Here is a 72089-nt window from a genome sequence, read left to right on the forward strand (position 1 = left end):
AAACTGGAGGCAGCTCAGAAGAGAACCATGGTGGGACTGTGGTTTAAGGCTGTAAGAAAGCCTTAAAGAAAGCAATGAGCTAAACTATTTAAAATAGGATGACTGGATGGTGATTTGATTATGGTATAGAATACTGAGAAGAAAATACCACCTACTAATGACCTATTTCAATTTGAGAATGATCCAAGAGCAACCATGAGAGGTTGAAGCCAAACACTACAGTAGTGAGGTTCTTGCCTACTGAAAGAAACCATCATATGAGCAGAAGCTGAGAGAATGGGGAAAGTTCAGCCTGGACAGGAGAAGAGTCAGGGTGGATCTTATACCTCTTCAGACTTCCAGGCACGAGTACAAATTGTGAGAGGGAAGGCATTTAAACATGACAAAAATGGCTTTATGTTGATGGTGGCCAAGCTTTGTAACACTGGTTATGTGTCTATGGCTTCGGAGATACTCAAACGATGATTGGACAAGACTCTGGCAAACTTTATCTAGCTGTCTCTTTTTTGGGAAGGACATTGGTGTAGGCAATCTTCATACATCCTGTCTGGTATCAACCATGCTGTGATTCCACAACATTTTTTTATTTTGAAGACACTCTGTGTTGTAGCTAAGGATGTTTAGGGCTCCCAAATGTCTCTCTTTTGGAATTGCTCCGCATGGTCTCAGCAAAGCTCGGCAATAAATGCAAAACTAGCTTGACAAGAAAGGGTTAGCAAGATTTTAGGGTTTATTCCAAACTAAAGTGAACCTGAACTGATGGAATGCTGACATATTTGGGGAAACAGATCAAGCTGCCCAATGCCATCAGGACCCAGGCTGTTTTTTTGCAGGAGCCAATTATGTCAATGTGGATCAGGGATTCGGTGCTGTCTGACAAAGATGATGTGGCAGAGGCTAATTGCAGTGAGAAGAGGCAGTGACCAGGATTGTTTCTCTGTCTCCTTTGTCACAGAGCCTTGAGACTTTGGTAGAAGGGGTTTCTGCTCCCAGAAGGTTGTGTGATGCAGAGTGAAGTGATGAAATCAGCACTGTGACTACATCATGCATGTGATGGTGGTGGGGACCGGGCTGCAATGAAGCAAGCACAGATTTGAGCACAGTGGCAAAAAGCCCTGCCTTGAGCCAAGTCCCCAGCCTGGGCTCCTTTTCTCAGTAGCTTGTTCATAACTGCATCTGGATTTCTTAAATCAATGAATAAACAGACCTGGCAAAGACTATCCCCAGGAGGTCTGGAAAAGGATCTGGTTGCCTCCATCACCCCCAGAGCAGCTGTTGGGAGAGGCTGAATGGAACGGAGCTGTGTGCAAACATGCCGGCCCTTTGCACGTGCAGCCTCTGGCTGCAGGAGGGCTGGCCAGGTGCCCAGCACTGTAAAGGGCAACATTTCAGCTAATGTAGGCACGAGGGATGGGGTGGATCTGGTGTCATCCCCAAAGGGGCATCAGGTGGCTCTTAAGGGGAGGGAAAAATGAGGTACTTCATTCTTCTCTGGGATGGAATGAAGAGATAAAGTGGGTAATTACCGAGCTCACCACACTATGTGAGTTCTGGCTGCAGGTCCAAGAAGTGTGAATCCAGGCCCTGGTGCCTGCAGCACACTGCAGGAACAGACTGGGAGCATGGATCCCATGGCCTTTGGCGAGCTGTATGGTCTATATTTCTGGATCCCCTTGTGCACCTCACTACGGATTCTGCTTCCACTTCTGCACTGTGGAGTCCACATGTCTCCTCAATAGTTACACTCAGCAGCAGCCTGGGGAATGTGGTGCAGATCAGAGACTGTAGGGTGTAGAGAAAGTATGGGCCAGCACTTCGGTACTGCAGGGGGAAGGGCGATGGGTTGAGCCTGGATCTGTTAACTGCACAGACAGTTTGATTGTAACTCTTCTCCCAGTTAGGAAGTGTTTTAGGGAGAAGTGAAAGTGAAAGTTGTTTGCTAGACAGAGATGTGAAAATTCAGGCAGATTTGAAAGTGATGACCCAAGTCGTGATAATGGTTAAACAGTGCCCCGGATAAGTCATCTCAGAATTTAAATACTGAATGTTAAAGAGAGGTGTAGGCAAATTATTTGGGCTAACCACAGGTCAGCAGTGTCCCCAGCACAGAGACTGTGTTGTGACACTGGCTGGACTCAGGACATAAAAGGCAGGGTAGGACCAAATTGCATAGTGGAGTCAAGGTCATCTCCTCTTTCTACAGGAAGAATGATGGAAGTCACCCTTATTGGACACTGGAGCAATGCCTAAAGGCAGGGTAGAGGCCCAACCTTCATGAATTTAGCAGTTAGGCTTCTGGAGTAATTTCTAGAAGCTTCCATGTAACTTTCCTTCTGCCTTGTCCACTCCAATGCTATGTTATTTCCATCCCTTCCCACTTAAACCCCCTTAAGTATCATTACTGTGTTTGAATCAGTTTCTTAGGAAGGGTAGTATTTCCCAGCTTTCCCTGAACAAGACCACATGCTGACCACCCTTTGTGACCCTTCCCACTCCACCCACAAATGTCAGGTCTTGATACTGCAAAAGGACTGAGCACCAGATACCAAAAATGAGTGGGGGAAAGCATCTCAGGCCAGGGAATATGATAGGGCAGATGCAGGACTGCATGATGTGTGAGCCTGACTCCTCCCACACTGCTTGTTCTTGAGTTTTGACTTTCACTTCAAAGACAAATCAGGCCAGAGCTTTGTTAAAAACCATAAAATATGTCCCTGTTCTGAGCAACTCTCCTTCTGAGCACAGGGATGGAAAGAGAAAGTAGATAGGGAATAGAAATGGTGAAATTTGTTACCTTTCATTCTTACTTGTGTAGGGGCATGTTGATGATAACTACAACCCAGCTGTTGTCTTCTAGAGCTGCCTGTAGCTGAGAAGCCATGAGAAGTCATAAAATGCCATTGTCATGCAGAAGAGTTGCAGGATATAAAGTGGCTGGAGTACAAGATACCTGGAATTTCAGTTTTTAGCCTTTTTTATCTCTATCCTGCATCCCTGGGTGGAGATGAAGAAACCAGAGGGAAACACCTCAGACAGTGAGATCAAAGGAACCACCTCGGTGTTTTTCACATCCCGTAGCTTGGGTTGCACAGCACCTTGCTACCCATACTGTAATTTTAGTTCCCCTTGTGCTGCACTGTGCTATCTGTGTTGCTGCTGACCACAATAAGAGAAGTTAACACCACTAAATCCCCTAATGGCCAGTATCAGCCAGTATCCTAGACTTCCCTACTTAGGATGCACCGAGGTCTGACAGCCAGGCACACCAGCCAATACTCTGGGCTTGCCCATATAGAGGTCTGCCTGTTGCTGTGGTGCATTTGTTTTTTTTCCCCAGGGCTGACAGGCAGCTGGGCATGTTTATAAGCCTGGTGCCTTGGCTCAGCTTTGCGCAAGAGAGGGAGGAAAGGGGATTTGGCCTGGCCCAGGGTGGTGACAGAAGGCAGTCATGGTTGTCACACAGACTAATTGCACTTCTAACCCTCTTTGCTGTTTACAAGCTGCCCCCCACCAAGGACTTGTGACTCTGGCTGGCACCTGCATCTCAGGGTAGACTCACACAAGGCTCTGGCTTCCCTGGTAGCCACCTTCTGTGTGCTAACTCAGAGTGCAGCTTCCACCTGTACTTTGCTGACGTATTTCTTAGGGGATAGCAGGAAAAAGGACTCATGACTGAACAGATTTATTTAAGTGTGGTGCTTAGAAGAAAATTTATCTTAAGTGGTAAAACTAGTTTTTTTAAGTGTGTATCTGACATCTAGATATACAGAGCTGACTTCAAGCAAAGCAGTCATGTTACCATGATAGAGGTTGTGCAGATGTCTTCAAACAGCTGCTTGAACAGTGCTCTGTCCTTGACCCCAGAGCTCCCCAGTGCCTGGCTCAGCCAGTTGTCTTCCCTTGCACTGGAGGAATAGGAGATGGAAGCAGAGCAAGGACAGAAATGTCAGAACATTGGTTGACATCTGCAGAATCTGCTCTTTCCAAATTCAGGTAGAGAAAAAGTGGCAGCTTTCACATCCCGTTGTTCTGTCACTAACAGTTGTTGCAGCTGACATTTGCTTTGAGATACTGTTTTATCTTCCTCATCAGGACAGTAAATCTCGCAGACATTGCCAAATGCAGAGCTAACTCATAATTGTCTTCCCCAGCGGCATCATGGACAGGCTTAACTCCAGACAGTTCCTTCAGCAGAGCCTCTCTCTGCTTTATCCTGCACCCCTTTCCACAGTTGCTGCATAACTTTTGGCTTCTCAGACCTCTTGGAAGGAACCAAGACACATTTAGTTGTTCATACCTTTATGATATGATAAGGCCTTTGTTGCCTACAGGTCAAATCCCTGAGGTGTGGATTTGTTTACCCGTCCAAACCCCTGGAAGTGAGTAAGATGAGCAAATGGTAAACCTCCATGCCTTTGAACTGGACAATACAGATTAAGTGCAGGAATTTCACAACACACCAGATTTACATGATGGATTGAAGTACAGACAGACCCACGCCTGCCCGAGTCCAGGACTCAGCATTGTTGCATACAACCACATCTCTATCATGGAGGCATGATAGGAAATAACTGTGCTATCCTCAAAGGTCCAGATCATCCCAGGTGGGTGGTGAGAGCTGCTCCATGGATATGAGGCTTTGGTAAAATTACAGTGCTCACACTGCTATGCACTGACATCCCTTACACTGAAGAAAGAATATTACCAGGGATTCTTTTCCTCCTTCATCTATGAGGAACTTTCAGGAATTTTCCTTCTGTGGTACAGCTTATTTTCTATTTCTTGCATTTTGTTCAGTCTCTCTCACTCCTTAATCTCTGCTTCTGTATCACTTGTCCATCCACATTTTCACCTTGCTGGGATCATCCTGGTGCAAAGGAAGTATCCTTTGATACCAGACCTTGGAAGACTTTATATTCTCAAGAAGCAACACAGGGCACTCACTGTACAAGTCAGTGGCTCCTTTCACTCATGTGGGAGAGGTGCCACCCATTTGGATCAATTCACCTCCTTGCACCACTGATCTGGGGACTGTAGCAAGAAGCAGCATGCACTTGTGTCCTCAGGTTCTCCTCTCTCACAGCCAGACTGCTCAGAGTACTTCAGAGAAGACTGCAGTGCCTTTATCCCATCAGGACTGTTTATGCCTCAGCTGGAAACATAGGAGAACACTTGCACAAAGAGAAGCTCCTGTTTGGGTACTGCTGGTAGTGGGGTAGGAGGGGACTTCAGCAGGCAAGTTGGGTGGCTTCTATTCCCAGCACCGGAGGAGGTGAGTGCTGAGGGAAGCTGGACCTCCCGGTGATTCTCTGCATGTCTTTGAAGGTATCCATTGCCAATCTCTGTTTGAGTTTACCGTTGCTGGGCTGTCCCAGGAACTGCTGAACTCATTGGTCTCTTCTGTACTGCTCCATAATGGAAATCTGGGGATGAAGTGGGAGCCACGACAGGCAGCCATTCTGCCCTATCCCTGCACAGCCTGCTACCCTCCCACTGGTTCCTGGCTACACAAGGGCATGTCAGGAATTGGATAGGGCTGGCAGAGACCTGGCTGTAACAGGATGCCCCTGTCCTTTCCTTTCTTTCTGTAACAGGAGAGAAATGAGTTTATGGCATGTGGTGTGTGGGGGCTGCCAAGTGGCACTGGTGAAAAGAATGGTGGCACCTCAAGAGGGTAGCTTGCCACCCACCACCACAAATCTGTTTGGTTCAATGAGTGGAAGCCTTGCTGATAAGCAATTTGGACACAAAGCAAAGTCTTGAGCTGCAACGTGGGTCGCCCAGCAGGCTGGAAACTATACTTTAGTAATCCTGACTTCAGGTCTCCTTAATCATATCACTGTTCTTCCAGAGTTAGGCAGAGAACTGCAAGTCCTGACCCTGACTGCTCATTTTCCTTTCCACTCATTCCCTTCTTACCTCATGCTAGCGAAAGCAAGGGCAATAATGTCTGTATGGACCCAGGTCCTGTTTCCTGTGCTTCCAGTTTTTGGCTGCCAAGCTCTGATACAGGTTTTGTTGCTGTCCTTTAGCAGCTCAGGGGACTGTTTTGAGCTCGCTAGCAGAGACAGGATGGCTGGGTATCATCCTTATGTTGGAATTATGCAGGGGAGAGTAGCAGGTAAGGACCAATGCTCAGGTTGGATTAGGCTGGATTTCACATCCCTGCTTCTAAATTTTCATCTTCTTAAGGTTTGAAGAAAATGGCATGGGGAAACTGCTATTTTCCCATATGTAATCCTAATTAGATAATGGTAAAGGAAAAGAAACTCTTTGCTAGAGGAGAGGAACCCTTTCTTACCAAGAGCAATACCAGAGCTCCAGGTCTGCTGCAGATCTCTAGCAAGGCTGGCTCACTTTAGGCTGGATACTGTTCAGCTCTTTCTTCCGGCTCTTCCCTTTATTCTGGGGTCTCATGGGATACTGGAAGAAATTTCCATGCTGTCCACAAAGCTGTTGCTTTGCAAATCTCCCTCATTAGCCTCAGCTTCATTGTCTTTGTGATTTAAAGATGTATTTACTTCAGAGATAAATCTGGTCACCATTTCATTGACAAATAATTTTCTTGCAATTAGGAGGCAAGGGCTACTACCTGGCAGGCTGCAGACAAGGGAAGAGCTTATGTAGACACATATTGCTTAGATTAAAGGAGTAAATCTCACCCTTCTGTGTAGCTTGTCTGGTAAGCACCAGCACACCAGTCATATCTGGGCAGTCCCTAAAGCGGACAATTTCTTGCCTGTGTCATGGGGCTGAAAAGAAGCATTTAAGAACAGAAAATCAGCCAATACATGTCTTGAGACAGACTTCGCAGCCTCAGAGAAGAGGAATTTATTGGATTGTCTTCACATTCACACATTTTCTTTCCTTATAGTGCTGTCACTAGGCTACTGATTAGGGAATAGCTGAGAATAGTTGCTGAGAAAGGGGTTTATAGCCTTCTCAAACCTTCTCAATTTTCAGGTCTACAGCTTTGCCCCAAGATTTAGTTATATTAGTATGCAGAGAGGATAAATATACGTGTTTACTGTAGGTTAGTAAATCAAGCACTAGATAAATTCAGCATTACATTAGGGGCTGGTAAACTGTGGTAGCATGTAAACTGGGGTATGTGTAAATGATTTCCTGCACATCCTTTCTGTATCCCTGCTCCATGATGGAGCACAGCCTGGGTGTGCACTGTTACTGGTCACTCAGGTCCTGACTTCCACAGAAATCCTGACACACACAGCAGAAGCCAACAGGACCAGGTCTCTGATGTGGACAATCAGGACACCAGATTCACTGAGTTACCCTCTCTGTGTGCTTGGCAAGACTCTGCTAATCTCATCTGTGGCACTGCTTAAACCCTCATAGGAGCTGGCCCATCTTCCTTTAATGAGCTGGAGCAGAGACTGCAGCTCAGATCTGGAAGTAAGGATTATACTCCCACACTAACTACCAGTGGTGTGTGGTCCTGTCCCCATTCTGCCTTATCTGCAGAGCAATTTCTTGGAGCAAGGTATGATCTGCTTTTTGCATTACCTTAAAGGGACTGTTTCACTACAGGAATTCTCACTGCCACATCTCAGTCCCTTGGATGCTCACACTGCTGCATTGCAGTAGCTGAAGCTTCCAGTGCTGGGAGCACGCCAAGGATTCAAACACCCATGCCCACTATAACTCCTGCCTCAGGAATCCAGATTTGCCTGGGACTTAGTAACATGACCTGTTTTCCAGCAGCTCTAAAGTGCTCCCTCCAGAACTGAGTTTCATCTCCTCCCATACTTATTTTCAGCCAGGGAATGAAATCACTGCAGCAGTCTCTGAACTTTGTTGTCCCAGTTAACTTCTGTACTTCTACTGAAAATCATTAATATTCACTGCTCAGTTTTGGAACAGGTACATCCTCTGCTCTCTGATCTTCCTAACAATCAGGAGCTGGAGGCTACATACTTTCTATATTAGCAAAAGAGAAGAAATTGCTGCAAACTTCCTTTGTCAAGGAAAAGAAGGCAAGGCTGTGATCATCTGTCCATCTCCTGGGAACTCACATGATCCCTGCATGAAATAGCAAGAGAGAGAGCTTGACCCAGATCCTGGGGAGTCAGAAATGGAGCTCCCATGGGATTTGTAGCAGTAGCTTTTCTTAGGAGCGAGTCAATGTAGCTGAAATGCAAGGCAGCGTAGCAAGTGTTAAGAGGATGTACCATTGCAACCTTGTGCCGAAGTTACTTGGCTAAGGATGTTTCCTAAGTGGATTTTCAGTCATTTCAGTCACTCCTTCTTCCCCACTCCTTGGCCCAAATCACCTTCTGTCCCTCTGTGCTCACTCCCAGTCACTAGCACTTGCACTCACTTAACCTTAACTATTAGTGCTGCCCTTAAATCAAAGGCAGTGCTGGAAACTTGCCTTTCCCAGCCTTTGGCCTTCTTCCAATTGCAGCGGACGCGTTAATGAGAAGACCTCATATCGAACTGTCTAGTCAAGGCACTTGCAAAATGCCAGCCAGCACAGTAGCTGGATGTGGAAAACAGAAACCAGCTAACGTCAGCTCAGAGCAAGACTCAAATTCAAAGAGCAGCAGAGAGCAGGGAGAATCCATGACTACTTGGGGCGAGCACATCAAGACATGGTTCAAGGGTTCTTGGAGAAGTGTTATTTTCACTGGAAAACCCAGCTGAGTGTGGGGACCATCAGCTCCTGCCAGTGGGTTGTGGGTACACACACCTAGCAGCAGGCAGCTGGGGAGTCAGTGGTGCACACATAGGGGAATGGTCAGGAGATTGCAGAGGACTTCTCACTTGTGAGCTGGGTGATGAGAATGGTCAGTGAGTGATGAGTACAAGCAGCTGGTAGAGAATTTCCCCACGAGACAGTTCAGTTTAGAGAGTGGGAACTCAGCAATTTCAATGTTGGGCAGTTTTTTTATGATACTCTGAGAACTAGGTGCCATAAGGCACATAAATCAAATCTTGAAACTGAGACAGTGTGAGACCCTGATGCCCTGAGATCAGAGCAGCTGATGTGACACCAGATAGTTCCCTGTGTACATAGCCTCTGTTTGTGCCAGCAGGGAAACCACTCCCTCATGATCTGGAGAGAAAAAATAAATGACATTTTTTAGGAATCAGCTTGGTTACTTACGAGTTGTGGAGAAACGGATGATTTTCTTCACATGGTATAAAAAGGCACCATACTGCATCAGAAATCACAAAACCTTTAAATTCAAAACAGATTTTTAAATATTTGACTTCTATTAATTTTTCTTTTAAAACCAAATAATTTCAAATTAAATGTGAATTCAAGGAAATCTTTTCAAGACTGTTCATTTAATATTCAACTAATCAAAATATTTAAAGGAGGAAAGCAATGTTGCTTCAGTGGCATCTCTGTAAATTTTAATGAGTTAAAAGTTTTGTTAATTGAACTTATACAAGATTGACCCAAATATAAAAAAAAAAATTGTTTTCTCACAGAAATTAGGCTATGGGAAGAATGTACTCTTCCTGTAACTTTGGACTATGCTCCAGGAAAAGAGGTACATCTAAAAGTCTTAGATGTACCTCTTTAGAAGTCTTAGACAGCTACATATTTTTGACAATTGCCTTGTGAGAATCAGAAACAATCTGCCAGTTCACCAGTGTTAGCCAGTTACTCCTTGCTCTTTACATCAGCTAGTTTTATCTATAGCACAAAGTTTGAAGAGCTTGTCTCAACATAGTTAAACTTCCACATTAAACCAAGGGTTTAACCTAATCCAATATCCTGTCTCTTAAAAATAGTTATAAGGACAAGGTAAGCATATAGTCACAATTCCTCAAAGACACTTCCCAGCTTTCAGCAGATTTTGACTTAGGAGGAGCCTGCAGATAGGTGGAGAATAAGTGTAGCGGTCTGTTGGAGTGAAAGCTCCTCTGGACTCAGGCCCAGGGGGAAGCCAAAGCACAGGGGTTGAATTAAAACCTTTGGACAAGCTGACATACATGAAGCCACACCAAAGTGAAATAGAAATAGAGATTTTTAACTTTTAGTAGAAATATATGCTAAGTGCTTTCAACATTGAAAAGCTGCAGCAGAGACCTCAAACACAGTTCTTACTGCAGCAGTGTTACCTTTTCACAGAATTTTTTACTTTAGACAAAATAGAGATAGAATTATACTGCTCACATTTTTTAGATAGAGTGTTCACATAAACAATAAGAGCTGATAGAAACTGTACACACAAATCTGTGTAATACCTATGTAACACTTGTGTAAGACTTAGAACTGTTAGAATTAGACCAGGATAGGTTAAGAAAAGAAAAACTAGAACTGTGTGTTAATCTTATTGGTCAGATAACAAATATAATCCACACTTCTGTAAGAAAAAATATAGAGTCTAGAAAATAGAGTATATAGAGGATAGAGTATAATGTATAGAGCATATAGAGCATATAGAAGAAGAAGCAGCTGTTTTTGCCTGCTGCTGCTGTTGCTGCTTGCCCTTCGAACTCTGCCTTCATGAGACTATGAAGTAAAGAACTTAGCAGAACAGCAGCCTCCTCTGCTCTTTTACCCTGGTCTGAGAAGGAAGGGTACCCCACCAAAAGCTCAACAACAGTCCTTTATAGATGTTTTCCTCCCCCATGGATTTGAGAATTAAACTGCATATTGCAGTCCAGGGAAGGGAATATATATCTTCCTTGGCAGCACAGCTGGTTCATACAGAGGAGGAAGTTTTTTATTGCTGCTCCCTCTTCAGCCACTGCACTGGAATACTTTGAAGATGACACTGAAGCAGTCATTATCTTTTCTTCTTGTCAAAAACCACTGTATCCCATTATGGGCCCTACTTCAAACAGATAAAGAGTTGGAATACACACCAAGCGTTTGAAATCCTGGGTTACTCAGCTGCTTGACTTTTCTGAGAGGGAGAGAGAGCTTCTGCTAGTACCTCATCCCTCAGAGCTGATGCCTTTAGCAGTCCATGACAGCTCATACTGACATCTATTTTCCTAATTCTAATATTTTATATTTCTTTACAACCTGACTAAAGTTCCAAGTGCCCACCATTCCCTGTGATCAAGTTATCAGATTGTGCTGATTTCCTTGAGATTCTCCATCTTTCCTTTGCTCACTCTACTTTTGCTTGAACAGACCTTCTTGCTTGTACACTGCAGGAGAGCTGCCCATGTCAAAGAGTAAGGACTCCTTCAATAGCCTTCAGAAATTCTCTTTCCAGACTACTTCTGGCCACTGTTCTCTTCCAGAGATCCTTGGCTTCAATGCACCCAAACAAAAAAAAGCAGGGCAGGTTCAGTCACAGTGACCAGGGTCAGTGAAAAGTCAAGATCACCAGGCAAGTCCAACTTGACAAGGCAAAACTGAGGACAAGCCAGAAAGCCAAACCAGCATCAGTATCAGCAAGGCACAGGCATAACTGAGACATAGTTCAGGCAAGCAGCAAGGGCATGGTCTGAGCTTAAAAGCAGCGCTGGAGCAGAGGAGGGAGAGCTTCTCCCCAGCTCTCTCTCACCCCCACCATTTTCCCATGCTCAGTGAGCACCTAGGCACCAGAGAGCTGGCAGAGACCTGTGTCTCTCAGTGCCTGTGCTGCAGTGAGCCAGGAGCCTCACCACAACACCACTACTGGTCCCAAATAGCTTGGGGAGGAATCTCACAAGGAACACGGATTCTAGTGCATGTATACCAGGCAGGTATCACAGAGTCCACATCTTACAGAGAACAGACTACAGCTTTACTCCAGAGTCATTTGAGTTTAGCAAAGTGTCTCTCTTGTGTCACAGAGATGAGTTGCTTATAAAGCAAACACTGTCAGTCCAGTTAATTAGCTCTTTAACGTGGTGAGAAATGTTCCCTGGCAGAAGGTTCCTGGGAAACCCTCCAAGACATGAAATGGAGAGGTACTTCTGTGCAGGGAGGACAAACAAGGGTCTCCCAGACCCAAACCTAACAACTGAGTCATCGCTCCTCAGATGATGATAATGAGAGTCCAGAGGGTGTAATAACCATGCCCATGGCCAATGTAACAGCAATTATTAATACTGCAAGGGACAGTCCTGCCATCCTGCCACAGAGGAGAGCAGCTACCATGGTGCCCGCTTTTCTGCGCAGACTTAGCATAAAAACATACAGCCAAGGCAGGTTCTGGAGCCACTGAGCTTAGATTAGGTACGTCTAGGTATCCTAATATCCAATTGTCTTGATATTAGTGGGAGAGCTAACAGACCTGCGGATTAGCAAAACCTGCTTGATTTGCTCCACTTATGATCCTATCTGTAAACTTGTCAGATTGGACCATTGGGATGGGAACTGTTCACATCATAAGGCATCTTTCCCCATGCAGTATGCAGAAATGATCAAAAAGTGACTTTTTTCCTAAACAAAGGAAGAATTAAAGTGTCTGTAGAGAAACGAAAGTTGCTTCACAGCTCTGCTTAATCCTATTCCTGAAAAAAGTCCACTCAGACTGTGGCGCACCTGAAGTCAAAAGCTCAGCCCTGGATGCACGGCCCCCCACAGCTGCTACAGTCTGAGTGTGACCAGGAGGGAGCGAGAGGAGTCTGTGCACTGTGCATTGTGCTCCTGGCAGCCTTGCCTTGTGTCCCTGCAATGAGGAGGAAAGGAGCCCAGGCTTGGCAACACAGCAGGAGAGACCAACAGATGAGGCTGGGGAAAGGCAGCTGGTACCAGAGATAGAGGTAGCAGGACATTCAGGCAGGGCCAAGTTAAGGGTCCTATGACGATGTGACAACTTAGATGTAAGAGGGCACATGGAACTAGTAATGAAATTATCTCAAGTAACTGAGCCCTCGAGGGGAAGTTGTAAAGATTCAGGTCTTGCTGAGGACATCCATGTGCGCCCTCAGTGATGCCGGGAAAGACCCGCCGGCTGCCTCAGCTCGATTTTAAAAAATCCACATGCAGTCTGCCACGGCAGTGATGGGTGTAGGTTGCCCTCCGGTGGTGAACCCTGCATTTTCCCAGGAGTCATGGAGCAGTGTGTGAACTGTGGGCCCATGGACCTTATTTCCAAACACACCAGCAGGCCAGGCTTTTATTGCCCAGTAGTTACAAATGCACTGTGATTAATTTGAACATCACTGTTTGCCTTGCCCAACCTTGTTGTTATTCAGATGTTTCCTGTTTTGTTTGACCAGAGCCAGACCAGCACACAAATTACCAATATGGGTATTCCCACTGTTCTGTCAAAGCACAAATGTAATTACTCCTGCTGCGAAAGTGTACCAGTTTGAGCTGCAGTCGCTGCATTAATTTGGTTTAATACTTCCAGTTTCATGTTGCATGCTGTGATGAAAGCCATTTGTCCTCCAGTTGCCTTGATGCAGCACTGACTGACAGTGCTAATGCCACACATTTGTTATGTTGCAGAAGTACAAACCCCTGAAAAAATGAACCACTTCCATTTCTTACAATTTTATCAAAGTCCCATTGCCAAGCTTCAGACTTCCCATACTAAGATCTAGTTGAACATTAACAAGTATTTATATACAGAGCACAAAATGTTTATTTCCTCAAGTCAGATCAGTAAAGCCGTAATTTCAACTTTCAAAGTCATTTGTCCTGTGCTCCTAGGGGCTTCTGTATTAGGCAGCAGTTTACAGTCAAAAACTGTAACTTCATGGAGCTTAGATGGCAAAAGGGGTTCGACCATGCCAGAGGAAAGAAGGTGAATAGTAAAACTGGACTGTTTTCTCACTTCCTTTCTACCACATGGACAACTTCACCATGAGGTGAAAGGGGTACATTAGTATAACTACACCGCTCCCTTTCAAGTTCTAGCTGCAGCTGTTTTCCTCTTGTATTAGCAAGCAAAGTAAGAGGTGGCTCTACATGAGCCCAGGTATTTATGGATTTTTAGACTCACACAACCCTGAACAGATTCAGAATGCCTGAGCTCAGCAGCAGTAAAACTGATAAACTGTTGCTGCATCTAAATGAAGCTGATTTGGGAAAAGTCAAAAGAGTAATGATGAAACACCTACGACTAATTTTTTATCAATGACAATAAAGCTTTGCATGATTCCTCCTCTAACAGTTCTAGAAATAAAACCAGTCCTGTAATTAGTCAACTTGTTTCTACCATTCTTCCTCTATCAACACTCACTGAAGGGTTTTGTTTGACTCAAGGGAGGTATAGTCACAGCAAAAACCCATCAGAACATGACCTGCTAGCAAACAGTGGCCAGTAAAGAGCTTCCTCTGCCCTACGTAACACAAGTAATGCCAAGTTGGCATTGTTATTTGTATTTGTAACACTTCCCTCACTTTTAAAATCTTTCAAGGAAATCATACATTAGCTCTGGTCTACCACTTGTTTCTTGCTGACAGTTTCACAGCCAAGGCACTTTACTAATCAATCTTACTCTACCACTCTAAGATCATACTGGGGACTTTTTAAGTAGGCGCACTCACCTGTGGTATTATAGACAAAGTTTTGGGAAGAACCCTCACTTGGCTGAATGTGTATGACCCTGGGAAAAAACTCTCCTTAATCCTCATAAATCAGGAACAGGGCAACAAGAAGAGAAAAAAATGGAAGCAACTGGAAGCAAGAAATACAGTTCCTTTAAATCTTCAGATTGAAATGTTATACTTAATATATTTAACATATGAGAATTACTGGAGGCTAAAATAATTAGTTAATATTTACTTAAATTTAGTTAAAATAATTGAAGTAATTTCTGCTAGTTTCACTGAAGAGTGACAGACCACTTAAAATGAGACTCTATGAGCTTCCCCCATAAGGAACAATGGAAAAGGATCCATCACATTTTACTGCTGCATTATTTATGCTTTTTTCCCTATACATTCAAGAAGTGTTTTCTATGAATACTCACACCTGTCTAAGAAAAGATACAACAATACTTCTGAAACAAGTCTTGAAATCACCAGTGCTAAATTGTTTTATTTCCAGCAACTAGTCATTACAGTATGTGAAACAAAAAGTGTCCAGAATAAATAGCTGAAGATGAAGCATCAGAATACTACCGTCTTCGCTACTGCTGTGGCCCCTTAATGTTTCCTGCTTTTCAACCTTCACTCTTCAGATTCCCCAGGCCTACGGATATCATCAATCTTCAGGATCATCCTAACAACCTGCGTTGCCAGAGAAATCTGCTGTTTCTTGCCAATCAAGGTTTCTATAACGTGCTGCTGCTTCATATCTGCCAAAAGGAAGCAGAAAAATTAGACACCCTCCTCAAATCTGGATGTAACACCTAACCTTTAAGTGTTAGTAATCAGTGATACTAAATTCCACATCATTTTAAAGAACACTTTGAAATTACTACTCTTGGCCATTGTGGTTTACAAACATAATTTGTACAAACAAGAGTTTTACATCTGGGTTCTTACCAAAGATCCTAGGACACTAAGATACAACTCTTTTCCCAACTAGATTCTGCTTTTCAAAACGTAATGCAGAATGGTGGAAAGCAAAATTTCCATAAACATATATTAAAAGCACCCCAAAGCTGACCAAATGCTAAAGAAGTGAAAGTTCAAATGCCATCAAACAGGAACATTTAATCAAAGAAGGGTAATGAATATACAAGTAACAGTTTACCACATTCTTTTCTGAAAAAAACCAACAGAGAAAGAAGGTGAGAAGTGTAGATCCAGATGAAAATAACATTTTATACACTGGCTTCTTAAGTCTTCACATATTTGCTCCAGGTTTATATATGCAGACATATTGGTGTCAATATCATTGTCTACAAATATTTCCAGCCTTTTGTCCACAAAAAGCTTCTTCACAAGCTGTTTCTCAAAACAACTGTTTCTAGGACTGTAGTGTAACCTGGATCACTAAAACTGCAGTATTTAAAGCACAGCCTACTCATCTCATCATAAGAGCAACCTTCTTTCCAGCACTACAGTATCAGTCAACATCTTTAACTAATCTTGACACCAAATAGAGGTTTTCAAACAATTATACATTTTCTTCCTGGAAGACATGCATGTACTCTCCATGCACATTCCCATTTATTATGGCAAGGCACAAGAGTTAGAATAATTCAAGTGATGCACAGGTTTAAAAAAACCACATTGAGTGTTTTGAGCTTTTGAGAAAGAAAAGCTTTTATGCTCCTCCATCTCCACGTTGCAGTTTCTTACCGTTTGTTCCTTTCTGCAAACAGTCAATGCCCAGGGCAGGATTATTTTCTTTCACCTGCCTCGCCCGCACTTCGGTCATCGTCTGTATTGGATTCATACCACTGTTCTCCGAGAGGGCCATGGGAATTACTTCCAGGGCATCTGCAAAAGCTCTCACAGCATACTGTTCCAAAGATGGGCACTAGAGGAAAAGAAATTCAAATTCATAAGTTATTAAACTTCAATGCTAGTAAAAGCAGATTTTCATGCTAGATATAAAATATATACACACAATATGCAGGTTTTATTTGGGTTATAATAACTTAGCGAATACCTCTGGATGATAACTACTTGAAAATTAAAGAAAAATTAAACTGCTCCTAGCACAGAAGGTAAAAAGTACTGGTAATGACTTTTTACAGGGAAGGGAAGGATAACTTTTAACGCTGGTTATCAGGGAATGTCAGAAAGCGCATGTTACGGAACTTTCTGGAAGATCTTTGAAGTTCTTCTGGAATCTCTTTAGGCAGGCTTAATCCTTCATACATTAAAGGAAGTTTTAACTGTTCCTTTCTTACCTTATCTGCTGCCTCACTGACTGCCAAGGCACAAGATATTTCAGCAGCGCCACCACCGTACACAATACGATTGTCACGAACGAGATTCCGGATCACACACAAGGCATCGTGAAGAGAGCGCTTTGCTTCTTCAATGATCTGGAAGCACAGAATAGCGTGTGTTGGACAATACACACATCTGAAGGCTGTGAAGATACAGTTCCTAATACAGACATGGAAACTGCAAATAAACTGTAAGATCTTTTTATGGCTCCAATGCAGCTCTACTACTGCTATGGTACACTATTTAAAAATAGAGAATGTTAGACATCCAGTGGCAAAGAAGGAATAAAAATATACACAAAAATACACTGTTATTTGTTAAATCTATAATTTGAAATAACAAAAGCTTACATGGATAAGATTTTCAATCTTGCATATGTACAAGACAAAAACCACTGAACTTTAAATGCCAACATTATTTTCAGGCTGCAGTTTCTGTCCTCTCTCCGCTTCAAGAGATGTAGGAGATTAAACAGAAACGCTAACCTTTAAGGCAGTATTTCTGCTTTCTTAAAAGAAATTTTCAGACTAGGGTATGCCCTTTTTTTCCCAAGGTTTTTCATTTAAAGTAAGACTTGACCTATAGTAAATATAATTTAACACTAATAGTGCAACCAAAACCCAGTTTAAATACATAAGCATTTAAAGTGGTTTCAGTTCTGGGGGAGTGGGGGATATAAGGTGTTGGGATATACAGTTTGCACTAGTTGGGGGTTTTTATTTTAAATAATTTTAACTGGACTAAATCAGAGGTGATACAACTAGGTCTACAATAAAACCAAATCTTTCAAATATGCTAATATGTCTTTACTCATAAAAGTGGCCCTCTCATGAGAAAAAAAAATTAAGAGCATCCACAGGAAAAATTATTTTTGTATTTATGAACTATATGGTCTAACAGAGAGAAAACAGAAGTTTTCATTCAAAAACATAGGATGTAAATCTGACAAAGTTACTTCTGACACACAGTCCTGACTGCCTATGAGCCTTACCCATTTTTATTTGCCCACACTCTAAAAAAAATGTAGACAAAAATCAAGAAGGGTGTACTAATCTGCTTTACAAAGAAACTAGACATTCTGCAACTATGTAACAAACCAAGCATCTCACCATTTTATTTCCTCCTCTAATGAAAATGGTCACAGCTCTGGAGTTCTGACACTGCTCGATGAGAAGCATTCTGTCCTTGGTTGTTCCGAAGGAGATCTCTCGCACCACACCCGCAAAGCCCAGTTTCTCTGCCGTGAGCTCGCAGAAGCGAGGCACAATGCGCCCTCCCGTCGCAATGGCGATCAGCTGAAGTTAAACAGCCACGAGTTATTCTAACAGGGTATTTCCATGGTGTTTTCAGAACATAAAACTAGTGGAAAACCATCTGTCAAATGCCTGCTCCAAAAGGTTATCTTCCCATCGCTTCAAAGTACTTCAGACACTGTTTTATTTCTGCAAACGTCAGGACTAAAGCAGAAACATTCCTAGACACCTACAACTTTTATTAAGCAATATGCACATGCTCCAATTATAAAGCATAATCCCCTTCATGGTAGGTTCTTCTCAAAAATCCCCAACAATTTTTCTCCAGTACCCACCCCATGTACACAATTATGCAGTTCTACCCAGAAAGCCTGAACTTTTAGCTGGTACAGCCCATTACTTCACCAATGTTTTGACAACTGGTACAAAGTCCAGTTTTACTTACTTCTATTTCAGGTCCACCAACCCAACGAACAGCAGGCAGCTCATTCTGGAGCAGCAAGTGATTTGCCTCATCATCAAAACCCCACTGGCAAATGGCAAGGTTTGCACCAGTGTCTTTTATCTGAAAGCAACACAAATCATCAAACTTCTGATCAGAACTAACAAAGGAATAAAAAACACTCTCCATGGTTTTAATTCTCCCAACTTACTCAAAAGACAATTCTCAAGAAGAAACCTCTGGCACACAGAGAGATCAGAATATATTTTAAACCAAGCTGGCATCTCTTTCTTACATAAACTTAACTTTGATTCATAGTATTACAATCACTTGGTATGTTGCTTCCCACCAGGATTAGCAGCTCATTTACAGGAATAAATCAATGCACTATGCTGTTTTTTCCTGAAGGCCATGAAAGACAAAGAAAACACATATCATCTTAAAGGTTACCTGCTTCACCATCTCTTCAAACTTCTCTTTTTCATATTTCTGCAGTGCCTTGTAATCATCCACAGATGTGACATCAAGCTTATGTTTGGTTTTAGGCTTAGGTGGCTCAAATGGACAAGTAAGGATTGCAATTTTAGCATCTTTTAGCTCCTGGGCAATTAAAAAAAAAAAAAGAAAGATGATTTTTGACCTCATTAACATAGCTTTCTTGTATCTGCAAAACATACAGACATATCTTTATAAACGCAAGCATAGCAGGAAATGTGAAGATCATTTAACTTATTCTGAAGTGAACTAATTACAACAAAATAATTCTGTCAATAGTCTCTATAAACCACTTAGAACAAATTCCATAGCTCCAAGACACTGTTTAAGCCCTTAACGATCTTTACCAGTGATGCGTTTTTATGGTTTAATGTTTCACAAACAAAACCAATTTCAATTAAACCATGCCTATGCACTGTGACCACTGAGAATACTACTCATCTTTGTAACAACCTTTCAACTACTAGATGAGTGATACTTTCCACTTGTCTTCCTTTTCACAGGATACAGTGTCACCTGCTAGAAAAATATTTTATAACAGTAGAAGTTTTCTTGAAGTACACTGCCCAAAGACTTGGAGACCTTACCTACACCAAGCATAAAACCAAGGACAGCTTCTGGGGTGTTCCAAACAGGACAACATGGCAATTCATAAAGGTTAAGAATCTCGACATTGCATTGCACTAAGCATATTAAGCATATCACACATGAGGAATAATTATTTCTACACAACATAGAACCCTGCACCTGTCCTCACTTAGTAATACAGTAATTCCCCCCTTCCACCACAATTTCTCAATATTGTTGTAAATTCTGACTTGATCTCTTCCAATATGAAAAATGTCATGCTCCTTGTCCCTTCCTCTGCTGATACATGGGTCAAAAGCCAAGCCAAACCACAAGACGGTGTAAATACTTAATAAATGAGGGTGACATCTGAGGTAGACTAAAAATTCTTATTTAAGCCGTTACACACAAGAAATGCACACAAGGACATCACTTACTTTAGGCATCTGTGGATGACTGAAATCTTTATCCACAATCACTCCTTTAACCAACTGAGTATCTTCCAGTCTACCACCCACTTTGCCTTGCACTTTGATCAGCTCAAAATCAACATCTTTACGTTCCATGTCTGCTACTGTCAGTACGGCGTTGACGGCAATCTCTGCCATTTGCCTGTGACAGCGGTTCACTCTAGGTTTGAAAAAAATACAATCAAGTTGCACTCCATTTCCCCAATTTGGAAGAAAAAGGTGATTTTATCAATCAATCAATCTCAAACAGCAGAAAGTATCACTATAGCAATCAACTTTTGCACACTACACTAAAAGAGGAGGCCCTGCTTGTTTGTTTACAGAAATAGAAGGTGCTGGCTATCGCAGAAAACAGAACACACAATATGGTTAGTGTGAGGAGCCTTTGTGAACATAGTCTCAATACAGATTTGGAACAAGTCAGGAGAACTAACTACTACAGAACATTCAAGAAACAGAAACCACTCTTAAGACAGCTCTGCAAAGGAAGCCCTTCTAATGTCTGAATTTATGAATTACACACAGAACCCATAAAGGAAAATGAACTTAAGGAACCATCCTAAGTTAAAATTTTTTTAGCGGGGAAAAAAGACAACAAAAAATGACACATAATTATTTTTAACAGACTTATATTACTTTTGGAACCTGCTATGATGCAGAAACCTGGAACTAACAGGTTAGAATGAAATTGATGCTGCAGCTGTTTAACTTCATGGAATTGACCCTTTAGAGACACAATTTCTTATCCTGAGACATGAGTCCACTGAGGAATTAGCCAAAACAAAACACAAAAGAGCCTTCAGCAGCATCCAATAACACAAACAATTTAATAATCCACCAAAACACCAGGATTTCTCCTTTCCACGCACAGGGTTTTCAACGGAAGGTTAAATACTCTGTTTTTATGACTCACACTTTAGAGCCCAGAGTTGTCTTCGCTGTCTGGATCAGAGGCTCAATGTTCTGTGGATCAACTGGGAAGCTGTCACTGATTTTGTCTAGATGCTCAATAGCAATGCGTGCTGCCTGCTCATAACCATCTGCTATTCTGATGGGGTGAATGCCTCGGTCTAGTAACTGCTCAGCCTGTTCCAATAATGCCCCAGCCAGAACTATAAAAAAAAATTAAAGGTTACTCTTGATTGGTGCATAATTTTAAGTACATTATCAACAGATTAAAAAGTACACTTTCTGATTTTTTCTGCAGTATTTTAAGAGTTCAAGGTTTCCTAAATAACAAAATGAGTCCAAGAAAACCCCTACTTGCTATGCTTAGGAGAAAAAACCACATTATGTTAAGACCAAAATAAAGCACAGGCACCAAGGCAGGACAAGTAGATTACAGAAGAAAATTATGCAGAAGAATTTTGAGGGTATAAAAAGGGCTCTCAGCACTACTTTAAAATATAACCATACTTAAAATGGACACAAAAATTTCTTTCTAATTAGAAGACTTCTAATACAAGAACTCACAGGAATACTGCAACAATAAATACTCTAAAGAAGAACTTCTCAAGACGTTTCTTAAAATAGCTGAAGCACCTTGATTTTAACACTGGAAAAGCACAGTTAAATTTAAAAGACTTTCTTACCAACGACTCCAGTAGTTCCATCCCCAATCTCATCATCTTGAGATTTAGCCAGCTCCACCATAAGTTTGGCTATCTGGTGGTCCACATCCATCATATTCAGGATGGTAGCACCATCATTTGTCACAGTCACCTCACCATCCTTGTCCACCATCATTTTATCCAAGCCTAAAAAACGTATGTTGAAAGGATGAAGGAAAGTCTAGAAAATCCCCCCCAATAACTACTAAGAGAGAACCATTAGAAGTTTTTCATTATTACCATTAGGCCCAAGGGACGTTCTCAGAGTACTTGCTACAGCCTTTGCTGCCATTATGTGAGACTGTACAACAAAGGAGAATAAAGACAGAAGTTAAATCATTATCATGTATTCTGAAATCACAACATTAAGCTATGAAAGACACAGTGAGTAGTGCAAATGCTGTAATTCAACTGACAACTATGACTGGGTTTATGACAGAAACATTTCCTATGCCTTTTCTTGTATTGCTTGTGCTGGCTGTGATAAAGCATTCGAAAGGAGAACAGCCAAATGACAGCCCTAATGCTCAGAGCATTACTAAGAGCTGGCAATACTAAAAAGAGAAGGCAGTGCAATTTCACCCATCACAGAATCATCACAAAATGGTTTGCGTTGGAAGGGACCTTGGAGATCTTCCAGGTCCCACCCCCTGTCAGGGGCAGGAACACCTTTCACTAGACCAGGTTGTTCAGTGCCCCATTCAACCCTCCCTTGAACGCTGCCAGGGATGGAGCACCCACAACCTCTCTGTTCCAGTGTCTGCTCTATTCTTCCGTCGGAATTTGTATCACCCGCAGTCAGCCCCGGCCTTCCTTCGGCGGCCAAGGTTCAGGCGGCGGTCTAAGGGAGGGGGCAGCGGGGACCTGGGCAGGAGCCACGGGGAGAAGCGCGCTGCACCCACGGGGGTGACTGCCCCAAAACCCCGGGGCGGATCTGCGGCACGGAGACCCCACGGACGCCGTGCCGCCGATTCCCAGCACCAGGGGCGATGTCTTCTCTCTTCCTCCATCTCTCCCATGCTTACAGGCCCAGACCAGGCTCCATCCGCCCTGCGCTTCGGGCGGGGCTGGCGATGAGCGCGGCAGCGCCTCGCCCCAGGGGCTGCATCCTCCCGCCCCTCGCGGCAGCATGGCTCTGCACAGCATGGCGCGGCGCGGCCCAACCAGCGCGGGCCCGCGGGCGGCCCCGGCGGCCGCCCCGCTCGCTCACCTTGAGCGCCTCCAACCCCATGAGGCGCGTCTTGCGCTCCTGGTCCTTGAGGATGAGGAAGGGCCGCCCATACTCGTCAAACGCCAGAGTCCCCATGGCCGACATGGCTGCGACTCCCGCTCCGACCGCCGCCGCTCGCGCGCTCCGCCCGGAAGCCGCCGCGCCCGCCGCGACTCCGCGCAGCGCCCCGCGCCTGCGCAGCCGCCGCAGCCGCGCTCTATTTCGCGGGCGGGACCTTTGTGGCGCCCCCAGCGGAGCCTTCTGGAAGCGTCCGGCGCCGGGGGAGGAGCGCGGCGCTCGCGGCCGCATCCCCCCGCTCACGGGGGCGGGGAGGGAAGGAGGGAGGATGTACTGAACGGGGTGGAGTACGAGCGCCGAGCGCGGCGGCAGGGGGCTGCGCCGGGTGACGTGAGGGCGGAGGAGTGAAGACAGGCACACGGCGGAAACAGTGTGTGCGGCGCTTCTCTCCGGAGCGTCTTCAGAAAGGTTTCGGTCCCCCACCATTGCGTAGTGAAGTGGTACTGCCCTTCTGTGTAAGTGTTGCAGGCCGAGCGTAGTGCTGGGCTGGTCATTGGCCAGTCGGGGCGTGTTCAGGGATATATCGCTATGTCCCAGGGAAAAGTTCCTCCGCAGAGCAAGAGCAGTAACTCCGGGACGTGTCCCCGGTCGCGGGCTCCCGGGCGGTCCGTGGCGGGAAGGTCCCTGTTGAGCTGTTCGGGGCCCGCTGCTGCCCGCTCTCGTGTGGAGGGCCGCAGGTTTAAATGGAAACCGCATTCCTGCCCCCTCGTGCGCCAGCTTTTCAGCAGCTGTAGCATTTCTCTGGGATCTGGGAATCGTCTGCAGGGGAATAAAGTGCTTTTTTTTTTTTTTTTTCTCTTTTACGTCCCATCTCTTTGCTACAAAATACTGATTTTTCTCAAGTGAGCATTTAATAAATGTGACAGCGAAAACACTCTCTTTGTCCGTCCCCAGGCGCGATGTCCCAGGCGGTAGCGAAGGAGATCCCGCAGGAGCAGGGCGAGGGCGGCTCCCGGAGGAGCAGCTGGGGGCTGCTTGTCACGGCCGGTGTGGGAGGGACCTTGGTGGCCCTCTATGCTGTGGCCACCCCCTTCGTGACCCCGGCCTTGAGGAAGGTGTGCCTGCCCTTCGTTCCTGCAACTGCCGCTCAGATCCAGAATGTGCTGAAAATGCTGGAAAACAGAAGTGGCTCCCTAGTTGATATTGGTAGCGGGGATGGCCGCATTGTAAGTTACGGATGTTGTCTTCCTCTTAGATCACCTCTTAAAAAGGTGCCAAAGTGCTGGGGCTGTATTTTCTCACACTTATGAGTGTCTTGTCTTTGGCATCCAGTGGTTTTACCTGAGTCTTATGAAGAGGATCAAAGCTGAGAAAGGTTTACATTCAGTTTTGATGAGTAGTAGTTTTTGCTGCAGTCTTACCAGCAGCTTGACCAAGGTAGTGGACAAAATGTCGTTGTGCTGACTGGAGGGAATCACAGTGCATTCACGTGAAAAGATGGGATCAGAGTCTTGATACTGATTCCACAAAGGTGTGTAACTGCAGCAAATGAGGCTGTGAGGTGCTTAATGTATAAAGGTGATAGAAGTGCAAAAAGAAATGAGCACTGAGCGATGGATTATAAAAATAAAAATCCTGGTGTGGCTAGAACTGTAGTCTTCACACCTTTGTGCAGTGCTGGCTTCCCCACTTCCAAGTCCATGTGGTGAAACCAGAATAAACACCAAGGGAAATGGTGAGAATCATGAAAGACAAAGTGATACTGTGTTTCCAGGGTATTGTTTGAGCCCCAGTTTGTGAAATGTGGTGGTGAGGATATAGAGGAGAACATTGTCATTTGGTTTTTCTTTGTTGTTGTGATGTTCCGTGTGCTTTCTCATAACTATCTGCTTCAAGTCCTATTTAGCAACAGGGTGGTGGTTTTTTATGGAAACAAGCAAGTTCTTGAATGCTACGTTTGTCCATGTTTTATGTGAATGAGTCAACACATGCGAAAAAAAATTGATTTGGAAACCCAAATCTGTGAAGATTGCTTGAATTGTGCCTGGGTAGGAAAAAGACCAAAAAACTTAGGCGTAACGTAAGTGCAGTTTCTGATGCCCTCTCTGTTCATCATTCTGGCTGCTGACTCTCATCAGAGGTATCTAATTCGAATAGGTATTGCATCGTTAATTCCGATGCGTTATATACGTACCTAAATGGAGACTGAAGACTGCTTGGAAAGCCAGGTACCTAAAATTGAATGCTTGGTGCTTCCTTAATGCATCTGTTTTGAAAAAAGTATGTTCAGATGCTTTTAAATATTTAGCACTTACTCAGGTGTAATCGGCGGATAAATATGAAGATATTTACCACATTTCCATGTCAGGTTTTTGGTGAATTTGCAAGTGCTCTCTGATGGAAGATGCATTATTTTAACAGTGTGAAATATACTGTCCAGGTAATGCTGCTTGAGAAGTTTTGGTAAGAAATGTGACTTCCTGATTTCACCTTGCTTGTTTTGAAGTTAACAGTTCATCAGGTGATTCCTGATTAGAAGTTGGCAGTAACCTTTTAAATTGTGTCTCAAACCTTTATTCTAGAAATCAGTGCATTTTTGGATTTTTTAAAATGTAGATTGACAGATCACTTTCAGACTCTTTCTATTGGCATGTCATTTTGGCTCTGATTCAGGGGCTGCTCAAGTGCCTTCCCCTCACTGCTTTTCAAATAAGTGGTCTAATTTTGAGCATTTTTGCTTGTGAGTTTCACTGTTCTCTCAGTGGTACTCTTTAATTTCAAGACAGCGTCATGAATGAGTTAAATTAAACTTTCATGTAAGTCACAGATGTACTGCAAGCTGACAGCTTTGCTCTGTGAATGTTTGTTTTCATATTGTTTGCCTGACTATATTTCAGTTGGACTAGTAATAATAGTAAAATGTAGTTTTGAGTTTTTGTTCACTATACAACTAATCTGTTGGGCATTAAAACCTGGGTGACTTAGAAAAGTGCTTTCCCTTATATTTTAAATAAAACTGTGTGCTCCTGTTTAGGTGAATAGACTTTTATGTTTCTAAGTGAAGATTTTTTTTCTTCCTTGTAGGTGATAGCAGCTGCTAAAAAGGGATTCCAAGCTGTCGGTTATGAATTAAATCCGTGGCTAGTCTGGTACTCCAGATACCGTGCCTGGAGAGATGGGGTACATCAGAATACCAAATTTCATATTTCAGACTTATGGAAGGTAGGTAGTGAATTATGTAAGGATGAATCCGGGGTGATTGAGAGATTTCATTAGTTTGGAAATACTTTCCTGAAAGAGCTGAAATGCTGTCTGACCACAAGGTTCTATATTGGGCTTTGAGTAAAGTACTTGTGCTGGGAATCTGGTTTCTGTGGGCTCAGTATGCTGTTTGCTGCTTTTGTGCTTTGTTGAAGTGATTCCTTTATCAGTAGAGGCTCCTTGAGCAGGCCTGGGCCTGATGAATTATCTGGGAGGTTTTATGTGGGTACGGGGGTTTTTGTGTTCAGAGAGAAGCATAGGAGAACTTCACGGCACTGACTGGAAGAACCCAGTCACTAGAATGCCTAGAAAGTTTTTCAAGCTAGCTAACATTTAACAAAAGAAGGGGCAAACTTAAAGCATACATGATTATATCATATACAGGAGTTGTGAGAATAACCCCTTACTTATTAGTAAAATCATGTAGGTATTTTCTAAACTAATGCTTTCTGTGCTACTAGAATTGGTGCTATATTCTTGGCCAGACAGTAGAAGTTTTTTGCTGTTCAGCAATATAAAGTTTTCTTTATGTGGAAATTTTTGTGATGAAAAGTTGGTAAGGGATCTCCTTACATATTTTTGGTCTAAATCCTTGTTGAAAGAAGTGCAGCTAGAGGGATTGGGAGAAAAAAATGGTCAGAATTTTTTCAACTATAAATACCATTTTCAGTAAGATTTGTTCTCAAATTTTATTTCAGGTTTCTTTTTCCCATTATACAAATGTTGTTGTTTTTGGAGTACCTCAAATGGTAAGCTTACTGTTTATTTTATATTTTTATTATAGTATTGTATTTTATTTATTATACTGCTTAATTATTTGTTACAATGTTTAGATATTTTAATACCAAGGCATTCAGTGTTAATACATTCATCTGCAACATGGATCAACCTGCAGACGGTCAAAGGTAGTCAGTAACAATCATAGAATCATAGAATATTAAGGGATTGGAAGGGACCTTAAACATCATCAAGTCCCAACGCTCCTGTGCTTGGGATACTTCCCACTAGATCAGGTTGCTCAAGACCTTATCCAACCTGGCTTTGAACAGTGCTAGGATTGGGGCATCCAGAACCTTCCTGGGCAACCTGTTCCAGTGTCTCACCACCCTCACAGTAAAGAATTTCTTCCTAATACCTAACCCATATTTCCCCTTTCAATTTGTATCCATTCTCCCTTTTTCTATCACTACTGTTCCTGATGAAGAGTCCCTCTCCAGCTTCCCTGTAGGCCCCCTTCAGATACTGGAACATTGCTATGAGGTCTCCGTGCAACTTTCTTTTCTCTAGTTCCAACCACCCTGCCATGAGCAGGGGCACTTTTGACTAAACCAGGCTCCTCAGAGCTCCATCCAACTTGGTTTGAACAATTCCAGGGCTGGGGCATCCACAACTTCTCTGAGCAACCTGTTTCATTGCTTCACTACCCTCAAGTGAAGAATTTCTTGCTGATATCCAATCTAAAGCTACTGTCTTTCAGTTTGAAGACATTCCCCCTTGTGCTGTCACTACATGTGCTTGTAAAAAGTCCTTTTCCATCTTGTAGGATCCCTTCAGGTACTGGAAGACAATTAGGTCACCATGTAGCCTTCTCTTTTCCATGCTGAACAGAGCCAATTCTGTCAGCCTTTGCTTCTGTATTGCTTGTTCCTTTGCTAAGGCAGATGTGAGATGAAGTGAGTGAAGAGCTGTATGTGGTGCCATACCACACAGCATACACTGAAAACATTTCTGCAGCGGTAACAGGAAGCAAAATAAACCTTTCTATTCTGTGCTTTTTTGTTTGCTTGTTTGTTTTTTCAACGGCACTGGAAGTAAATCTCTACTTCTGATTCCAGTTGTAACCAGTATTGGAAACTGAAGTGGATGCGGGTGGGGTATTAGTGAGCGCCGTGGTACTCCTCATGCTGCCAGCTCTGGGTGGTACGTGCTCTCTTGCCTGAGTTCCGGCAGGGGGCGCTGGAAACGTTTGGATTTGCCGTCAGGAATTCTCTCTTTGCACCGAGAGGAAAAGTGCTGGTGGGGAAAGATGTCTCAGTAAACTAGGAATAAACAAATGCCCTGGGAAAATGTGAGTAAGCCCAGCAGAAATACTGAATTAACTTTTAAATGTAATAAAACAGGATACATTAGTAACAACTGTGATAGAATGGGTTCAGAATAAGTCTCAGAATAAGTTTTGTAGATCCAGTAAGTACTAGGTTAAATTCTTTCAGCAACAGTACTGTCATAAATGCAACAGATGCAAACATACGAACCTCCGTGTTTCCTGAGTATTTGTTTGCTTATGATCCCCTTTAAATTTATTTCAGGAGCTGTTAATGCTCAGCCTCCTGAATGACTAACTTAATTTTCTAGAAACCTTAATGCATTTCTTCTTTTTTACTGAGGAACAATAGATCTCTTTAGCTTTTTAAATAATGCTGGCCTGATCTGATGCTGTCACACAGTGCTTTTATTTCATATACAAGATTAGCTTTAAAAACCTGAATTTATTGATCTTCAGGGAAGACTAAGACCTCTCTTGTTCTTGCAAGCATCTGGGGGGAAGGTGTGTTTGTTTCTGAGTCATTGCAGAGAGAGACTTACTTGTTCTGGGTGGGATGATGGAATTCTTACCAGGTGTTCATGTTTGCAGCTCCTGTGTATTTTAACTGATTATATACTGTACAAAAGGTTTACTAAACTAGATATCTCTGTTGACACACCAAAAAAAAAGCCCAAACTCTGGCTTCACATAAAATACAGTATGATTTTAACACCTAATGTAACTGATATATTTCGATTAAAACTAGCTTGACTGGTTTAAGGATGCAATTCTTTTTGGCTAAACTTGGCTGAACTATTAATGATGTTTTCTAATTTGAGCTAATATGGACAATGCAGTGTCACTAATTTTCATAATTACTCCTAAAAAATTAGTCCATATCTGTAATTTCTGTAACAAATCAAAAAATTTTCTGGTGCCTCACCTCAGTTTTAGATAACAAAGTGGGCTTATTTTTCTAGTTTGTTTAAGGTGCGGCAGCAAAAGTATTTGCAGTGGATGAAATCAAAGCCTTAAAAATATTTGGAAGTAACTCTTTGATCTATTAGATCTATGACTATAATTTTACTAAAATACTCCATTGTTAGCTTAAATGTAGCTGTAATAGAATATTACATCAAAGGCACACCCTGCATGTATGTGATAGTGGAAGCTCTTTGCAGCCTTTGGAAATACATTTTCTTCAGTCAGTCTTACTTTCTAATAATTTTCTTTTGGGTTTTGTTTCTTTTTTCTTTTTTGTGAAATTTTATATATTTAGTGTCTTTGTGGCTTACTGCCCTCTTAATTTTTTAATATCTAAACATTACAGCATGATATCAAAGTAAATAGTGTTTTACATGTGATAGAAGTAGCCTGTAGAGTTTGCTGTTAAAATTATTCATTCAGATAGATACAATATATAAGAACAAAAGGAACTCCAAATGCATGTGCACTGCTGATCTCCTTAAGCATACCATCAAACTTTTCCAAAGGACAAAAGTGGCTAAATCTGTTACGTTTCTTTTTTTTTTCCTAGAACATAATCGCTATCTGGGATGGGAAAGAAATTTCTTTGAAGTCTACATGTGTTAATTTATTTCTCACTTAATCCATGGCAGGATTTGCAAAGCACTTAGTAGAAAAAGAGCATCTGGCTGTTCATGGTGTTGCTCTGCTCCAGGAGGGTAGTGATATTTCCCCTGACTTTGATCTCCTCTCAGTTTTTGTGAATGGAGGAAAGCTGGACTGTAGGTGTTCAACCAAGGAGAGTTGCATAGTGGTTTGTGACACAGTTCCCCCCAGCACCCTGCTCTCCAAATTGAAGAGAGATGGATTTGGTGGATGGACTGTTCAGTGGATGAGGAATTGTCTGGATGACTGCATTCAGACAATCAATGTCTCAGTGTCCAGATGAAGATCAGTTACAATTGGTGTCCTTCAGGGGTCTGTTTTAGGAGCAGTCTTGCTTAATATTTTCATCAATGACATAAATAGTGGGATTAAGTGCACTCTCAGAAAAAATTGCAGATGACACCAAGCTGAGTGGTGCAGGTGACATGCCTGAAGGACAGAATGCCAGCCAGATGGACCTGGACAAGAAGTGGGTCCATGAGACTCTTATGAGGTTCAGCAAGACTGAGTGCAAGGTGCTGCTCCTGGTTGGGGCAACCCCCAGAACCAACACAGGCTGGGGGATGAACAAATCAGAGCAGCCCTGCCCAGAAGGACGTGGGGGTGCTGGGAGATGAGAGGCTGGACATGACCCAGCACTGTGCACTCACAGCCCAGAAAGCCAAACGTGTCCTGGGCTGCATCCAAAGCAGCGTGGGCAGCAGGGCGAGGGAGGGGATTCTGCCCCTCTGCTCTGCTCTGGTGAGACCCCACCTGCAGTGCTGCATCAGCTCTGGGGTCCCAGCACAGGACAGTTGGGGACCTGTTGGAGTGGGTTCAGAGGAGCTCCTTTCCTACGAACTCGGGCTGAGGGAATTGGTGTTATTCAGCCTGGAGAAGACTTGACTCTGGGGAGACCTTATTGTGGCCTATTAGTACTTAAAGGGGGCTTGTAAACAAGATGGGGACGAACTTTTTAGTAAGGCCTGTAGGGACAGGACAAGGGGTAATAATTTTAAACTAAAAGAAGGCAGATTCATATTAGATATAAGAAAGAAAAATTTTGTGAGTAGGGTGATGGAACACTGGGACAGGTTGCCCAGAGAGGCAGATGGGGACTGCACTGAGCTCTGAGCAACCTTATCTAGTTAAAGATGTTCCAGCTCATGGCAGGGGTGTTGAACTAGATCACCTTTAAAAGTCCCTTTCAATCCAAACCATTCTATGATTCTACATTCCATTTCATGGAATGGTGCTGAAGGGATTCACGTGCGTATGTTAATGGGGTGGGGACTCAACTAAGCTCAATTTCAGTATTATTTAACGTAACAGTATTTTACCACAGAGTGACAGCATGTTTGTTTTGGGTTGTTGTCTGTGTGATGTTCTGAGTGTCCCAGGATCTGTCTTGGGGTTAGACTGTAGATTTTGAGTGGTGGTGACCTTTGAGTATCACTCAATAGCTCATGAACCTTGGGGTGTCATAAATAGCATAAATTCAGGGGGCTGAACTTTTATTCTCTACAGAGAGGAATCCCACTGAAGAGAATCATGAATTGGAGCATGCAAAGTCTCTTCTTTGCAGTTTGGTTTTTTTTTTTTTAATTTAAAGGATAATTTATGGGTTTTGGTTTAATTTTTAGAACTTAAAGTTATGATTTCCTTGATCTTACCCATCTGGGCACAATAACCATTTTCTGGTTTTAAATATTTTTTGTCATGGCATCAAAGTCAAAACATATATCATGAATACTTTCTTAAGATTAAAAAAAAAAAACAACCTGAAATCTTGGATTTGTCTTGAGCACTTGAATTAGGTTTTAAAGAGAATGCTTCTGGTTTTTTACTGCTTCTGAGAGGTTTTTCTTGTAATTCAACAGATGCCACAGTTGGAGAAGAAGCTGGAAGATGAACTTGAATGTAATGCCAGAATCATTGCCTGTCGCTTTCCTTTCCCTTGCTGGATTCCAGATCATACTACTGGAGAGGGAATAGACACTGTGTGGGCCTATGATTTGAAACGTTCTAGGGGATGCGAAACAAAGATCTTGGAAATTACAGCAGAGACAGAATCCTAAACATCTAATTCGGTTTTTTACTGAAGTTTTTAGCTTTGACTGGGCCTGTTGAAGATAAGATTAACACAGATAGAGCCCTGGCATATGAAGATCTATATTCACTATAAAAACTGAAGTACAGTGATTGTCTGAAAGCACACCAGGGTTACTGAAAGGTGTAGTTAAATTGCTTAATACAGTGTCCTGGTTTAACGCCTTCTGGCAGTGAAATAACACACAGATATTCACTCACCCCAGTCCCCACACTCCCCCAGTAGAATGGGAAAGAAAATTGAAAAAAATGTCATACCTATAACCATGGATTAAGATAGGAATAGTTTAATAATTGAAATAAATTTAATAATAATAACAACAATACCAAGAGAGGAGTAAAACCCAAGAAAGACGAGTGCTGCACAATACCCTCGCTCACACCCACTGACAGATGCCCATTCCATCCCAGAGCAGTGATTGGCCCCTCCCAGCCAACTCTTCCCAGTTTGTATACTGGGCATGATGTTCTGTGATGTTCTGAATAGGCCTTTGGTCAGTTCAACTCAGCTGTCCTGGCCATGCTCCCTCCTGGCTTCTTGCGCACCTCCTTGTTGGCAGAGCATAAGAAACTGAAAAGTCCTTGGCTTGGAGTAAGCACTGCTCAGCATCAACCAAAACATCAGTGTGTTATCAGCATTAGTCTTATTCTAAATCAAAAATACAGCACTCTACCAGTTACTAAGAAGAAAATTAACTCCCAGCTGAAACCAGGACATGTTGTTAGCCAAAATTATGAAAAAGTTTTTATAGAGGTGGAAAACTTTAATATGGAAAATGGGTTAGAACACCATTCACTACAGTTAGGGGGAATATATGTATAAGTTAAATGCTCAAATTGGTGAATTTACACATTCTTTCAGAATTGTTATTGGTGTTGGAAGTGGTGTGCAAGTGGCTCCTCAAATGAGCTGTTTCCCAAATGTCTGAATTACGTATGCCAAGTGGCATGATGCTGCATGCACAAAACTGATCCAGATGGAGTGTGATGATGACACCGATGTTTCACACCTCAGCCTTATATGTGTACTTTTAAAAGTTGAGTATGACTAAAGAGGCAAATATAACTTGTCATTCGTTCATTATCACAAGTGCCACCTCTGATTATATTAATGTACTTTTATTTAACTTGTGTGCTGTTTTAACAGCAGCTGGAAAAGAAACCCCAAGTAAGCCCCTCCCCTTCTCCTTCACCTCTTTCAGTAAGGGAGGGGCAAAAGCAGAAATTATGGGTTGAGGTAACAATTTACTGAAAGCACAAAGCAAGAATAAGACATGGCACAGGAACAACAGCAATATTAATAGCAAAAGGATACAAAAAGAGCAGGTATTTTACTGACAGAAAAGGTGTTCACCACTGGGAACAACAGTAAGATGGCGGATGCTTCCCATAGATCATGTCTGCATGGCTTCCCCAGACATCGGCAGCATGATGGCTGGGGAGGCAAAATGGCCAACTTTCAGTGGAGCACCAGGATTTTCCTTCCTACCGAAACCATCCCCCCAGCAAGGGTTTGGGAGGTATAGAACACCAAAACACCAACCTGGCCACAGCGCTAAGCTCTGACCCCTCTCTGCAACCAGGACAACTTGTTATGTGAACACAAAACTGCAGAAGGATGGATGCTCTTGCTGAACTCTTACTGGTATAAGCTGTTGCAGAAAACCATAATTTTTCCTAACCTTTCTGATTTAGGAAGGGTTTCAAAAGTCATTTACTTGTCACAGAAGTGCCACCAATTCTGTGTGCTCAAACTTTGGATAAAGATACGGATGAGAGTTGCTTACTTGAATACTTGAAGTCTGTCTCTTGATTCCAGAGCTAGTTGTTCTGGCTCGTTTGTCTATATCTGATTAAACTTCATTTAATTTATAGTGAGATGAGAAGGGAGGTTTTCATGAGACTTGTTTCCCAGTCTGTTTTTCTGTATCATTAGATGAGATCTCAGAAACTCATGGTATCGCTGTGTGGCTTTTCCTTGTAAGTGAAGCAAGTTGTCCCTGTCCTCTTGCTGATGCTGGTTTGCAGTGGAGTACTGTCACTGCATGGAAGTTTTCCTTTTCTGCCATGGTTACAACACCTTTCTGTTGTATCATGTTCTGCTTACTTGTTCTTCTTTTCTGGTTCCCAGGTAAAGTCTTACTGTGTTCACCCATTAGCAATTAGTGAGAGTTCATAGTCAGCCTCCCCTGGCCCCAGTTAACGTACAGTCTCTTTGTTAAGCAGTAACTATGCAAGTTTGTCAGATCTTTGCATATATGTTTCCCATAGAATGAAGCTAAAAAAAGCTGGGCAATTGTCACCTGACTTCAAGGCAGTCATTACCACAACTAAAATGATCTCAGTCCAAGAGAAGTGCTGAGACCCTACAATTTGAGGTAAATACAAAGTCTGACATTTTATCAGGTGTTGGTAAAGCAAATTTGGCTGGTCTGTAGAATCTGACTTGAAGAGAAGTTGGATGTTATTTGGGATGTACCCTGGCTTTTTGGTGCAAGGGGACAGGAAGGAGAAGTTAAAATGTAAGTATAATAATCCTGCTCTGAGGATTTGAAATGGAGCATGGTTTTGTCCTGAAAATGTACACAAAGCAGGAGAAGAAAGGGGCAAATATATTTGGAGTGTGCAAAGGAGAGGTGATTTCAGCCTTGCATGGAAAGGCACAGCTGTGAACATGAGGACTGTGTGTACTGAAGAACACCAGTGTCTGGTAAGCAGTCTTACAGACTTTTGCTGCAAGAATGCATAAAGCATCTTGTAAAACTACACTAAATTCTTTCTATAATGATTTAAGTGTTATGATCATTGCACAATGACATGACAAGGGATAGAGTGGCTTATCTAAAATGCCTGAATTTAATATCCCAAGGCTATAAAACTGGAACCTCAGACAAAGCAAATCTGAATGTTTTCTGATGAAAATAGACTAACAAAGGGGAAATTGGCTAATTAAGCGAAGTTCTTCCCTGAATGATCATAAAGGAAAAGAGGAGGCAAAAGATTTTGATCCCTTGAATTGTGACTCATCTGCAGTGCAGTGCTTTGACCCAGGTTTCTACAGCCTGCTTTCACTAAACTTAGTTTGTAGGGAATGAAGCAGTTATGTATTTTTCTCCTGTGTGACTATATATTTTTCTATTGCATTAGCCTTTGTCTGTTAAAAGTTAAAACTGAGTTTCTCATTTTTGCCTGTGGTAGAGGTTTTGGGATGTGCACTTCCTAGTTACCACCTATTGCTCCAGAACTACTTGCTGAGGAGGGCACAATAGAATTAATGATGTGGTGACCTGAGCTTTAGGAGTACTAAGTCCTGTCCTCAAGGCAAGGAGAGATTTATGAATGTTTTCAAGTAATGCAGAGGGCTGTTTCTTGCTCTGGCTATTTACTTTTGGGGGCCTACACTGAATTAGGCAGTGGTCTGAAGGTTTGGGATTCCTTATGACATAAGGAAATGTGCTGTATTTCCTGTTTCCGTGGCCTAAGTGTGAAATGGAAAGCAAAGTGTTCCAATTTACACAGGAGGACTGGGAAATAATTTTCTTGATATATTGTCCTTTCCTGTCACTTGCTATGTTCATTTGATAGTTTTCAAGATTAACTACTTGACTGTGACTTTAGTTACCACTGTATGGATTATTATGTTGATACACTTCTAACTGCTAAAGTAATGTATTATGATTTTGTTGATATGATACTTCAGAATGAAAAATTGTTTCTTCGGAAAACCAGGAAAGAGAATTACCTTAATCAAATGATAGCATAGGTCTGAAGCCAAAAGGAGGAAACATTCAAGCTACACATGCTGTTCAATACCAAAGTAATTCAGATGCACAGAAAAACCTGTAGTTTTTCTTTGTTTGTTTCTTCTAGTAGAATCACTTGCCTTTTGGAGTTACTGATGTTATTCTTTCCTTGCCCTGCCAGATTTTAGCAAAAAAAATTGCTGAATGACTAATGCTTTCTTGAAATACTGTAGAATTTGATTTGTTTGTAAATAGTAAAGGTCAGGGTCAGACCTAGAAATGTTTTTGTTCTCCCCCCCCCTCCCCTTTTTTTCTTTATTGAGACACATTATGTCCATGCAGGTTTTGTGATGCAAGATGAATTGTGCCACTGCAGCATCTTAGTGCTGCAATTCTAATTTTGTAGTTTTCCATTTCCATTTTTCAGAAATTGGCTTTGTAGAGAGAAGGAGGTGGTGGTATGGCTGCAAGAAAGACATGTGATAGGCAGCTTGCTCAGTAAGTTGCAGTCACTACAGCCACACAGCAGTCAACCAAACTTGTCCAGATTTGTTTGGGAAATATACACATTTTTTGTGGGTTTTAGGCATTTCTGTATTACTGGGCATATTGAAGTTCTTGGTTTATCCTCTGGTCTGATTACATGCTGCTACTTAATCTAATACTGCTCCAAGGAAGTTAATCCTCTGTTTCTGAGCTACTGTTTATTTCTGAGTCAGGAGTTGTAGCCAGGTAAGAAGATACAGAGTCCAGTTTCAGATTAAGCACCACACAAGCCAGTTGAGTGAATATGGTCTGTGGAAAGAGTTCCAAATTCCAGGCTTTGGGGAAGTCTTTCACCTTTCACGAAGGACACAGCTCAGAAGGCAGCAGAGATCTCCTGAATTCTTTATAATTCAACAATGACTTCAGCGTTGCTTTTCTCACGTGTGTTTTTACAAAAAGTTTGACCACTGTAAGACCATTTTAAGATCTGTAGAAGAATTAAGCAAAGGCAGCATTTTAGTTACTATTTATATTTGGAGCTAGGGGAGGAAGGGAGAAAGGGGATCTTATAGCTCAAGTATGGCAGTTTGATCTATTTCGGAAGCAGTTTGACAGACTTGCATCATCTGTGTGTACTTCTCACTGCGTAGGAGAATCCATGCCACAAATGGGCTGTGATGAGCATTCACTCAGAAATGGGTTCATGTCTGATACCACTGCTCTTGGATGAACACTGATTATTGATAGCTTGCCTCATACCTCTATAGTTTCACTTTCCGTAGTTTGCTAAACACTGAAGCATTTATTCAAGAAAGGACACGAGTCCTTCAAATTCATAGTTGAATTTTGGACTGTCATGTGCAGGGCCAGGATGGAGTTCAATGATCCTTGTGGGTCTCTTCCATCTTAGGATATTCAAAGATTCTGTGGTTGAAGAGGGCAGCCTTACATCAGATTTAATGCCAGTAAATTCTGCTGTGATTGAATTATTTTTCTTTTACATTTGCCAAGATTGTGGTTCTGTAGTTTTAAAATGTAGCCCCAACTTGCTTTTCGGAAATAATATATGCTCCTTCTAGAAGATCTCTTGAATTCTTGATAAGATAGTGTGGCATCTATGTTTAACTTAAAAATCACCCTTGAGTAAGATTACAAAAATACTCATTCTGCAGCTTTTTTCTTTGCATGATAATCTTGCTGTTCATCCTTGTATGTTTTACTGAGGGAGACTTATACATGGATAACTACCATTTTTTCCCCATTCTTTTCCTGAGTTCTCCCTCATTTTTAAGTGTTTGCTTTAATTTTTCATATTGTCTTTTTACAATTTGGCTGACTTCATAAATGAGTCAGTGTTTAAATTTCCTTTAGGTTTTTTTTCCTGTAAATTAGTTTCCTTTTTTTTCCCCCAACCACTTTGAAGGAAGACTAAATATGTTAAGGAATGTTCTTTTTCTGTCTAACATTTTAACCTTGATTTATTTTGCAGTCTGTGTGCTGACATAGCATGACTTTTGTTTCCAGTATATGAAAGAAAAACACATCCACACCAATGGTATTTAGACTGAAAAATAGCCTTGGTCTACAACAATTCTGGCTATTTAGTAGTTTTAAGTACCTAAAAGCACATTTTTATAATATTTCATCATATGGCAAATGAATACAGGCCTTTTATCCCTTTGGTAGTTCTTTGGATTTGGGTTGTTTGTTCAGGTGTGATTTTTGCTGATTTCTTTTTCTTAGTATAATGTTGGTATTTCTATTAGAGGCTTTGATTGAAATGTCAGATGGATGTTTTTTTCTGCAAGTTGGTGTGTAGACCTGGAACAATCACTGTGATATACTCCTGTGAACTGCTGGCATTGGTAAAAATTATGTGAAACCTGCTTACCAGTAAATGCACAGGGATATTTTTCAGCTTACTGTGTATGTTGTGGTTTTTAAAAGTAAAGGAGATTCTTGAAGACCATATAGAACTTGTGGCACAAAGAGGTCTTTGCAAGGTCAGAAGCAGTAAATTACTGGCTTTCAACCTGAGGTTTGTGGCTACCTTCTGAGGAATCCACAAAAAGTAATTTAAAATTAGATCTACTATTGGTAGGTTTATATTTGCTACCCATGGTTGTGTTCTTCCATTGGAAAATTGTAATGTGCCTGAAATGATCATTTGAGAATCCCTGAACTAAAAATATGGGTTGACGTAAGGTATTAGCCTAATGGAAATGAGCTTATCAAAGTGAGGAAGTTTTTTTTTCTTCTTTCTGTTGTTGCTTGCCTGGATTGTTGAGCTTTGACCCTCTGCAGTGTATGGGCCTCTCTGTCTCTTCTGATAAGCATGTAACTTCCTATTCTGCTATGTGAGAGCCATTTCATGGTTTTGCACATTCCCATTGCATTCTAATAAGTCTGGCTTTTCAGGTAATCTATGATAGATCTGCTATAAGGATCTAATTACTTGGGTTTTGGTTTAGGATCTGCTTAAACATTAAAATTACATCTTCAAAACACCTGATAAACTGCCACTGAAGCCTGTCTAAAAAGCCAACAGAGCCTGTGAAAGTCTTTAATGCTGTAATGTCTGCAGCTATCCATGCCAAAACTTTGGTTCAGAGAGGCAGAAATGTGTGTCTCTCTTGTATATGCTCTCTTGATTCTTGATTTTTTGATTGAGAATGGAAGTGTGAGGAGAAGACACAAAAGGGGTTATCAGGAGGAGGATCACTGCGAGCTCTGTAAGACAAAAATGTGAGTGGTGAGTGATATAGCCAAAATCTGAGCCATCTGTGTCACTCTAGCCCTTAAGGTTTGATGCTGTCTTTTTTTAATTTCCCCTGACAATTGTGTAGCTCTTCTTGAAAGTATACTTCTTTTTCTTTCTTTCCTATTTTTTTTCGAGTTTTTCAGAGTGTACACAAATCAAAGTAATTTATATGTCCAAATATGCCATTCTCTAAATTGTGCACAGGAACCCTCATCATCCATGTTCATGTATATTTTATTGCTGCTTCCTTCTTTTCAGTACACAGAGACCAGACTTATACTCTGAATACCTTTATATCAATACATAAATAAGTTTTGTGGGTGTGATCAATACCAATTAAGTTTATTTGCAAGCACAGATCTCACACTGAAGCAACTCTAAAAAGAGTTAGAGCAGGAATGGGACAAATAGTGGTCATCATGGGAAAATACTAATGTTACTTAGAGACATTGATGGTAGAGTCTTCTGCCATTGAGGTACTTTTAACTTCAGTGGGCAGCCTGATGTGTCAAGCAAAGTCAGGGAATGAAAGACTAGGAGCAAAACAGCACTGTGTGGGGTGCTTTAAAAGAAATTTATTTTTTAAATCTGTCTTCAGAGGCTGCCTTCTGGTTTCATCTAAGTTGTTAACTACAGTTGTTGTTCTGATAAAGAGTATGTTGGTAGGAGAATATTATTGGCTGAGCTAATACAACTAGTGAGCATCTTGAAGTGTTTATTCTGTAAATAAATAGATAAACAATTCAGATAATTTTTTACCCTTCCCTCCACCCCACAAATGAAAAAAAAAAACCAAACCCAAAACACAACAGCCCTTTAGAGTGACAACGTTGCAGAATTAAAATGGAAGCTACCTTTATCACCCTTGGAAATTAAATGTTAGGAAACAACTTCCAATATCAAAAAAAGTTTTCAGCTTCAGCAACTGGCTCTTATTTACCAGAGAGCATTACATATATTGTTGGTTAGATCCACACTGACTTAACAAGTTTAAGTTGCTTAGAAAAAGTTACTCCTTCTTGTGAGTCTCCCAGGCATACACTCTGACTTAGGTTGTTGGCTTATTATAATAAAAACACTGATCAGATAGCACTCCTCTCAGGATTGTTTGTCTACTGTAGGAAAATAAAGCAGTCTGAGCACTCACCATGCACAGGAAACCTGGATGCTGGATCTGTCATGTTTTGTCTATAGCTGTTTTCCTCATGCTTATCTGTACTTTGGGAGAGCGTGAACATCAGATGACTGGAGTGGGGACATTTTTCCACTTGGGTCATATTTGCATATGTAAGGACAGATGAGATGTTGAAGCCTGCCTTTAATCCCTTTCACAGTATGTCATCAATAGTGATCAATTTTCTAGTATTGCTTTAGTCTAACTGCTGAAATTTTCATTTCCACAGGCATAAAACCAGATGTTGCTGATCATTCATCTTTCTAATCTGTTGTATGTCTGAAGACTTTATGTTGGCAATACAAGTCTATTTCCATTTCTGTGCATAATACCCAGGAGATGTTTTGTTGTCCTTGAGCACCTTAATTACTGTGGTGAGACAGTGTTCCCTCCTGGTGCTGGATATGCAGGTCACTCACTGTCTGAGCTTGTAAGTGCCAGTGTTGTGGATGCTGCTGCTTTCTTGTTGGGGTGCTCCAAGCAGTGCTGAAGCCAGGATACTGGAGCTGAAGCTCCACAGCAGATAATCCATTAAAAGGATTGAACTTTGCTTTGCATTTATTATTGTTAGCTCCTCCCTGATCATTACACCCCATCCCATCTCCCCCCACAAGAATAAACATCCCCTCACCCCAATCTCATCCATCAGAATGTGTTTATTTGCTGTTCAGCTGCTGGTGCAAATGACCACATTCCTTTCCATCTTTGTCTAGGCCGTGGGCCTACTGAGACCTGCTAGGTTTATGTTTTGATGTAAGTAGGCTCAGCTTTAGTTTCACCAGTGTCAGTCAAGGGTCTGCTTAAGAAATCCTCAGAGTCTATGAAGGTGCTGAAATGAGCAAGCTCAGGGTGCTGGAGATTTCCTGAAGCTGGCTGTCTTAGCATGATGGAACACAGCATCAATGTTTTTCATAGACTTTTATAAAGACTGCTTTAGCACTGCTGAATTTTCTCTCTCCCCCACTTTAGGAACTCTGCTAAGCAAAGGATAAATTCAGTCCACTTTACTCTCTGACTAATAGTGGTAGAATATTGTGGTTTAATTTTACACTGCTGTTTGTTTCTAGTATAGTCTATTTATAAAGTTTCCTTCACTGGAGGGAAAGACCTTGGAATCCTTCCTCTCCAGCACAAACTTAAGAGCAAGGCTCTTGACCTGAGAGGCTTCCCCTTTGGAAAGTCTCTCAGCAGCACAAAGGTCCTGTACCAGGAGAGATGGGAAGGCTTTCTCTTAAATTCCTGTTGCTGATATAAATGCTTTTTGTCAGGACCACAATTAGGAGCGACTCGATTTTCCACCAAGACTTCCACCAAGACCTGTGACTTAAGGTTAGTCCAAAGGGGTTGATACTGGGTCTGGTATGGAGTGTTGGAGTAGCAGGACTTCATCTATTTGCCTTTTGGGGGAATGTTGAAAACCAAGTTTTGGTCCTTATGATAGCATAATTTCTATTATATGTCATTAAAAGTATCATAATGTTTTGATATAATGAAAATATAAGAATAATCTTCTGGTACTAATACTCTGGTAATAGCCTAAGCTAAATGCTACCGAATGGAGATTTCTAGGTTGGAGAAAGAAATTTCTAGGTTTCCCTTCGGTAAGTATGTGTTAAGCCTATTAACTTTAGGGAATTTGTTTGCATGTATTTAAAAGAAATAAAAGTAGATGTAGAAGATAGCTGTTGGAATGCTAGTTATTTGTTTGCATTCAGCCCTGAAGTAAAATGCAATGTTTATACAGCAGTATTCATTTTCAAACCGCTACTGAATAATAAATCTAGAAACACTTTTTTAGGATTGGCTCATATTATCTTCACCCTTTACAACTACAAAAATTGTAGCAAAGAGCTAATTTGTTCGAGACCACAAAAGTAATTGGTGGCAATGCTGTGATTAAAATGAAGCCTGCAACTGCATGCCTGTGTCTGCAGCTGGAAGAATGTATTTTTCAAATTGTTGCTCCTCAGGGTGGCAGTACCTGTGCGCTTTCAGAACGGATGGAGCCAGAGATGGAGCTGGCAGATGCTCACTTATGCCATGTAGTGCTTTCTTACTGCTTACAACTATCAGATATAGCACCTACAGTGGTTGTGTCTGTCAGATTCATGATCTTGGTTTTGTTTGTTTGGTCTCACTTTTTTATTAGTTCTTACTAGGTGTGATGTCTCACAGTTACTGCTTTTAACTGCATTTGCATCCTTCTGTCATTGTTTAGACATGCTACTTCACAGCTAAACTTACTATTTCTATTGAAGTGTACGACTTTGTGTTTTGTACTATATCCTGGTCTATTTTTGTGTGAGACTTGATCTGGTTCTCTGTTTTGGTGATTTCTATTTGTGACAGAAAAGTTCCAGGCTTAAATTTCTTGTTAATGGGAGTATTAAACATAAGTTGTCTCCAGTCCAGTATAGGTGTTGTGACTTTTATATCTTACTGTTATACTTGCCTTATAATTTCTTTAACCTTTGTGCATGGGCTGTGTCTTAATTCCCTGAGGCCACTTCACTAAACATAAATGAAACTTGATTCTTATGAAGTCATTAGATCTGTCATGGCCTATATTAGTAAGCCTACATGTTCCTACTACTAATTTTTATTTCTATATTTGTTCGTGGGTACAAATGAGATGATCTGAGAGAAGAACTATTTTCCTTAGGCCTTAATAACTATATCCTATGTCAAAATGGCATGTAAAATAGAATGAAAAAGTTTTCTGTTGGTGTGACTCATCAATAGCTCTTGCTACTATAACTTTCTGTCGTGACAATCCCAAACTCATTTTTACCTGACATAAGCATTAGTTTTAAGTACAGTTACTTTCTTGATCTTCTGGTTGAGAAGTAATCAGCTTAACCAGCTCAAAACCAGCACTTGAAAAACAGGCTGCTGAAATCATGCGTGGAATCTTGCTAGATTATTTGCTTTGTCTTATTTTTCTAAAATAAGAGGCAACAACTTGACATAAATTCTGAATATGAACAAACTCAAGACAACATACTTTCTTTACCATATGCAGGAAAATGCATAGTGAGCAATGCATGAACAAATACACTACCTCCACCCTGGCAATCAAATACTTTATCTATTAGTTAAGTAAACATAGTCAAAGTTTGCTAGTGCAGAAACAATGCAGTAAACAGCGTTGCTGGTTTCTGCATCTGATCACTGAATCACAGAAGCAATCACAAAATCAGACCAGTCTTGCCAAATAAAAAAGCAATTCAGAATGGCTATATAAAAAAGGCTGCTTGAGACCATTATCTACACTGTAACATGAATTATTTGTTTGGGGGCTTTTTCCCCCTAATTGAAAGATTAGTGACAACTCTTCCCCAGCCCTGAGACTGCAAGACTTTCCTCTGCATCCCCTTATGCAGAATACTACTTTTGTTCAATATGTTAATAAATGTAATTAATACCACTAGAATTACATAAAATAGGAAAAGATACTGGGGAGAACCGTAGTTACAGGCAGTTAGGCAGAGTTATGCAGCCCTAGTAACACTCGAGTGCTCAGTCTGTGGATCTGTCATGCCACATTGGTACAGCAAGAGCCCTAAGATTGAATAAAAATCAATATGCTTTTCCAGCCAGGGCCAAGAGTGGAATGGACAATGCAAAAAGGCCAACTGAACTGAGAAACATTAAATCTTCCCTGAAGAGCAAGAAGCTTCTGTGGTAGCTGCTTTCAAAATGTTTATTGAAAAGTGATAGAGAAGAAATGTGTATCTCTTTATTTAAAGTGTTTTCCTTATTACAGAGTTTTTACACCATCTATTTTATCTATATGCATTAGGGAGTGTCTTTTCCAAAGACTGCTTTAATAGTAATTGATTATGCTGATAAAATCTATCTGAAAAAAAAATTGTCCTATAGTTTGTATTTAAAAAATAAAATGCTAGAGCAGCTGAAACCCTCAGTTCAGTGCATATCCAACAATTGCGGAGAACCCATTTGCTCACACAGGGGTTTTCACTTGGGCATCTGCCTCTTCTGGAAGGGTCAAGCTCTTTTAAGTGTTGTCTCCTGGTATTTTCTGAAGCAAACTGGGTGTGTGTCAGCAGGCCAAATCCAAACATGAGATGTGGTTACAAACACTACAAGACATGATGAGAGGGCTCAGCCTTCCCTTAAGTGCATGCTGCAGAATTGGCTAGCAATGTCACAGTAAGTTCAGAGCCTTTTTCTTGCTATTGGCAAGACACTTATAGTTGGCAGTGCTCTTGTGACTTACAAAGTAGAATTAGCTTTCTATCTCTTGAATTAAATCTAGGTGGTGGGAGTCAAGGTATTAATTAGCCTTTCCTAGTGATAAATCCCCCTGAAGTGTCACTGGTCTGGACCTACTACTCTTTCATATTTGCTGGCTTTTAGCTGATTGAACAGTTGCTTGTCCTTTGGCCTATTGAAATGGAAGCTGATCTCAGTATCAAGGTTGAAGACATCTGCTGTGCATAGGGATTTACATGATCACATGCAGCTTTGCTGAATCCTACTGAGCTGTAGTAAAGTCGTCAAATTACGCTGTCAGGATTCAATGAAACTGTAACAAATTGGGAATCCCATATCGCAGTAACCAGTCCTGAAGGACAGCTTTGGCAGAAAGATCCTAACCAAATATGAAGCAACTTTTCTGCCACCAGAGGAGTAAATTTCTCTCACCCCGCCATGTCCCCTCTGTTCCCCATATTTTCAGCAATGCGGGGCTGTCCATGCATTATCGTGGTACAGAAGGGATGTGGAAACTTCTGCACCCTGGACAGGCGCTGCTCCAGCATTTGCCAACTGAGGAGCTGCTGTCTGCTCACTGTCCTCCATTATGTTAAGGAAACTTCCCTGTCTGATCATCCAGGAATCACGCTTTCAGTCACTCTCGCACCATCTGACTGGGACTGAGGCCCTTTCTCAGCTACACACCCCACACCCACACAGTCAGGCCAGGTTTCCCCTCAACAGAGTCTCAGACGTCCAGATCCTTCAAATACTGTAATCCGAGGAGAGACCCAGAACACAGAGCTACCTGCACTACACTTATTCCTCAAAACTTCACTCCCCTTGTGGGTGAGGAGTGCAGGAAAAGGTCAATGCCAACACTGGGCATGGTTCTCCTTGCTGTGTCCAGGTCTCATGTTTTAATGATGCTGCTAGTGATGAGGACAAACCTCTTCCTGAGGCTATTTACAGAGCTGCACCAGCTGCATGTTCAAGCTGTGTGAGGAGATTCACAGAATCACAGAACATCCTGAGCTGGAAGGGACCTACAAGGATCATCAAGTCCAGCTCCCAAATGAATGGTCCATAAAAGGATCAAACCCACAACCGTGGCATTATTAGTACCATGCTCTAACCAAGCCTGTTCATCTTCTGCCTATAAACACTTTAGGCAGCACTAAGGCTTTGTTTCTGTCATAGTAAACCTTTTCGGTTTTTTGGATTTAAGTGACAAATGAGACAGACAAACATGTTGCTGTCCAGGAAAGTGTCACTTTGGATCATGCCCTAAATCCATATAGCTCTGACTACCAATATATGCGGTATGTTTGAACTGGAAAAGTTATCTCAATCTCCTGATCTTATGGTATGCATAAAATAGTCAATATAAAAACTTAAATATGGAGCATTATTTAAAGCTTCTTAATATGCAGTCCTTTATGATGGGTTTTATTTTACATTCTCTTGCAATGCATAACTCAGTACTGCATTCTATTGTAGCACAGTGGAAACTTGCAATACCATGTTCATATACTTATTGTAGTCCACTATATTTTAAATATGTGAAATTTTTTCTTTCCCTTTTGAAATATATTATTTTTTTAATGTGCTTTGGGATGACAGGGACTAAAACCTGACAAAACTTTAACTACTACAGTGTTATAGTAGGGCTATGCTGGAAACATTGTAATTTGTGGTAATTAATTGAAAAGTTTGTTAGTTCATCTTCAAAATTATTTGCAATAGTATCAAATATCTCACTAGTCTTTTTTAAGGCAAGAGAGTGCTAAATTTTATTTGAGTATGCGTGATCAATAGATGGAACTAGGGTGCCTGTTTGTTATTTACACAAGTTTGCATCTTGCATTCATACCAAGAAGGTGAATGACGTATTTCATATTTCATGTAATTTACTTGAAAACTTTCAACAGTTAGTCATCAATTCCTTTCCACATATTGAATTAAAAATTTGTGATTGAAAGACCCTCAAACCATGATGTTGCTTTCTGAAGATGGATGTTATTTGAAAATTAATAAACCCTGATGCTAAAGGGAAGAGAGTTTGAGGTAAAAATTGAAAGAATGAAAAGTATGTTAACATTTCAAATCGCAGTTATTGTGGCAATTAAGTGACTGTGTGAAACAAACAGAATTTCAGAGTGCAGTAAGTGTGCTAGTCACATCAATCTAAATGATAAGAAAACAAAACCAGAATAATACCAAGAAGGTTATAATTTGAAAATAAATCTTGCAGCTCAGTTCCTGTGCGCTGAAGTGCTTGCTTTTTCTTATGAAGTGTTCCTACGTGAATCCATTTGTAGCGTAACTATTTTCACTTAATTTGCTCATCCTGACAAAGACTTTCTCATTGAGCATTTGCACATCATGAAAAAGCAATGAGGATTTGTTTACAGAGTCATATTTTTGCTGTAATTATTGATAACAGTCTGTAGTTGCAAGGTTTTCAAGCAGTTACACTTTTTGGATTGTTTTTCTTTCAATGGAAAGCAGTAAGTGTAAAGGTATTTCTAAAATAGAAGTATTCATGCAGTCTATCACCTCATGTTTTAGTCTTCTGATAAATAGCTTTTTCAAAAATGAAATGTTGACAAAACCATTTGCCTCAGCAATGATCTGAGGTTATGTATATATATCCTGGCAAAAAGTTGATTTCAACCATTGCCTGTTCAGTTGCATTTTTTGTAGTTTATTTTCCATGAAATTGTAAAACCACATGGACGTCAAATAATTTACTGCATTCAAATCTGATACATAAGAAAAGGTCTCTGTTTTGATGTTGGTACAGGGAAACAAAGGGTTGTTATTTCTGAAGAGCAATTTCAGCAGGGTGATTTTGCTGTCTAATGTGAAGCTGTCCTGTAAGCACAACAATTGGAGAGAGTTGTTGATTTTCTTTCTGCAGAAAAATCAATGGATGCAACTTAAAAAAAGGTGAAGTTTAAATATCAGCTTCCACATGAGATTCCTTTAAATTTTTGTCAAGTTACTTTTTGTACTTTTTCAAAAAGTATGTTCAGTTCTAAAAAGTGAATGGACAATAACCATAAAAAAAAAAAAAAAAAAAAGGATGACATTATAATGAGGAGAAAAATAAGAACTTTAAGGCTTTTTCCCTGGAATGATGGAAGCTTATCACAATATCTTCTAAATAATGCAAATTTTATAACAGCAGCTGTTGTTTTCTTAGTATGCTTGAGGATAGTCTTTGATATAACCAGAAATTAAAGTTTTTAGTAGTATTTTGGAGATGTGAGCTTAGCCAGAGAGTTGTCATCTGTTTTTAGCAAAATGGATGTCACAAGACAGTTATATCTGTGTTAATGTTCTATACTTTCTTTCAATCATCAGAACATTTGAAGCATGTTTAGTCTTTGAGTGGAAAAATGCATATAAGTAAATAAAGAGAGAAGTCTGAGGTTATTGGAAAAGTGAATAGGGATCATCATCTGAACTCAGCAAACTGCCAATAATGTGTATGAATATTGAGTTTGTGTTTATTTTATTTTATTAGTTTAGTGTATTTTAAAAGTTGAAGATAGAAGATTACTTTATGTAACTGCAGGCAGGTGAATGCATTTCAAATAAACCATTAAAATATTCAGATGATTACTGAGATAGTGCTATGCCTGTTGATTTGTAGTCTGAGAGGAGAGTAATTAGTTATTAATTTTAAAAAATATAATTACTATTCATGTCTTGAATTTAATTGTGTAAGTATGGATAAAATTATACTGAAGTTCTTAAGCTGATTATTTTTTAAAGGCCAAAATTTCAGCTGTGGGCAAATAACTGCAGAAAAGCAGAACGGCAAATACTTAACTACTTGCATATGTTTTTGTCTTTTTTTTAAAAAACTCATATTTGAAATTGTTCTATATAAGTCCAACGTTTTTCTTATGCACTCATGAATTTTTTTTCTTGAACCTCTGTCAGGTCCTCAGGCCTCAGTCGGCAGTTCTTTGGACACTGTAAACTCTGGTGGTGCAGAAAGGAGGGGAGAACACAAAGGGTATCAAAGGTTAAGCATCCTCTTCAGGAGCCATAAGCATTAAAGGAGATTCTACAGTAGCTGTAAACCCTCCATGGTACCTTCTGACTGCTGTAAAAATCTGGATAGCGCACATCCAACGTGAGTTACAGGTATTTCTTTGGCAACCATTGCTTGTTGCACTAGTTTGAAAACAAACTAGTGGGAGACACCAAGTCAGAATAACAATTTAATAGGGAAATAAAAGGAGGGGGAAAGAAAAAAACAATAAAAGCAGATAACACCGGGTTAAACTGACAGAGTTAGGATACAACCTGGCACCCTGTTAGTCAGGGTGGTGGTGGCAGTCTGGTAGAATGGTGGCTGCAGTCCTCCCGAAGTGGTGATCCTGTAGAAAAAGGGTCTGCTCCTCCTCAGAAGGTCCAGTGGTGGCTGTGTAGCTCCTGTCCTCTGGAAATCCAGTGGAAAAGCATCTCTGGTGTTCAGAGTCCCAGCTTATATCCAGGATGGGATGCTTGGTTCCTCCCTCTGGGTGGAGCATCTCACAGTGGGATAATGAGTCATGAGGCCAAGTGTTGATTAGGCTCATTAACAGAAGATGGTCCAGAGGGAGTTATCTCTGAGTCAGGCGGCAGGACAATGATGGGCAATTAACAGGAAGATAGTCTGGGGGGAGGAGGCAAAGAAACACTGCCCCACCTGGTTTCAACGGCTCCTGAGGATGGTGATAGAATACCCTGCAACCCAGGACACTTGTGGTGTGGGTTCTGTCAGTCTGCTTTGTGGAAGCCTCTTGCTTTAGTCATCTAAAAATCTGCTCTGAAGTTTCTGCTGCCCACTCTTTAATACTGTTGTGTTACCATGGGATATGTGGGGAGCACATGGCCATGCAGATTTGAAAGCAGGGGAGCTTTGGGACACTGGGCTTAGGCATAGAACTAAATGGTCTGGCGAATATATTTAGACAAGCATCTTCCCGTGTTGACTATGATGTATGTTGAATGTTGTACTTGGCTTAGTCTCACATACCACCATGAGCTCTATGTTTTGTCAAGTACTTAGAGAGGCTGGAAGTAATCCTCACCTTCTATTGAGAGCTGTGTCTGAACTGCTTTGAAGGGGTGAGAGCCCCCCAGCTCCCACTGACATGAACTGAAATGGTGAAAACCAATACTCAGTCTTAAATGCACCATATTTTACAAATTTTGCGTGCCCAATGGAACCGGTTCAGGATTAATTTGGGTAGTCAAGGAAAAGCACTGCCTTACCAAACAAACCTTCAATTAAAACATTAGTATCTGGAAAAAAATCATTTGGGAAAGCAAAACCCATTGCCTCAATATATGATTATTTCCTTAAATGTACAGAAGATAAATTCGGATCTGTTACCAGCAAAATCTAATGATAGACATCTTTACATAATTCATGCATGTACAGTTTTTGTTTAATTACTTTGATTTTTTTCTTAAGATGGATTTTCTAACACCACTTCACTGATGTTTTATTGAATTCCAGGTAATAGGAATTTAACTACTAAGTTTCTGCCCTTCTCTTCTTACATTTCTTTACTGTTTTCCTCCTTTACTGAGTTTGCCTTTTATTAAGGAGCCTCCAGCTTGTCCAGTCAGTAACCAAGTGTCTTGTGGCATTGCTGTGCATCTTGACACAATGGGACAGCTACAACCAGACCAGGCAGAGTTCGAGGGCAGTGGCCATTTGCCAGGTGTTGAAGTCACTGGTAAGACTGTGTGCTATGTCCAGCAAGGAATTTGAGTGAGCCAACAGAAAAGGTTGCCAAATGCATTTATATTCTTTTGTTGGTTTGGTGGGGTTTTTTTGGTGTTTATTGGTGGGGTTTTTTTAGTTGTTGTTGTTTTGTAGTTACATTTGTCTGTTGTATGTAGTCTTCTGTTAAGAGAAATGGTTCCGATTTTAGCAGGAGCTTTGGCCCAACTCAGCTATTGTTTTTTCTTCTGAAGATTGTCATGGAGAGGGGAAAGGTCCTTGAAATTCTTTGCAGCTGAAAGTTGTCCTGTTGAAATGTTAAGTGAGATTTTCTTCAAAAACCTAGAATGTTCTAACTGAGTTTTCTTTTTAAAGGTGTGCAGAAAGATTTACTAGTGGTGGTTAGCATGAGACAGACCAGATGCGCTCAGCTCTGAACCACAGTAACTGCCTAGGACTGGAGAATGACAGGATCTTGCTGGCATTGACTCCCACAGCATATCTATTTCATGGTAATTAAGACAGCACTTTCCATTTAGTTTTCTGCCAGTGCAGTGCTATTGCCTGAGGCATCATTTGCCTTGCTGCAAATGTTGAGAGCATCTTCAACCCAGCCTACAGCTTTCTTGCTGGATTTTTCTGATCACTGTTTTGTGGGACAGGAATGGGATTGCAGAAACCTCAGTGTTCCTGAGCTGGGGAGAAAGGGTAAATTTATACTTGGAAAGCAAACTCATTTCCCTGATTTAGCTTCCCTATTTCCCCTATTCTTATTTTGCTTGCAGCCAGCATTCCAGCTGGAAAGCAGAGAGACTTGTCTCTTTATTTGTATTTTGCCTTTCCTACAATCCTTTTTACTCCTGGGTTTTTATAGTGTATTTCTGTTTTCCTGTAATTTCTATTCCTATTTGTTCCTGTGTTCTTTGCTTAGATTCTGAATCGCGGTCTTCCAAAATACCTTGGTTTCTCCAAAACATTTACATTTTCATCTAAAAATCTCTCTTGAATACTTTCCAGTCTTCTGCTTTCTCTTACCCATACTGTGAGTCTGTGGAGACCATTAAATGCTTCCCTCAGGTGTTTGTAGAGCTCATTTCTTCATCTTCTTTGTTTGCTTCAAGGAAGCTGATGACACCAGTAGAAACTTGGCTCCTAAGTTCCTCTACATTTCAAAAATCATGTCTGTGACACCCACACTTGCAAGCCAATTCAGGAGTTGCCATTGTCTGGCACCACTAACTAATTTCTGAGGAGCATAACACATTAGCATTGCTTGTATAAACGATAGCGTTAGGTTAGGAGAATATCTTTTATAACTCAGAAATGTCTAAATTCCACAAAAGGCTATGTATGGTCTGAGATTCATCACATGTAGTTTCAGACTGGTGTCATGTTTCTTTTGAAATTTCCCCAAAATTGGTTCATCTTTCTTTTCTCTAAATAGTTGCATGAATATGGGAAGAGGCCGAGAAGACCTACCTCAATTTTTTGTGCTTAGGGAGTTAAAAAACTGAATTATTTGGAAAGATTAAAAGTTTATGATTTGACCAGGGGAAGATGGGGTCATTGTATCATCACATTGTATCATCACGTATTCTGTGAAAGCAATGTCTTCTGGTAATGGCTAATAGCTCTTATGCAATCGTATATTTTTGGCATAAAACGAAGGAAACATGCATAGCTTTCCAATTAGATTAATGCATAGAAATCCAGCATATTTTTACATTAAAAAAATAATATTATTTCAACATTACACTACCTTCCAGATTTCCCATAATTCTTCCGTTTCTAAAGAGACAGGTCATATAAATTTATCAAGCTGATTGTGTGCTGAATAATTGCTCTGCCTATTTCAATAAGATGCTTCTTTGAGCCATCTTTCTGTTGTATGTCTCTATATTGTATTGAATTTAGTGTGTTGAGGGTCAAGCCAAACAAGGCTTATACTTAATTATGTTTGCCACAACAGTCCAGATGCAGAACGTAGCCTTTGTGTTGTGCAGCGTGTTGTGCCAGCTGATGGACCAGAAGAATAAATATCAAACCATCATGCAGGTGTCGGAATGCAAACCAGTACCTGTGTGATGAATGTGCTTTGTGGCCTTTGCTGATCAATTTAGCTTGTAATAGTAGTAGTAGATTGGATTGGCTTGTAGCTCACAACGGTAGTTAACTTCATAAAAATAAAGTTGTTGTATAAGAGAGTCTGAAAGTGGTGAAGACTGAAGAAAATGTAATTTCTAAAAAATTCCATGAACATTTTACAAATCACAGTTAAACCCCACGGGCAGATACTGAACTTTTGATATTGTCCCTGTGGGGAAAATGTGATGCATGGGATCATAAGTTGCACTGTTTTACCTTAAATTCCTTAGAAACCTCTGTTGTCCCAGCGATTGAAATTCACCAACAGCCCTGAAACGGGTAAAGTGCTTTCTGTAATAAATATGACAACATAAGCAAAGCTTAAAAAAAAAAAAAAAGCCAAAAACAAATCCCAACCCTCTTTATTTCAGTAGTATTTTTCCAACCTAAAGCTTGTGTTGATTAAAGCTAAATTACAATTCAAACCTTTAGTTAATTATTAAACATAAGCAATGCAACTAGTACCAATATTAGTGGCATTTATATAGCTTTGTATTATGGGGTTTTTGCTTATTTGTCTAAAAAGTTCAGCTTTCAACTTGTCATGGATATTTGTGTTTACAGCCCATAATTACATTTTAGTAAGTGTGGGGGAAAAAAATGTAGGCTTCTGTAATTCCTGGTATGGGATCTTGCATTCACAAGGTCAGTTAAGGCTTTTGACTTACTTTTCCTTTTCTCTTGGAAAAGAACATAAAGGTGTTTTATGACATCAGGGTTCTCTGTTCTGTAAAGTTTTAAGTGCACCCACTTGCCTGTTCTTCTATTGGCTAACATAACAAATGGATGTGTTAGTTGTTTGTGCTGAATTATCAGCCATAAATTTAAGAGCACTGAATAGCACTGCTGGTGCTGTAAAATTAGCAGTGGAATACCAAGTTAACATTAAAGTCTGTGCTGAGCAGATCATGGCTATGTAAACCTTGCACTGCCTTCACTCTCCAACATCTTTTCAAGCTGAAGTTACAATTCTGTTTTAAATGTTCTGTGCTACATTTGCAAGGTTCAGTGTGCAGCCAGTAAGCTCAGCATCCTTTAGAGTGCCACTTAAAATGGGACAAACACATGACCAGGCTGCTACTGATTGGCATCGATGGTGATTCTGCATGTCTGCTGATTGCCGTTCAGAAAGCTGTTGGGTAACTGCATAGTTACCAATATATATGATTATTGTTGACCACTACTCAATTGTGTTGAACTTAAAAAAAATCTGATGCACAGATAAATAGCCCCACAGCTGAAATATTATTCCACAATATTATTTGTCTTGAATACAAATATTAGGAAGCTATAATACTTTATACATGAAGGGAGCAGAAAGCCTGATGTTGTTAGATGTGAACCTTTACATGGCCCAATGTTTCCCATAATGAAAGATCTTGGGCATTGTTAGTTTATTCAGTAAAAAGCTTCCTTTGCTTTTGAGTTATCTCAAACTACTTCTGAGCTATCTGCAGAGAGCATTACTCTGATGAGCAATCCAGGGCACTTATTAACATGTTGATATGAAAAGGAGAGAATATGGTGGAAAGGGAAGATCAAGGTCTATGTAAACCCCCCCAAGTCTTACTTTATGAGCTGCTTCAATTTTTTTTCTAGTAGAGACAAACAACAGCTTGTATCTGGATATGTTTTATTGCAGCATTAGCTTTATTTTCCAGCTTTGGGGAGATAAATACAATTCCATGCTGAAGGTGGAATACTAACCCATGCATTAAGGCAGATATGACCAATTTTCCTGAGTCTGTACACTGTAAAACAAAGTGTGTGAGTCCCTGAGAAAGCTAAAGAGGACTTAGCACATGGTTTGTGGGCAGGGAACAGGAATGATTTCCCCAGTTCTCCACTTCACTGTAATGGTAGGGTTGGACATGCTGGAGCCAAGCAGTTTCTTTGTGTTTGAGCATTGATTTCTTGTATAATGGGAAATGCACTAAAATTTTCCTTCATTCCTTTTTCTTTCAAAATCTCCTCTTCTCCTTTCATGTGAGTAAAAGGCAACAGTTCTATATCAAAGTATTTTTTCAACTGCATAGTTAATTCTTTCTCTTGAGGTATGAGTAGGAAATAGATATAAGGTAAACTTTAATTCTTTACCTTTCTGTGCTGATGATGGCTAAGAATGTTCATTTAATCAGGTATTTTAAAATGCTGTCATATTGTATATGGCATATATGTATTGTATATGTATATTGGTCTAGGTCTATATTAAGAAACCTGTCACATGTTCTTGGACAAATTTCCATGCCTGACCTTGTTTTCAGCAGGAGCTAGACATCTAAGGCACTGAGATCCAAGTCCTGTTAAGTGTCTGACTTCTACTGATGCTCCTATTGTTGATTATGTCCTTAACCGTGCATTTCCTTATCCAGATTTGTCAGTAAAAGCATAGAGATATAAGAAAAGATATTTGGAAAATGCTAATTATAGTAATCAAGAAAGCTATTTTGAGATATTACACACTCATATTCTGGGAAATCTCATTTTTTGCCTTTTTACAAAAGTCTAATCATTTATTTGGATAACACATCAAATAAATTTGAGATTTATTTATTTTTTAAACAGAACAATAAATATATTTTTATGATATGTATTTTTTTTCTGTGAAGACCTGGAAAAATGTATTTAAACTTGATGCTCAAGATGAGAGGGCATTTTGACCTTTCCTGGAGCATTAATTCTCCAGGACAAAACATCAGATTTACTTTGATGAAGGGAATATCTTCAAAATATGTAGGACATAAAAATAACTTAGAGTATTATTTATATAATAATATAAATAATTATATTATTTATACACCTTTTGCATGTGTATATTTACCTGCGTGGACATGTTTTTAAATATCCAGAGACACAGTGTTAGCAGTGAATAAGTTACAAGGGATTTGTTCATCTATCTGTGGTTCAAGAATTTCTAGAACTTCTAGAATTAATAAGAGGTGGGTTTTGAAGAGGGTTTTGTCTTTTGTTTGTTTGGTTGGGTGGTTGGTTGGTTGGTTGGGTTTTTTTGTTTTGGTTTTTTTTTTTTTGAGATCCCATATGGTCTTTTAAAGGCCTGACTGACTTAAAGAACTGATGATTCCTTTTTCTACCTGGGAATGGCATTGATTCATTGATCCTTGGCTGAAACTTCCACTCCCCAAATAGTAAAATCCTTGGGGTTTTGTTACTTTAGGATTAAGGTCTCCTTATTATCTGAGTTCAAAAGCCTGAATCAAACCACACTCATATGAATGTGATTCATTTGCTTGTTGCATGCTACCAGTGGATTTCATGTTACCAGAAAGACCCTTTTGTTGACTGGGAAACAAACAGACAAATCTCATATAATCTGAAGAAGGAAAATGAGATAGGAGAAACCTCTTTCTCTCCAAAGCCAACATCAAAATCTTGAAGAAACATCTAACAGGGAGAAGATTTAGAGTGTTATGTTGCATTTTTATTTGCTTGCTGAATTGGGTATTTAGGGAAGGAACAATTCACTCTGTAGGAATTTTCTCTGGACATCTCAGCTTCTCTTGGGGTCTGAGTTCCAGTTACAATTTCTGAGTGCAGTTTTACTTTTCCTATGATTCCCAATTTCTGCTTTGCTCAAAAATGCTACAATTTGGTTAATTCAGGAATTGTTGCTAAGATGGAAATTTGGGTTGAGATGTATTAGTCAAACCACGTGGGGAAAAAAGCATTTTCCCTCCTCCTTCCTCTCTTCTGGTTTCACATTAAGTTTTTAAAAGCTGGCCAAATTCCTCAGAGGCTGCAGGTAGTCCCAGACGCTTCCTTTGCAAAAAGGAGATCCAAGCCAAGCATACATCTTTTCTATCAGGCTGCTCAGTCCAACTTTTAAGAGATGATTTCACATCTGAATAAAGTATAAGACTCTGCTGGAGACTGCAGAATAAAGTTGAGGGGTAAAGAAAGGGATATGTAGATCTAATCTATACTGACTTTACTAGCGAATTCTACTGGCTGTAGATGCAGTTCATCCTTGCCAAGAGATTCTTTTCCCACATTGCTCAAATAGCTCAGTTACTTGTCTAAATACACTCTTAAACATTGTCTGTCTGGACTAAAAGCAAGGGGGGCTTTCGGGTGCTGCTCTTCCTTTCCAACTTCTTTGGGTCCATGTGCTTGGTTTTCTTCATTTATAGCTTGGAAGGGTGAGGAGAGAAGGGCCACAAGGGTACTTGGGTCGCAGTTTGACATGGAATTAAGGACATGTTGATTGCATCCACAGTATAAGTCATAGTCTGTATTTGCCTTCAGGTCTTTGGCATATAAATATTTGAGTACTTTCACACTGATGTTATGCCAAAAACTTTCACCAGTACAGTAAACATAGTTTTAAGTCCTGAGCATGGAGGTGGATAACTAATGCTATATTGGCAGATGAAAAAAGAGCAGCATTAGAAAAGTATATTTGGACCTATGAATAAAAAATCTAACACTGCCATATGTTATTTGACAAACAATAAATCCTCTCACCAGAAATAAGTCCCAAAAACTTGATAAATGAGCACTTGCTTTTCTGAGTTTGTTACTCAGTCAGAACCATACTTCTGTCCATAAGTAATAGACAGTAACAAAGAGTAGCTATTAAAATAGGCATTTTCTTAACCAGCTGTGGGATCTGAGGTAAGGGTTTTTTGTTGTTGTGGGAAAAGGTGAACCAACCAACCAGCCACACAGAAAAACTTGCATATAGGCACACCTTTCTTTAAACGGTCTGTGGTTGTGACCTGATTACCAAGATGCCATGTGCTTCATTTAAAGTCAGGAATTTGTAACTGGATGGTTTTCAGCTATCTTCCATAGCTATTATTGCCACATAAATTTCCTAGTATGCTGTTTCCACATGCTTATGCAAGCAGAAACTTCAGCGAAGCCATGAGCAACTTTGCTAAGTATAGGAAACTGAGGGTGTAGGTCAGAAAAGGTCTATTTGAATAATAAAAATATGCCTGAGATGTGCACTTTCTTGGGTGAGGGTATTTTATTCTCTCCTGATAACTCTACAGTGAAAGAAAGAAAAATAAAATAAAACATTGTTCATTCAGGACATTCATTTAAAAATACCTTGAGAGTTTTCCCTGAACAGGTTGTGTGAATTCTCCTAATCTTGTAGGACTTCATTTTATCCTGGAAACTGTCCTGGAGAGTCAGATGTAATTCTTTGATTTCGTCTCTTTGCTTAAGTGTTCAGTCATTGCAATTTGAGCATTTGCCAAAGTGGATGAAAGGTTTATATTCTTTAAGATGTGCAGCTGCTTAAGGCATGACCGACTTAACCAAAAAAAGTAAGAGCTAGATTTCAAACATTTCAGTCTTTCAAGCAAGAAGGAAGAGTAGTTCACAGTTGAGCACTGAGTTTTCTGAAGCAAGTGAGCAAGTAGGTTTGGACTACTCTGTCAGTATGATCACAGGAATGCTTACCCCTGCAGGACACTTTTTTTTTGTTGGTTTTTTTTTGTTTCCTTTTGCATATTAATTCCTTGCTCCCTGCCATGTGTTCCTATAATTACTTTTCATGCCAATTCTGAAAATGAAGGCAACATTTCTTTAGAAAACTATAAGCAAACCTAATATTCTTTTTGGTTCTTGGATGCTGGAATATTTAACATTTTTAATTTTAAACAAGTACATTGCTGTTTGTCTTTCCTTAACTCACGGGATTCGTGTTTAGCAAGCCAGGCTTATACTTTTATAATTTCATTTTTATCAGAGCAAGTGCATCTATCATGTTGGAAAATACTTTCATCTTGAGATTTAAACACTTTCCTATATTTCAGCACATTACTTTCATGGCAGTAGATCCAATTCTTCCTTCTTTTAAGCACTTTTATCATAGTTGTCACTGGCAACAGAAACCATGGTCTTTAATCAGTCCTTCCAACATTGCTGTGTGGTAAGTATCCAGAAGGGGCATATGATTTAAAAGTGAGTAACTCAAGCAAATGTGATAAATGAACTGTTGATCTCAAAATCTTTATTGGCAAATGTACAAGTTTTAATTGAGATGGGATGAGTAGGAGCACATAAAATGTGAGTTACTGTGAAAGCTCAATCTGAACTTGCAACTGAACTCAATAGTTTCTAATAATCCAAAAATATTTCTTATTTCTATGCCCTTTTATATCTTCTTTTCCTGTGATATAAAGCTTGCTGAGCTCTAGGACAGCAAAGGGGCAGTATAAGTAGTAAAAAACTAGGAAATATAGAAGTGAAAATTAGTTCAGCATTAGGATAACGTTGAAGTACAAACCTTAAAATATTCAGCAAACAGAAGTGCATTTTCTGCACTGATAGTTATATTTGAATGGCCAGAATTAAAAAAAAAAATATATAGCAAACCCTCCATACCTCATCTGGTTCCTTATATAATGAATAATTTAACTATCCTCCCGAAGAGACAATTTCTAAAAGTAAGTTTCCTACTGTAGAATGAGTTTCACAGGTATCACAGAGATGCAGTGAAAAGAATATGCTAAGAGAGGAAATAATCTGTCTTCATTTTGCAGAGCATGAAGCAAGGTACAAAGAGATTTAAACCTAAAATTGTCACATTCTCTAATTCTGTATGTTCTTTTAAATGCCCACAGTACTTTGAATTATTTAATTTTTTTTTCTTATGAAAATGTACTTTCTAGTGATTTTGGATGTACCTTTTTGCACGATCAGCTTTTCTGTAAATCTGTGTCTCAGCAAATGGATGCACAGAATGTTCAGTGATCAGCTGTGAGAAGTTTAGTTTGCTGAAGCCTGAGAGCTCCAGGACTGAGGAGGTAAAGACCAAATCAGTCAGGTCTTTGAGGAAGGCATTGAACTGCCTTAGCCACACAACCATCCTTCTGTCTCCTGCAGTCAGGGGACTCATTTGGTGCAAGCATTCCCAAGTCCTGTAACCAAGGGTGTAGTTATCCTACAGACAGGAGACTACAGTGGGTGACTTGCAGGAGAAAAATCTTTCCATCTTGTGCATGGAAGAAGTCAGGCTTCCTCTGGAATGAGGGAGAGGTGCAGAAAAACTGAATGATACCTTGTTAGAGTTGAATGCAAGAGTGGGAAGAGCAGAAGCTGTAAGAGATTGAAGCATGGAATTGAAGAGCTGCAGTGCAGAAATTGTCTGATGTTGGGTGATATTTTATATTGAAGTGAAAAAGGGTGTTTCAGCTAACGAAGTATAGCAGCCTACTTGCTGTTTAGCCTGTCTTCTTCTAATCTTATCTCTCAAAAGTGGAAAATTTTTAGTTTTGTTCTACATTAATGTGAAGTGCACTGCCAAAGGTCAGGAGGTGAACCCAGGTGTCCTGAGTTTTAGACCAGAGTTCTGTCTGATGGAGCACAGTTGGGAGCCACATACAGATTAGTTGCCTATCTACTAAACAGTATTTGGGCTGGCAGCCCAGTAATGCTGTGCTGTTATTCCAGGCTTAATTATCAATTTGACATAATGCTAGTAAATGAGTGTAAACTTCTAAAAAAATTAGAGATTTTGCTGCATAATACACTTTACTTTCTCTGTTAGCTAGTTCAGAGCAAATTATAAAACAGACACGTATTTGGTGTACAGGGACAGTTCCAGATCACAATTAATGTACTGTCTCATACATGCTTTTTGAGTAACAGTGAAGTTGAGAGCCTTTAATCATTAAAGAGGTACTCTGTTCAAAAGTCACATGAAGAGATATATTACCATTGTCACTTCATCGATTAGTGCTCCCATTTGTTTGACTTTCAGCGCTGAAATGCAATAAATGAGATGATGCAAAGAGAACAGTGCATTGTAGTTGCTGTAGTTGTGGTGTCTGACTTTATGCAGTTATACAGCAATGCTCTGATACCCAAGAAATTCTGCAGTGTAATTCAAACGTTATAAATTGGTATGAGTTCATTGTTTCTTCTTATGGCCAGGCTTTTCAAAATGAATGCTAAAACGTTTCGGCAAGAATTTCCCCAGTAATTGGTGTATTGTGTTTCTGTTTAAGTGCAGTTTACTAAAGTATTCATCTAAAGAAAACACTGTCAGTCTCTTCTGATGTGTACATGAATTTATTGAAGTGCACATTAGGGAAAATATCCAGTCAGCCAACTCTGTCTGAGTGCCATGGTATGCTTTGAGTTTGCAATATATCTGTCTAGAAAAAAACAACTCTCTTTCATTCTGCATTTTCCAAGTACTCAATTCCACATGTAGCACCTATACGAGCAGCCTTTAAAATAATGCTTGAACTCTTCTTTACAAAGTCATTGAGAGCATAATCTTGACCTCCCTGGGACCTTCATTATCCAAGTGAAATAACAGTAAGCAGAACAGCTCATCTGTTGAAATTGGCTCATCTGGGATGCTCTGTAGGCAGTTCCAGCCAGCTGAGATTCCCAGCTCTCCTACAAGGAAAAATGAAAGAATGTGGCTGCTTGCAGTATTTTGTTTTATGCCTTTTACACCTGATTCATGGGACTTAATTGCTGTCAATACTGATGCAGCCAAGAATTTTGCAGCTGCCAAGGCATCATGGTTGAACCAAGGGATTACAATGTCTAACGTGCCCTTCTACAAGGGTGTGCAGTGGAGGTATTGCCAGAAGCCTTCTTGCTAGACCTTATTCTCAGGGAATAGCCTCAAATAGCACATTAGTAGTGCTGCTTGGAGACTTCATCCCAGATCTCTTTGAGAAAAGAGGCCAATGAGACCAGATTCCTGCTCTGGATGTCTGAGGGAAGCAGCACCTGGCTAGTAAACGAGTGTGGTGACTGTGGAGAAGTCTATCCCAGGTCTGCTCTGATGTGTCCTCTGCTGGATGGCAACCTGGCTTCCCTACCCATCCTGGACCTGCTGCTTCTGCTGAGCTGCCACCTGTCCTGCTCCTGAGGGCTGCTCTCTCATGAGGTTGCAAAGGCTTCATCTTTCATCCTTTTCAAGGCTCTGTTTGTTTGTTTTTTCATACAAGGAGATTCTTATGCAAGAGGTAAGCAAGTGTTTACACACATAAAACTGATAGTTATAAATGGTTTGGGGTTTTTTATTATTATTTTTTCTGTTCATTGATAAATAATTCAAAGCAACAGAAATATTTTCTCTATAAGTGTCAATTTTCTCTATAAGTCTAGGTCTTCCTAATATGCAGGAATTCCATAAATTTCTTGAGCTCTCTGGCTGGAAACACCAGGACTTTTCATGGTGCCACCGTGAAAATTTCTTCATTCCTGTGAAAGATCCAAATGTGTGACAAGAACTTATTTCAGCAAAAAGAGTGTTACTGAAAATGTAAAAATCTGCCGCCTTTTGCAATTATATTTTCACCAGCACTTTCATCTGCAAGATCTTCTGGTTTTGGCTTTGGACAAGAGGATTCTTATCTTCCCACTATTCTGGAGCCCTTTATATTGCTCTAAAGCCTCCAAAGCTAATAGAAGATTTATCACAGAGCAGGACATGGTTGCTTTTAATTCCAGTCCCAGCTGTTCTCTCTTGGATCTTCTCACTGGGAAAATTACTTGCATAGTGTTTTAGTGTAGCATTTTAATAGATTGCTTCCTTCTACCTTTCCCCCCCCTTCTTTATTTCTTTCCTGAATTTCTTTTATCTACTCTTGTTTAGCTGGCTGCTCTTCTCACTTTTAGTATCAAGAAGGGATATTTTTAAATGAAAATCTCTAACATGCAGAAGCAGTAGCTTGAAATTTGTAATTTAGGCAGAATTTAGTCCATTCCTCCATGTTAACTATGAATGGATTTATCATGCATGTGTAATTGAACATAACTTGATCAGAGGAGCACTATTAAGCTTGCATTCCTTTAAGGTTTTGAAAGAGATCACAGCAGTATTAAAATTGCAGTTTCTAAAACCTAAATAGTTATTAATCCATTTTGTATATTTTAATAAAGAGACAAACATCCTTGGTCACAGTTTTCATTTTCATTAGCTGTTATATGAGATCTCTTTCCTTTTAACAAAATGTAATTTTTTTTTGTCCTACTTGAAATAGCTCCTTGCAAGTCTTCTGTATTTGTAGCAGAGGTTATTTCTTGCCATTTTAATTTACAGCTTTTAAAAATAACTAGTCTGAAACTCTGCTACTTTGTTGATTCTTCAGGCAGCATGATAAATTGAATTTTGTGTCTTAAATAATATATATTTTTAAAATTCATGCTGTTTCACATACATTTGCAAAGTTCAGTTTGTTCTGAGGGGTCTTTTAATCAAAGCTAAACACTCATCCCTCTGTCCCCCATTTGCACACTGGTCTGTTAGCAGAACAGATTAAAATGTTACAATTCATAGCATAATGTGAAATCCTTTTGCTATTTTCATTCTACTCATTAATATATTGTGGTTTCATTCCTTCCTGAACAAACTCTTATTTTCCAGAAGTACTTATACTACTTGTATAATGGCACAGGGGCCATTCTGTTAGAAAATGGGGTTTCAGCAAAGGAATGAATCTTTCTGGCCACCCAAATGTAATACATCTGTTGTAGTGTGTCTGTCTTTTATTTATCAAGGAGCATTGGAATGGTTCAGCATTTAGTTGCAGGGCTTTTAGTCTCAGAACAATTTGTGTATGTGCATACAGTGATTAGAGAGATTAAAGGAGAGCAATGGCAGAGCACATTGAACACCATAATCACTTAAGCATCGAAGCAACTTTGTTTTTGGGGGGGAAACAGATATCATACTTTACTCAGAATGTTGTTGAGAACTAATTTTTATTAAGAATAAAAGAATAAGAATTCCATCCTAGATTAACACACTGCAATCAGAACTCAGATCTCAGATTCTTAGTGTGCTGCTGCCCATGAGTTAGACCTCAGCCAGGTTGAGTCAGGGAGAGGAGGTGCTCCAGGCGCCTGAGCAGAGATTCTCCTGCAGACCCTGGCTCAGACCATGGTGAGGCAGCTGTCCTCCTGCAGACTGTGGAGTTCCACAGGGGAGCTGAGATCCACCTGAAGCCCATGGAGGACTCCACACCAGAGCAGGTGGATGTTCAATGGCAGCTGTGACCCTGTGGGAACCCACTCTGGAGCAGGCTCCTGGCAGAACCTGTGGGCCGATGGAGAGAGGAGCCCCTGCTGGAGCAGATTTGCTGGCAGGACTTGTGACCCTGCAGGCTGCAGTAGAGCAGCCTGTTCCTGGAGTACTGCACTCCATGGAAAGAGACCCATGCCAGAGCAGTTGCTGCAGAACTGCAGCCTGTGGGAAGGCCCCACACTGGAAAAGTTTGTGGGGAACTCTCTCCCATGGGAGTGACTCCACACTGGAACAGGGGAAGAGTGTGGAGAGTCCTTCTGCTGAGGAGGAAGGAGTGGCAGAGACAACATGTGATGAAGTAACTACAGCTCCCATTCCCTCTCCTCCTGTACCAATGGGTGAGAGGACATAGAGAATTTGAGAGTGATGTAGAGCCTTTGAAGAAGGAAGGAGTGGGCAGGAGAAACGTGTTTTTAAGATTTGGGGTTTATTCTTATTATCCTACTCTGATTTTATTGGTGATAAATTAAATCAATTTTCCCAGGCTGAATCTGTTTTGCCTGTGGTGGTATCTGGTGCATGATCTCTCCCTGCCTTTATCTCGACCCACGAGCCTTTTGTTATATTTTCTTTCCCCTGCCCAGCTGAAGAGAGGAGTGACAGAGCAGTTTTGGTGAGTAACCATCATCCAGTCAGGGTCAACCCACCAAAAAAAGGGAGGTGCTTACCATTCTTAGAAGCCAACAATTGTATTTCTCTCCATGTTTCCACCAAGAAATGATCTTGAATTTATTCAGAGTGCTCCTGTACAATTCTATTTTCTTTATTTCTGAACTACAAGAGTAAACAGTAAATTTAAAAGTGAAATGAAGCACATACTGTTGAAAACAGGGAGAATACAAGTATATTTTAGCAAAAGATCACAGTACAGAAGTGCAGCATTGGGACTAAAATGTAAATCTACCAATTCTAGTTTTATCTCAAATGTATGTTTACTTCACATTTCAGATGCCCAACTTTCTGATTGACTAACTGAAAGGAATGATGTATACAGCATATTGATATGCATTGTGTTTTAGAAAAGTGAGATTAGTTCTGTTACTTGACTGAAGTTTAATTAAAACACTAGAAACTAGTATTTTAGAAATTCCAAAATAAAGTTCTTAAAGATATCCACAAATGCAAAGCTACATGATACAGATATTGAATCAAAGATAGCTTAGAAAAGTTTTAATGGCATATTTTGTACATAACACAGTATTAAATGGTGAACAGTTTTCAGGGAGTAATTCCCTGTGTGGGTTTTCTTTTTATTTTAAATTCTGTAAACTCTCTACCAGTTGCCCTTTTCATTGATTTATTGAACTCCATTGTTGCTATCTTTAACAAAAGACTTTTTTTTTCTACACAGGCATTAGCAAGCTCAGTTTTTGTACAAAAATTTAACTCTTTTGTTCTTTGCCCTTTTAAAATTTGTCTTTCCTCAGTTATTCTTTCCCCAACTTTTAGGTGCCGTATTGAAATTTAATGCACATATTGTCTTCACAAACTGAATGAGACAGAAATATTTGATATGATTGAACTCCACTCCCCTTCCCTCTTACCCTTTTTTGTTTTTAATGCCACACCTGACCTAGCCATACCTTACTGTTAAAAAATGGTATCTGCAGGAGCTATTATATGCACCTTGTTGAAGATGACAGACAGCTGCCCTTCAGCACACAGTGGAAGAAATTATCTTAACCAATTTTCAGGGCACTGCTTCTGCAGCATTTCTCACCAGATATCTTAGTTTTGCCCTGTTAAGTGGTTTGGGGTTTTTTCCCCCCTTTTCTTGAATGTTGTGCTATTTCTTTTATCACTCTTTTCTGCCAGAGGCAGGGAGGCCACTGAACAGCACTGCTCTGTGGATGAAAGCAGATCTGTGTGGAAAGTGCTTCATGAAGTGTTGCTTCTGGCTATGTTTCTGTGTCCCACCATGAGCCTGCTTGCTTCTCCTGAGAAGACCTAAATTTGACACTTGCTTCCTGAATATCTGGTTGAGGTGGGTAGCTTGTCAGTGTTTTGAATTTTTTTTAAGTCTATGAGATGTTAATCAGAACAAGGACCTTCAGTTTGTCTCTCGGTTTTTGAAGCCAATCTAGTTTAATTTTTTTTAATTAAAGTGCCTTCTGCTGCCTTGCTTGCTAACTTCCAGAGGAAGAAGCATCAAGTGAAGTCTGCAACAGAGGCATGCTGAACTCATCTGTCTTCCTTCCTTCCGTCCTGTGCTCTTATCTGGAGCACAAGCAAAAGAGCAGAAATAGCTGAGCAGTCTAGGGAGCCCATATAGTAACAAAGTAACAAAGCAAGTAACAAAGACAATTTCTCTCCTTCAATTTTAGCGAAGGCAGGGAATTGGAGGTTCTGCTAAGGCCTGCCATGACCTGGGAGAACACAGTGAAGAGTCCTTGGAGAAGAATTGAGGTTGAGGTTTAGTCAGAACTGATGGGATAAAGTCAGGGCTCAAAACCCTCAGGAAAGTTTGGGATAGCAACCAGGCAGGTGTGCAAATTGAAGTTTAGAAAGGACTTACCTCATGGTTATATCACAAACCATTTATATTGCTTATATATGGAGAAAAGAAGGCTGGATTTGGAGGTTGGGCAGTAAAGAAAACTAATTAGCAGAGAGCTGATAATATTTTGACATTATTGGCAGTACTGAAGTTGTGTCAGGCAGCCTTGTGACAAGCTGTGTGTATGTGAAGCTTTTTGATATATTGGGGCCAGCAGTGGGCCCTCCATGCCCTTAGTTGGGATGAACGGAGCCTGTGTCCCTGTGTCTCTGTTTGCAGGGATTCACTAAGCCAAATGGAGCCTCTGGCCCCGTGTGTCTCTGTCACCTGGCGTTGTTAGCGAGGTAACGAGATAAATCTACTCTTTGCATCTCGGCCATGGTTTGGTGGTCAGCGTGGTTACCTGTACGTGTGGATTCACGCAGCATCCGCACCTGCTGGAGAGGTGCAAGAGAAGAGTTGGCCTCCAGTGCAGACCCCCAGCTGCATTGGGGCAGGATACAAAGATGAGTGAAAGGCAGCCCTCCCAAAGCACTGATGGTGCACCGGCAGGGAACGGGCAGGCATCTTCACCCATGGCAACCACACTCACCAAGGACAGGCTAAAGCACCTCCTGGCCTTGGCAGTGCCCATGCATCTCCACAGGTAGCTGCTCCCGCACTTCCAGAGCCTGCTGGAGCAGCAGGCAGTGAAAGGTTCATCCCTCTGGCCCTCTCGTTCCTACCAGTGCTCGGCAGCCAAACCTCGTGTGGTCTCCAGTGTGCTGCTTACGCCTCTCCGCCGTGTTTTGTGACTTTTCCACATGGACTGGGATGCCACACTGTTACATCCAGGCAGCCTGAAGACCCTGGGTCTGGCCTGCCTCCCTGCTGTTGTCCGTAGTTTACAATGCCCATGAAGCATACAAATGCCCTCCATATAAGGTAGTGTGGGGAAAACTCCTAGGAGAGATGAAGAGATTTTAAAAATAAATAAATAAAAGGAGGAATAACAAGATTTGGAGATTCCATTATTTAACAGATACTTCTATGTCTTGAGTAGAAATGTTCTTTAAGACTGCAGGAAGTGCTGCCCAAATAAATTATGTTGATTGCTTCTCAAGCATTTAGTGTTCTTTACTCTGCAAGAGGTTAATAGACTGAAGGATTTTTTCTGAGCTTCATCAGAGCTAAGAAATCCTTTGGGCCTTTACATGTGAGAAGATTCATATCATATTTTATTTATATGCATCTGGGGCTTTTCTTTTTTTTTTTGCAAACATGTTTTTCTTTGTGTCTTTACTCATTTGTTGGGGCAAAGGGGAGACACATTTACAGAAAACCCAGTATTTTCCCCCTAACAGCGATAACCATGTAATAACATTTATGTTCATAGGGAATATTTTTTATGTGTATGCTGCTCTGAAGCACAGCATTGACCTGACTCAGTGATGATGGATTTTGACTTTTGAAGTGTGTGTCTTATATTAATCCTGCATAAATGTCGTCCTTTAACAATTCTGAATCATATTAATTTTAATCATTTGGGTGCTACAGATAAATTCGAATTTAAAATAGAGACTATTATTTAGTGTCTACCATAAGGTTCTTTTGTGGTTAAATTGGTAGAGAAAATCTTCATGTGAATTATGCTTATCATATTGTGTAATTCACTGTTTTCCTAGATGTAATTCTGGTGAAACACCATAAAATATAGTAATTTCTATGATTTAGATTTTAATCTTGCTTCTTTCCATTTATATTCAAGTCTCACCTTAAGATACTTCATAATAATTTAATTGCAGCTATTAAAAGTGCATTTCACTAAATATAATTCCTGCGCTTTTTTCATAACACGTTGCTTTTTTTATACAGCTAGGATTCTCTTAAATTGTGTTTTCTCCATATTTCATTTAAGAAGAAATCTTACTCTCCTCAGTAGTAAAGACTATTCTTCTTGTGGTTTTCTGTGCTGGGAATTCTTAAATCAGTCTCTTATTTGAGAAGAATATCAAAAGCGTAGGCCTGGCTTAACTGATTCCAAGTCTGTTTCTGAGGAGAAAGAAGTCTGCTTCTGTTGTTGGTCATGTTGGTCTGAATAGGATTTCTTTCATCCCAGTCAGGGATGAAACTAAAAGAGGGATATGCTAAACTAAATGAAAATACTATCAAACCATATGTTTCCTGTATAGTAGTTATTTTTACCAGGTAAATCCAAGGTTTTTGTCATGGGACAGTGTAATTATTCTTATTTTATGAATTGATTGGTTGGGGGTTTTATGAAAGGTGTGGTAAAGAAAAACTAGAACTAGTGAGGTGAAATGAGAAATAGTTTGATTGTCTAAGGCTGACAAAATTATTTGCTAAAATTTAAGTAGTATATTGTTAGAGGTTTCTGTTGTCTTGTACTAATTTGGGGCAGTTAAGGTACAAGATACAATTTGAGTGGGTTTTTGGCAGTGCTTTGTTGAGAAACAGGTTTCCTGTGCAGGGCTCCGATGAGACTATCTGAGGATTTCCAGTGGTATCATCCAGCCACAGTGCTGACCCTCTCATCAGTCTTTGTACCCTTGTTACTGTTTGCAGGATTCTGCTGCACCTGATAATGAACATGGTTACGTATTAACTCTTTCTTTCTATTATCGAGAAAACAATTCTTAAAGTTATGCAGTGGAACAAAAATTTATTGTCAATAAAGTTATACGTCAAGGTGCTATCAAAAGTGATTTAGCAGAGAGAAAGGGGCCTTTTTAGAAGGTGTTTATAATTTTTCTTAATAGCAGCTTCCCATCTATGATGCAGCTGGAGTAACTGGGGTTTATGGAGATCTACAGAATAGAATGACAGTAGGACAGAGCCGGATTAAGCAAGGGAAAGCATTCCTTTGTGCAAGACAACGTGGAAATTACTCCCTAGAAAACCTGCAGACTTAGAGGTTATCTTGGAATATGCTGAGGATTCTCTCAGAAGTGCTGCCAAGCTCCTTTCTGTCCTATTAATGCTCCTTAGTTTGATCTTTGGCTGTGCACTAAGCCTAGTCAAAACAAGTCTTAAACTTGGTGTAAGCATTTCTTTGTGCAATAGGAAATATTTGGTTGGCATGGTGACTTTAGTAAGTCTATTGCCCTTTCCTCTAGATAGGATCCAGACTATGGGTACCCAGCAGGAACACTGACATATGAACTTTGTCCTGGCCATTTAGTTGATGATGAAACATGTTTTGTGACAGTAGTTTCCTTACATTCACAAAGTCTGTTTTAAGATTTAATTTAAAACATTGGCTCCATAGAGTTTCTTGTATGCACATTGCGGTGTGTGTACTAAGGGTCAGAGTGTGCCTTCTGGATAACAAATGTAGAGCAGGAAACCTTCCTTTTGTTCTTCTCTCTGTGCATGTTGTTTTTCTCTTCATCAGAGGCAATCCCAGTGATTGCTTTCATGGCTTCTATTGGCTGCCACAGAGCAAATCTGAGTTGTATTTTCTAGGTAGTTATGGTCAGCTCAAAACCTGTCACTTTATGTCAAATCTCTACTTTTTCCATATACAAAACTTTACTTTTATCTTAACTTTACTTTTATTTTTAGAAGTGAATGTCATTTGCTGTGTAACTGTCCAATCTCTTGAGGCAGCTGTGTGAAGACAAAACCAATGCTGAACTGTGTGCCCTTTACAGGGCTTGTTTGGGGGGCATGTTTTTCTTATGCAATCTTGCAAGTTATTTTTAAAACTGTCCTTCCCCTTCAAGGTTCAAATGCAATTTTTTTTTAGAGCCCTCCTGCCCCATCCCTTGTGAGGTTCACTCTCCAATTTCCTAACCTCAGTGTTCAATAATTAGTTTTGGAAGGCTGAGCAGAAAATAAAACTAAATTAATATGTGCATTTGAATGGTAGCTTTGTGCAGCTCCTCTTCTGCAATTAGAAAATTGTCTCAAGTGCTGGTCTATCAAAGGTAATTGTGAGCAAGAGGTTGAGTTCTCTTTTTTAATGAGTTCTGCCTGATGCTGAGAAGAAAATCTAGTCTTGTGCAGAGTATATTCAATAGTGCTAATTAAACCATTCCTCCCACTTATTTTAAGTCAAATTAGTTTGATCCAATTGAGAAACTAATGTTTCACTAAGGCAGCTCTTTAAGACTTAACAAAATAGTTCTATGTCACCTTAAAAGAGAGGGCTTTTTTTATAAAGGGGGTACCAATCTCCATTGGGTGAAATGTAGCTTTTCTTCTTTTCTTTTTCCTCGTATTATAAGTGAAACAGTTGAGTAGACTCTGCTACTCAAGTGCAGTGATACCAATGGCAATTCTAGGTGTGTTGCAGTTTTCCCCCATTTTTGCATAGAATAACTGGTTTTTATTTTATTAGAAGGAATATGAAAAAAAATCGAGCACTTTTGGTGCTCGTTCCTAACTCAGAGGCATAACTTGTTTTAATCTACTTACAGGAAAGTAATAAAAACTTTATTATCAGAACTTCAGGAGATGACTTATTGAAGGCATCACCCTGAAAGCTCTTCAGGGTGTTAAGGACCAGAAGTTTAAATGCTTAGCGGGGTTGGATATTTTTTCAAAGCAGTTAAACCCAGTCGTGTACTGCTTACCAAATTTCACTGGTTTGATGGGATTATACAGCATGAAGTCTTTCTCTGTTATGATTATAGAAATATTATCAGGAACTGGATTGTTCCTAGCAGTCTCATGGACAAAATTTGCCTTTATTACTACTCAGACTTGCTCAAGCATATGGGTTTTAGGTGGGGGTGCTGCACTACTTTTTAAGGTACACCATGTTCACCTAGATGTTCTGTTTTGGGAGGACATGTAGTGCTTTTCCTGCTGAAGTTGTATGATTGCATATCCACATAGTTAAAACTAGTTCCCCCCTGCCCAACATCACTGGAGAAAACCCCTCTAGTGTGGTAGAGGGGGGAATCTTGCATCTGCCTGTTCACTTATGGGGCTGAGCCCCTGGGTGTGCTCATTATTTGGGTACAGTTTGGGCCTGAGGAGGTGCCACTGAGGATCTCTGTCAATGCTGTGGGGGCTTCACATCACCCCAGCTTCTGTTTCACAAGGGCAGGTTGTGAGGTGTTCTCTGTGTGTCCTGTGAGCTCCAGCCAGTCTGGACTCCAGGGCTGGCCAGCAGCTGAGAGAAACCTTTGAAGGTCCCTGGCTTTTAAATCTGCACTTTGTGGTATGCCTGTGTTGTAGCAGCTGCAGCTGGGGTGAACGAGTTGAGCTAGCTCAGAGCTGCTTAGCTCAGGTACTGTCAACATTACTGCTGCAGCAGGAAAGCCACAATGGAAACTGGTTAAAAACTCTACCCATTGAGGTTGGCTCTTTCTTGCTGTGGCTGCATTGTCAGCAGTACAGTATCCAGGCTCTGCATTTTTGGCTTATCAAGAATGTTTTTGTGAGCTGGGGTTACAGTAGTGAATGCCAGACGTACTCACTGCTCCTTGAGGGAGCAGTATAGTGTCATAATGAATGTACACTGAAGAATAAAGAATACTGGAGAGCTAATTCTGGAGTAAGGACAAACTGGTTGCATTGGTGCTATCCGATACAATCTGTGGTTTTTATATCCGTTCTGATTCTGGGGCACAGGAGCGTGTAATGCTGATTCTTGTTCTGAACAGCTTTCTTGAAGACTTGAGAGCCGTCCCCATGGTAGAAAATAAAATGGACCATAGTGCATTTATGCATTCACAACACACTGTCCCTGACCTCTCTTATCCTACAGACTGTACTTAATCTCCCACTGTCTGGGAGAATATTAATTGCCAACTGTTGATGGAGTATACATGTTAGCAATTAAATGTTACGGATAAGTGTAGGCTGGTATTCAAGCCCTTGCCTTGCCTTTAATTCATTGATATAGGCACATGCAGCTAATTCAGTTCCTTTTTATGAGTTCTGAGTATTCTCTATGAGTTCCCAGGATTTTTCTCTAAACCATTTTGTAATTCCACGACAAGTGGGTTTTTTTATTCCTGTTTTCTCTCAATATGTTGCTTTATATACTATAGAAGTCAGCACAACGGAATGGCTGCAGCAGCAGTACTAAGTAGCTCATTAGCTTTATTAAAGATGAGTGGCTTGATTTAAGCACAACGATTAAAAAGAAAACTGTTTTGCTGAAGGAGATAAGGTGGATCCCACAAATTAATGCAGTTTACACACAAATTTATAATGTTTTGTTATTTGAAAACACTCACCAATAGTAGGAAAAACCACTTATGCATTTGGCATAATACTGGCATATGCAGATACTAAATAGTGTGCATGGTAGGAGGCAGGCTTTTTAGCCAAGAGTTTGCAAGGACCGGCATCGTATCCAGGGGTTTCCTTCATAGTCAGGAAGAAGAAACCAAATACAATGATATATGTTTACTTCTTGGCAGTTGAAATGCAACGCTGTGCCATATTTTTATTGAAAGACATGAGCAAAATTCAGTATCTTGTTACTTTCTCACAGATTTAAATGAACTGTTTTAATTTGCAGTTTATTTTTATTTTGGTTTTTTTTTGGTG

General features: G+C 40.5%; 2 protein-coding genes across 2 annotated transcripts; one reads left to right on the top strand and one right to left on the bottom strand.

Annotated features, from left to right (window-relative positions):
• Positions 1–14886: 14886 nt before the first annotated feature.
• On the bottom strand, positions 14887–22937 carry CCT5 (chaperonin containing TCP1 subunit 5). The gene is made up of 11 exons (XM_039548677.1): positions 22771–22937; positions 21801–21861; positions 21543–21707; positions 20864–21062; positions 19918–20110; positions 18869–19018; positions 18422–18541; positions 17833–18018; positions 16681–16818; positions 16124–16304; positions 14887–15171 (listed from the first exon to the last, which is right to left on the bottom strand). The coding sequence occupies exons 1-11, from the start codon at positions 22873–22875 to the stop codon at positions 15044–15046; spliced, it is 1626 nt and encodes a 541-aa protein (XP_039404611.1). The 5' UTR covers positions 22876–22937; the 3' UTR covers positions 14887–15043.
• Positions 22938–23102: 165 nt separating this feature from the next.
• ATPSCKMT (ATP synthase c subunit lysine N-methyltransferase) lies at positions 23103–42370 on the top strand. Its single transcript, XM_010393975.4, has 5 exons — positions 23103–23303; positions 23743–24014; positions 25873–26010; positions 26748–26798; positions 31567–42370. The coding sequence occupies exons 2-5, from the start codon at positions 23748–23750 to the stop codon at positions 31762–31764; spliced, it is 654 nt and encodes a 217-aa protein (XP_010392277.1). The 5' UTR covers positions 23103–23303; positions 23743–23747; the 3' UTR covers positions 31765–42370.
• Positions 42371–72089: the final 29719 nt, after the last annotated feature.

This window comes from Corvus cornix, chromosome 2 (assembly GCF_000738735.6).
Source record: "Corvus cornix cornix isolate S_Up_H32 chromosome 2, ASM73873v5, whole genome shotgun sequence".
In the NCBI taxonomy this organism is placed as follows: Eukaryota; Metazoa; Chordata; class Aves; order Passeriformes; family Corvidae; genus Corvus; species Corvus cornix.

Bases quoted from the DNA above. Each gene is read 5' to 3' on its own strand.
- CCT5 (XM_039548677.1), bottom strand. From the start codon at position 22,875: ATGTCGGCCATGGGGACTCTGGCGTTTGACGAGTATGGGCGGCCCTTC. The intron at 16,819-17,832 runs GTGAGATGCTTG...CTGTGCTTCCAG, and splicing joins TTAGAGGAGGAAATAAAATG to ATCATTGAAGAAGCAAAGCG. The intron at 15,172-16,123 runs GTAAGAAACTGC...TCCTTTTGGCAG, and splicing joins TTTGCAGAAAGGAACAAACG to ATATGAAGCAGCAGCACGTT.
- ATPSCKMT (XM_010393975.4), top strand. From the start codon at position 23,748: ATGTCCCAGGCGGTAGCGAAGGAGATCCCGCAGGAGCAGGGCGAGGGC. The intron at 26,011-26,747 runs GTAGGTAGTGAA...ATTTTATTTCAG, and splicing joins ATATTTCAGACTTATGGAAG to GTTTCTTTTTCCCATTATAC. The intron at 26,799-31,566 runs GTAAGCTTACTG...GTAATTCAACAG, and splicing joins TTTTTGGAGTACCTCAAATG to ATGCCACAGTTGGAGAAGAA.